This window comes from Chiloscyllium plagiosum, unplaced genomic scaffold, assembly GCF_037043375.1.
Source record: "Chiloscyllium plagiosum isolate Xiang-an unplaced genomic scaffold, Cpla_swu_hap1 HiC_scaffold_3, whole genome shotgun sequence".
Taxonomy (NCBI): Eukaryota; Metazoa; Chordata; class Chondrichthyes; order Orectolobiformes; family Hemiscylliidae; genus Chiloscyllium; species Chiloscyllium plagiosum.
The window spans coordinates 144,197,357-144,269,445 of record NW_028270141.1 but is presented as its reverse complement, the minus strand read 5'-3'; the positions used below and the strand labels follow the sequence as shown (position 1 = coordinate 144,269,445).

The 72,089-nt window shown below is 44.5% G+C and overlaps 2 protein-coding genes across 2 annotated transcripts; both read right to left on the bottom strand.

Annotated features, from left to right (window-relative positions):
• Nucleotides 1–16,865: 16,865 nt before the first annotated feature.
• On the bottom strand, nucleotides 16,866–25,913 carry LOC148151771 (heme-binding protein 2-like). The gene is made up of 4 exons (XM_087976563.1): nucleotides 25,741–25,913; nucleotides 22,969–23,098; nucleotides 20,284–20,458; nucleotides 16,866–18,498 (listed from the first exon to the last, which is right to left on the bottom strand). Exons 1-4 carry the CDS (start codon nucleotides 25,870–25,872, stop codon nucleotides 18,324–18,326), a joined length of 612 nt encoding a protein of 203 aa, XP_087832689.1. The 5' UTR covers nucleotides 25,873–25,913; the 3' UTR covers nucleotides 16,866–18,323.
• A 10,700-nt stretch (nucleotides 25,914–36,613) lies between these two features.
• Nucleotides 36,614–54,761, bottom strand: LOC148151770 (uncharacterized). The gene is made up of 4 exons (XM_087976558.1): nucleotides 54,595–54,761; nucleotides 53,164–53,305; nucleotides 49,131–49,305; nucleotides 36,614–38,315 (listed from the first exon to the last, which is right to left on the bottom strand). The coding sequence occupies exons 1-4, from the start codon at nucleotides 54,727–54,729 to the stop codon at nucleotides 38,153–38,155; spliced, it is 615 nt and encodes a 204-aa protein (XP_087832684.1). The 5' UTR covers nucleotides 54,730–54,761; the 3' UTR covers nucleotides 36,614–38,152.
• Nucleotides 54,762–72,089: the final 17,328 nt, after the last annotated feature.

Below are 72,089 nucleotides of genomic sequence, written 5' to 3'. Positions count from 1 at the left end.
ACTACCACTCACTGTTTAAAATCCCACAAAGAGCCCCTAATCTGTTATGGACTACACCAGACCACTCAAAACATTCTCAAGTAGGCAGCCCAGACCATAACTTTGCAATTTGTTTTGGTTGGTATACAGTGAAAGTTACCCAGAGTGAGGTAGCTAGGTTGACTACCAGGTTTTAAATCAGACAAAAATTTATTCACAAGATTCACAAAGAACAGAATAAAGAAGCCGTACAGAACGCAGTCTATCCAAATTAGACTTAATTATGCAGCTCCCAATATACACAACAGTCCCAATAAGCAAACCCCTTTAAAACACAGTTAAAAAAATGGAACAGATGCTTACAGGTTGAAGTTAGGAGGGCAGAAAAAGAGTCAGCCTGTTCACAAAGTCCCCAGCTGAGGTCCCAACTAGTTCTGGACTGATCTCAACTGCTCAGCTCGAGGAAGCCCATTCCTGATGAAGAGCGTTTGCCCAAAACATCGATTTTCCTGCTCCTCAGATGCTGTCTGAGGACCTGCACTCTTGACTCTGCTCAGTTAGAGAGCTGACCACTCTCCTTCCATAATACAGGTCACTTCTGAAACATGACCACTTTGGCCTGAAGTCTCAACTGTTTGTATATAAACAAAAAGACCTCTCTATACCGTTTAATCTCTGTACCAAACCAGTCTAATCAGCACCGGGAGCGTTTACAGTCCCTCTTTAAAAAACCAAGGACATAGTATCCTTGAGAAAAGGAATAGCTTTTAGAAAAAAGGAACCAGTTTTGTGACAAGGGAAATGGGCCAAATGTTGGCAAATGGGACGAGATTAGTTTAGAATATCTGGTTGGCATGGAAGAGTTGGACAGAAAGGTCTATTTCCATACTGTACAGCTCTGTGGCTGTAATAGTGTCCCCTCCAGCTGTGAAGTCATCCATGGGGCTCACGAGTATTTTTGTCACTGATCTGACTGTCTTTGAGCAATTTAATGCCGTGTTTTCACAAGATGTGTGTCCTGTGTGAAGCAGGATTAACTGTTTACCACGTCCATTGCCTTCAAACCAGTCGACTGCCTTGAATGGCTGATCTCTTTACAGAGTTCTGTTGTTGTGAACTGTTTACAACGGAACCAGTTCAGATTTCTTTCAGTTGTTTTGAGTTTGCTTCACTTGACCATTCTCCTTCCCAGGAGAAAGTGAGGACTGCAAATGCTGGAGACCAGAGTTGAAAAGTGTGGTGCTGGAAAAGCACAGCAGACCATGCAGCATCCGAGGAGCAGGAGAATCAACGTTTCGGGCACAAGCCCTCCTTGAATCCTGAAGAAGGGCTTATGCCCGAAACGTCGATTCTCCTGCTCCTCGGATGCTGCCTGGCCTGCTGCGCTTTTCCAGCACCATACTCTTCAACTCCATTCCCCTTCCCAGCATGCATCAGAAACTGCCCTGACCAGCCATTTTAGGTTACAAACATTTCAAGCAGAATGCTAAAAATCACACAACATCAGGTTATAGTCCAACAGCTTTAATTGGAAGCACACTAGCTTTCAGAGCGACGCTCCTTCATCATCGCAGTGTCGCTTCAAAAGCTAGTGTGCTTCCAATTAAAGCTGTTGGACTATAACCTGGTGTTGTGTGATTTTTAGCTTTATACGACCCAGTCCAACACCGGCATCTCCAAATCATTGAAGAAGAAAGTTCATCTTCTCAACAGCAACAAGGAATGGGCAATAAATACTCTCCCAGCCAGCCACACCCACATCCTGGGAGTGAATTAAAAATAACTCCTGATGTAACCACAGGATTCTCACTGTTTCTGTGAAGCAAACTCTGTCCCTGTCAATCTCACTGTAATGCAGCACTTCTGATGGTTCAATCTGCTCTCCCAGTCTTTCCAGTACAACGGCACCCCCTGGTGTTTGTACTGCTTCAGATAAAAAATCCAATCACAAGAACCAGACATTAACCACAGCTTGTTTCTCAAGACCATGACCTTATTAACATTGAACCTTTTCTTGAGCGTGTTCCCTCCTCTGTCCCCAGGGCCTGGGCAGCATCCTCCTCGTTTGTAAAGACAGATGCTTCCGTGTAAATCCCCTTGTTGGTCCCTAATCAGTCCTGCTCCTCCTTGAATCACTGTTATTATTTATATGTCTACAGAATACTTTGGGATTCCCCTTCATGTTAGTTACTGGTCTTTTCTTATAATTCCTCTTCAGTTAGTTGCTTTTTCCCCTCCCCTCTGAACTTTCAGTCTTCCTACAGATGTCATTCTATTCCAAACCAGGTGCCTTTCCTCCCTCTGTCAACCAGACAGCCCTCCACCACACCACCCCCATTCCCCACTACACTGCTCTAAACCACCTACCCAGTCCCTGCATCCACGCATCATCCTTAAACACTTCTTCCAGCTTCAGCTAGACCCCATCACCAAGAACATCTTCCCCTCCCCAGTCCTGTCTGCCTTCTGCAAGGACGGTTCCCTTTGACAAAAGGGTTCAATGTTAATAAGGTCAAGGTCTTGCGATACAAGCTGTGGTTAATGTCTGGTTCCTGTGATTGGAATTAATTTTTATCTGAAACAGTGCAACACCAGAGTGTGTCATTGTACTGGAAAGACTGGGAGAGCAGATTCTTGTTTTACGCCACTTTCCCCAACATCTCCCTACCCCACCCCCACCCACACCCCTAATACCTTCCCCTCCAACCAGAAAAGATGCAAAACTGTCGGTACACCATCCCCCTCACGTCCATCCAAGGCCCCAAACAGTCCTTCCAGGTGAGACAGAGGTTCACCTGCTTCTCCTCCAGCCTAGTTTACTACATCAGGTGCTCCCGGTGTGGTCTTCTCTATATCGGGGAGACCGAATGTAAACTGAGGGTACATTCACCGAGCATCGCAGCTGGGCTTCCCAGTAACCTCCTATTTCACTTCGCCCTAACCACTCCCTTTCCGACATGACCATCCTTGGCCTCCTCCATTGCCACAATGAACCACACTGCACATTGGAGGAATAGCACCTTATCTTCCGCTTGGTCAGCCTACAGCCCAGAGGACTCAATATTGAGTTCTCCAATTTCAAATAACCCCACTTGCCATTCCCCAACTCCCTTCCCAGGCCTTCCCCATCTCTTCCACTGCCCCCTGCTACCAACCGGATTAATTCCTCACATTGACCAGCCAGATCATACTCTCTTCCTGTTTTCATGTATCCCCATTTTACCAACCTGCCCCCACCACTCCCTTTATCTGCAGCTCCCCCCACATCCACCCCCAGTCCTGAAGGGTTACACCCAACATGTTGACTTCACCTCCTGATGCTACCTGGCTTGCTGTGTTCTTCCAGCCTACTGCCTGTCTATTTTGCATCTTGTCATAAGCACACTTTTTTATCTCTTTACATTATCAATTTCTACCTCCTTTCTGATTGTGGGTGTCACAAAGCTAGCCTCTTTTTTTCCCTAAAAGCCTGGCTCAAGGAGACTCTGTCCTTGATTTTTTTCGGAGGGGTAACAAACCAGGCCGGGCTCCGATCAGTCTGGTTTGGAACAGAAACAAAAAGGATTTTGAGAGGGTCATTTGTTTATAGGGAAACAGATGAGACTTCAGGCCAAAATGGTCATGTCTTAGAAGTGACCTGTCTGAAGAAAGGGGAGTGGTCAGCTCTCCAGCTGAGCTGAATAGTTTACTTCAGTCTTGAACTGTGAGGAGTTCAACAGTGAGCTGTGCGGAAACACTCTCTCTCTCTGTACTTCAACTTCAACCTGTAAACATGTGTTCCATGTATACTGGGTTTAAGGGGAGTTTGCTTATTGGGACTGTTGTGTAGATGTGCAACAGCATAATTAAGTCTAATTTGGATAGACTGAGTTCTGTAGGGGTTCCTTATTCTGTTCTTTGTGTTTCATTGTGTAACTTTGTGAATAAACTTTTGTTTGTTTTAAAATCTAGTAGTCAACTGAGCTAACTTACTCTGGGTAATGTTCACTGCACACGTATCTGTTCACTTCCACAGACCATTGCAAAGTTATGGTCTGGGCTAGTCCATAACAAGGGATTCTGGATTTATTTGTCCTACCCTTTCCCATTTGAGGAAAGATACCTTGGCTGGAGCCAAACCATCTCCTCTTGGAAGGTTCAGTTCCTGGTTTTCCCACCAACCTCTTGTCCCAGTCAATCTGACCAGCTCTGCTCTTGCCCCATTGAAGTCAGCTCTCTGTCAATTCGTTTTTCTCACCCTGGATTGTTGCATGTCATTCTCCACCACCATCCTGGACCTGGTGCCACAATAATCATTGTCTCCTGTCTCTCACTGCCACTTCATCCAATTGGCTCATTTCCAAGGACCAGGTCCAACAATACACCTTTCTCACAACTTAGTGAATGGACTGAGTCAGTCACATTCTGGATTAGTGGTGCTGGAAGAGCACAGCAGTTCAGGCAGCATCCGAGGAGCAGTAAAATCGACGTTACGAGCAAAAGCCCTTCATCAGGAATACAGGCAGAGAGCCTGAAGGGTGGAGAGATAAGTGAGAGGAGGGTGGGGGTGGGGAGAAAGTAGCATAGAGTACAATAGGTGAGTGGGGGAGGGGATGAAGATAATAGGTCGGGGGGGGAGAGAGGGTGGAGTGGATAGTGGAAAAGGAGATAGGCAGGTAGGAGAAGTCATGGGGACAGTGCTGAGCTGGACGTTTGGAACTGGGGTGAAGTTGGGGAAGGCGAAATGAGGAAACTGTTGAAGTCCACATTGATGCCCTGGGGTTGAAGTGTTCCGAGGTGGAAGATGAGGCGTTCTTCCTCCAGGCGTCTGGTGGTGAGGGAGCAGTGGTGAAGGAGGCCCAGGACCTCCATGTCCTCGGCAGAGTGGGAGGGGGAGTTGAAATGATGGGCCACAGGGCAGTGTGGTTGATTGGTGTGGGTGTCCCGGAGATGTTCCCTAAAGCGCTCTGCTAGGAGGCGTCCAGTCTCCCCAATGTCGAGAAGACCGCATCGGGAGCAACGGATACAATAAATGATATTAGTGGATGTGCAAGTAAAACTTTGATGGATGTGGAAGGCTCCTTTAGGGCCTTGGATGGAGGTGAGGGAGGAGGTGTGGGCACAGGTTTTACAGTTCCTGCGGTGAGAGGGGAAAGTGCCAGGATGGGAGGGTGGGTTGTAGGGGGGCCTGACCAGGTAGTCACGGAGTAAATGTGCAACATTGACTGTAGATAACCAGAACACTGTCGTATCTAACTGACTGATGAATACATTTCGCTTATTTGAACATGACTAAACTAAAACAACGTATTAAACATACGATTCCCGACAGAGCGAACTTTGTCTGGTTTCATTGTCAGGGGGATATGAGCTGTCACCTCACCATCACGGAGTTCATTCTGAGTGTTGCATCTCTTCTTGAATTACTCTCCAGCTGGAATCTCCTCTTTCTGTTGTGTATCCCAGTCACTTGCTGAAAAGACAGTCAGACTCAGCCCCTGAGTTTCCGAGTATTATGGGGAGCAGCAGCAGGAAGACCTGCCTGGAGCAGCCTGAACCTGCTGAAGTAAAATATCATCAAACAGGACCCAGCTATAACAACCATAAACCCAGAAATACAAGCACAGCAACGGAAATAAACAGGGTACAGTTTGAGTCCACAGGGTCCGAGGGAGGCCCTGAATTGTTCGACATTCAAGTATTCTGCAGAATCCTACGGAGGGGTGGGCGCGCGAGATAGTGGTGGGGTAGGGGAATCAGAAACAAGGGCAAGGTCCGCTGCTTTATCAGTCAGGAGACTGAACTTCCTCATTCCACACGAAGATGAGATAACGATGGCTCTCGGTTGAGCATTTGAGGGTTTCTGATAGTGGCAGGGTAGGAATTGAGTATGGGACTTCATGGCCCTGGAACACTGTGACCCTTCCCTCCCATGATGTCCCCACCTCTGGGACTGGCAGGTTTTGCTCTCTGTCTCTTTGATCTCATGGGTTGTTACACACTTCATTATTTCAACATAGCTATTTCACTGAAAGGTGAAGTTTTTTATGGCATATTAACCTCATAATGTGATCAGTGTCCTAGACCTCCCTCAGAGTAAGAATTGAATAGGAGACCGAGTGTTATGATGCATAACCCTCTTTATTTCACAGTGAGAATATATTCCCAGCAGTTAGAAAGGCGTCTTTACTCCACATGAGAAGCCTGTGAACAGTTTTGCTTCCCTTATCGAAGGAAGGATAGACGAGCCGTTCAGAAATATTTCACCGAGTTTCCCCCAACTGTGCAGGATTTGTCTTATGAGGAAGAGGTTGAAGGTTTGGGCTGAGGGTGGCAGGTAGGTGAGGGAGGGGGAGTAAGGCTCAATGGGTGAGGTGGTTATCCATCAGGTAAGGACACAAAATCTGAGCTTAGTGTCTGAAGGGGAGGGGGTATCAGGTCAGCCAGGGTCGGCTGGAGATAGATGTCAGCGGTGGGGAATTTCAGGTCCAGCTGAGTCGTGGGTGTCAGGTTGAGGGGGTTTGTCCGGTCTGACAATGTCATGTCAGGAGGTGTTGTCAGGTCAGAGGCAGTGGGGGAAGTTGTGTTGGTGACAACGACTGACTCCCGATCGGAATTTTGGGGCTAACATAGCTGAATAATTTTACATGAAGAATTCAGAGGAACCTTGATTATCCAGCATTCGATTGTCTGGCATTTGATTAACGGAGTGAAGTACTCCCTACCCGTGCCCTTCGGATAATTGAGATTCCACTGTAAATGCTGTTTTGTTGGTTGGAGATAAAATGATTGACTGACAGTGGAGGGCAGTGTTTATAAATAGGATCCCAGGATTTCTGAGATCGGATGTTAGTGGAATTAGTCAAATTCTCAATGTGGGCACATGAACATAAACTGTCTAATGACCAGTCATAACGTTCACTGTAAATGAATTAGTTTTGAATTAGTTTCATTGTCACATATACTCACTTGAGAACAGTGAAAGATTTACAGGTCACCACTTATGGTGCCATCTGAGGTACATAGGTACCTCGGTACAGATGCTTGTGTACAAAGTCTAAGGGATAAAAATATGAGAACAATAAGCAGATATAAAGCTCAGAAAAGCAGTCCTCCCAACATAATAAAACAAAGAAATTTACAGAAAAGCAAATTTAAGTCATAGCCCACTTTCTCCATTTCATGGCTCTGGGCTTGAGGAATCCCGTTCCTCGGAATCTCGGTCCAGACCCTCCACGATATCAAAGAAAATGTCACACAGAGTCACAAACTGAGTGAAGCAGCCACAAGGAGACCCAGGCCAACACCGATAGAAACAGTCGTCAGAAGGAGCCCCAGGCCGGGCCAGGCCAACCATGCTGTCGCTGCACAAGGCTGAATGAAAACCCAGGCCATTGGAATCGCAAACCCGTACCCACCTCAACTTCAGCCACTGCCAAAGCAGCCGAGTCGAAGGACTGCCCCCACCCCACAGGCAGCAGCCACGGGGAATGACTGGATCCACTGGAAACTCCTTCCTCATTCTGAGCCACCAAAAGAGCATAAGTTGAGTTTGGTGTTGAGCCAGCGCGAGGACCACCCCGACAGAAGTTGCCAAAAACCGAAACTCACCCCCAATGACGCTGCCACGAGTCTGTGCCGCTTGGGCCTACTCATCACCGATGATGCCATCACCATGACCGAGCTCTCCACCAAGAGGTCAGCAAAATAAAATAAAAGAGAAAAAAACACGAAGGAAGGAAGAGGAAAAAGAGAAAAAAAACGAAAAGGAACACGGATGGAGAGTACAAGCCCTGCACTCAGAAGCCCTCTCTGCTGCAATCTTTGAACAGGGAGGTCGTGATACAATAAAAACACAAAAAAGGCAATTCTTTATTCTCTTCTCACTCAGATTCTACATTCTAACCCGAAACAACAGACAGTATTGCACAGTTCAGGGCCTCCTGCATGAGGTTTCCTTGCCTGACTGCAGTTTCTGGGAGTCCTGGTTGCCTTTCCTGCCACTCAGTTTCAATGACCCCAGTGTAAGGTAAGGATAAGGGTATGTTATTCTCTCAGTACAGAGACCAGAATTATCCACAGAACTCCAGGTAAGTACAATGTGGGGCAGAGGAAATGGGTTTCGATTAAGCACATCTCACTATTCAGAAATGTGGGAAATGTAACAACATTGCCAGAAAAAGAATTATTCCACAGCTTTCTAAAAAGCATTTGATAAAAGCCAAGATTTTAAATCTCTGTTCAAACTTTTTGTTTTCCTGTTTCAAGTCCTTCATGGTTTCCTCTGGGTGCTCCGGTTTCCTCCCACAGTCCAAAGATGTGCAGGTCAGGTGAATTGGCTGTGCTAAATTGCCGGTAGTGTTAGGAAAGGGGTAAATGTAGGGGTATGGGTGGGTTACGCTTCGGTGGGTCGGTGTGGACTTGTTGGGCCGAAAGGCCTGTTTCCACACTGTAATGTAATGTAATGTAATCTAATCTAATCTAGAATGCAAGCACTTGTTCATTATATTGTTACTCATCAAATATATTGTGAAACGTTCTTTAACAAGACTATGAATGCAAACATTAATTCTCATTCCTCGTGACAAAGCCAATCTGGATCTGAGTAAATTAACAGGACAATATGAACAGGTGACAGTCACTCAGGCCATTGAGAACCCTCTACCATTTAGTGCAATCCCAGCTGCAGGAATGTCATCAATAACCTCACAGAATGGGCAGACGCGTGGCAGATAGAATTTAGGACAGGGAAGTGTGAGGTGAGGCACTCTGGGAAAAGGGATGTTGGGAATCATCGTAGACTGAATGGGACAGTTCTGAAGACCGTGCAGGAACAGGGAGATCTGAGGTAGATTGATCGCTGAAGGAGGCAGCACCTATTAAGAAAGCATGGGGAACTTTGAGCTTCAATACTAGGGGTATTGAGTACAAATGGGGGTCGCCATGCTGAAGCTTTGTAAACCACTGGTGATGTCACAGGTTAAGTATTGTGTGAAGTGATAATCACCCACACTTTGGGAAAGGTGTGTGGGTCCTTGTGAGGGTGCAGATACTGGAATATTTGGAGGGATTTTTTTTGTTCTGGGGAAGGGGCGTTGCTGGTCCAGCATTTACTGCCCATCCTTCATTGCCCAGAGGGAGATTAAAAATCAGCGACATTGCTATGGGTCTGGAGTCGCATGTCAGTAAGGGTGGCAGATTTCCTTCCCTCAAGGACATTTGTGAACTGGATATGTTCTTACAATAATCTACAGTGACCTGTTGGTTGCATTAGAACAGCTTTTTATTCCAGGTTTTACTGAATTCAAATGGCACCATGTGCTGTGGTGTGACTGAAACTGATGTCCCTTCAGCATAAGCCTGGGGTTCTGGATGGCATCCAGTAACATTACCACTGTCTCTTCGACAATTTTAGTATCAGAGTTCGGTTTGACCGTTGGTGAGAAAATATTTCTCCTGAGTGTGGGAGCCTTGGAGGACACAACTGGGGAACTGGGATGGGTCAGTGGAAATTGCATATCATTTACATCACATTGCTCTTCACAGTAGAGGACACTGTAACAGTATAGAACAACAGATACGGAAGGAGCTAATAGGTGGAAAGAACTTGTGACAATCTACCACATGGGGCAAAGTATTTGACAAACTGATGAGTTTGCCTGGATATGATGGCCTGCATCCCAGTGTTATCATCGCGCTCTCATATCTGCTTCTACCACCTCCCTTGGCAGCACATTCCAGGCATCGCCTCACACATCTCCTTTTCCCCTCTCACCTTAAACATGTGCCCTCTAGTATTTGAGATTTTCACTCTGGGAAGAAGGATCTGTTTATCCACTCTATCTATGACTCACATCATTATCTGTATTTCTATCAGTCTCCGATGCTTTGGCGAAAACAGTCCACATTTCCCCAACCACTCCCTATAACTTAGAAACTCCAATCCAGGTAACATCCTGTTGAACCCCTTTCACACCGTCTACAATGTCTCCACAATCCTTCCTATAGTTTGGCGATCAGAACTGCACACAATGCTCCAAATGTGGCCCAATTAACACGTTAGCAACGTGACTTGCTAACTTTTTGCCCAATGCCGGATAAGATGAAGGCACGTAATACGCCTTCTTTACCACCTTATCCATTGGCATTGCCACTTCCAGGGGGCTGTGCATTTCTACTTGAAGGTCCCGCTGTACGTTAATGTTCTGAAGAGTCCTGCCTTTTACTGTATACTTTTCTCTTACATTTGATCTCCCAAAATGCATCACCCCTCACTTAACCAGATGAAACTCCATCTGCCATTTCTCCACCCAACTTTCCAACTTATCTGTATCCACATTGACTATGAAATGTCACTGTCAGAGATTTGTGTAGAAATATCCCAGGTCTTTGTTCTTGAATTCCATCTTAATATTGTTCAGTTCAGTTTATGTTGGCTCCTCTGTTGGAATCCTCCTTATTTATTGCACTTTCCAAATTTTTTTTAATCATCTTCAATTTTTAAATTTACACCTCAAATACCCAAATGCAGATCTAACAACATTTCATAAAAGTGCAATTGGGTAACTGTGATCTCTCAGCAATAGCACTGCATATATTTTCTAATTCAACCTGTTCAGAGAAAGTATTACATACCTCTGGAGCAAGTGAGACTTGAACATGGCTCAGGGGTAGGGACACTGCACTGTGTACTTGCTACCAGAGTGAGAAACACCTTATGACCACTATTATCTGCTGGCTGCCTTTTGGCCTATTCTATATGGGTTAGCTTAGTCAGGTGGTGTTGAGTTTTTATGAGCATTTCTAGAGTAAACTGGGGCCACAATGGGGTTCAGTTCAGTCGAAAAGACCCATGCCAGCAGCACAGTTGCTTAGATTTTTGGTGGGGGAGGGAAGTCTATTTTAACAGGCTCAAAGTATTCAAAGTCAGAGGAATGTCAGTGCACAAACAGGTCTGAGTGTCTCTGAGAGAGTCACGGTGAATCCCTTCTGATGAGTGCACAGAAATAGACTAAAAGGAAAAAAAATGGTGTCCTCATGAGGACCTCATCAGATTCAAAATGATAGAATGAGGGTGAGGATGGTACCTCACTGAGGTTGAGTGTCTGCGCAGGATATTGCTGATAAAAAGAATTGAGTCTTTCTTTTGCTGTTTACAATAAGATCCTTCCAAGTTGTCATGTATATGTAGAGCTTTTTATATTCTTTGTGCAACAGAATTATGTTCTGATTAAAGATATTCTGGTGGAATTATGTAAATTTATTTTTAAATTCCTTCACAGGGTGTGGGTGTTACTGGCTAGGCCAATATTTATTACCCATCTCTCATTGCCCAGAGAGCAGGTAAGTGTCACCCACATTGATGTGAATCTGGAGGTACATATATTCCAGACCAGGTCAGGATGGCAGTTTCCTTCACCATTAGTGAACTAGATGAGGGATTTTCTCTGGGAGTTGACAATGCCAATGGAATGGTAGGTGAGGACAAGGGAGACCCTATCTTAATTTAAATCAATATTTAACTTAATAAGAAAAAGTCTGACATCAGTGTCCTTATTATCCAATTCATAGAATCGTATAGCCATAGAATCCCGAGTGTGGAAGACGGCCATTCGAACAGCATCCCACCCAGACCCGCCTGCTCCCACCACCCTATCCCAGTAATCCTACATATCCCATGGCTAATTCACCTTACCCACACATCTCTGGAGACCATGGGCTATATAACATGGCTGTTATCCACCTAAACTGCACATTTGCAAACTTGCCAGAGGATGTTGCAGTGTGAGTATAGGGCTGGGGTGATTGTGTCTGATGTGCATCGATTGTGATATTTCTAGTTTTAATAATTCCCATTGGTTGCTATTCATTGTGCCAGGCAGACCTTTACCCATTCCTGTGTCTGTCCAACTGTTGTGCTCTCTCTCTCTCTCTGGGCTCCATCTCCACCTCTCATTTACTCCTCCCACCTTCCACGACATCATCAGCACGTATCCCAACCTTCTCCCAGCATCAATCAGTTCTGAAGAAAGGTCACTAGCTCTGAAACATTAATTCTGCTTTCTCTCCACAGATGTTGCCAGACCTGCCGAGTTTTCCCAGCAATTTCTGTTTTTGTTTGAAGAGGAGGCGGCTGGTGCCTGCAAGCTGGAAATTCTGAAACTGCAGTAAAGCGTCACCTTTTGCACCCTCTGAACTCTGTCTCCATCAGCAGTGCCTCAAGCTGGCTCAGAGTTGTACAGCCCCCATTTTCCTCTTCCTCCTCCGGCTCACCGGACATTCTAACAAGAAACCTTTTCTTTTCCTTTCAGGCATTAAGGAACACAAGAGTGGAATTGAACCCAGGTCCCTGGCACTGGAACGCAGCTCACCCCTGAGTCACTGTGCCAGCCCTGTTCATTGAGAACTGTCAATGGGACATTGGTGACCTCAATTTCTCTGTGTCCCTTCCCATTTCAACTTATCTCCCTCTGAAATGACTGCATTCTGTGGTTCCCAGTTCTAACCCTGACTTTCTGATCAAGCCTGCCAACAAGGGTGGTACTGTTGTTGCCTGGCGTACTGATCTCTGCATCTCAGAGACTGAGCGCCAACTCTCAGATGCCTCCTCCTACCTCTTCCAGGACCATAATCTAACCATTGAATGCCAGGCCATTGTGTCCATCACGGTCACTGATCTCATTTCACCTGGTGATCTCCACCCTGTGTCTCCAAGCTCATCATCCCTCGACCCTGCTTCTTCCTCCTTCCCAAAATCCACAAACACAACCATCCAGGCAGACCCATTGTTACTGCCTGCTCCTGCTCCCCTGACACATCTCTTCCAACCTCGATCTGATTTCTTCCCACCTTGTCCAGTCCCTTCCCAATTACATCCCCGATTCTTCTGATGCCTTGCATCAGTTTCAGAATTTCCAGTTTGCGGGCTCCAGCCACCTCGTCTTCAGCGTGGACCTGTGATCCCTTTACACGTCCATCCCCGATCAGGATGGTCTCAAGGCTCTCCACCTCCTGAGAAAATGGCCTGAATCATCCCCATCCACCACTAACCTCCTCTGCCTGGCCAAGCCTGTTCTCACCCTGAACAACTCATCCCTTTAACTCCTCTCACTTTATTCAGGTCAAACAGGAGGTCCATGAGCACCCACATTGGCCTTAGTTAGGTCTGTCTCTTTGTGGTGTACATGGGAAATTCTTTGTTCCAGTCCTGCTCTGACACCCACACACAACTCATTCTCGTGTTCATTGACGACATCATCAGCGCTGCTTCCCTCTCTCAGTTTGAATTGGAAAAGTTTATTTGTTGCAATTTCAACTTTTCCCTGCTCTCACCTTCCCTGGTCCATTCCTGACTGCTCCCTTCCCCTCCTCGATATCCATGTTTCCAATTTTGGCCACCAATATCCACCACAAACCCACCAATTCCCACAGTTACCATGACTAACCATCCTCACACCTTGCTTCCTGTAAAGACTCAATTCCATTCTCCCAGTTCCTCCATCTCTGTCATATCTGTTCTGATGATGTCAATTTTGAAAAATGGGTGCTCAGAACCTCCACCATCTTCCTCAACCGACGATTCTCCACCATCACGGTTGACAGAGCCCTCAGCCGTGTCCGACCAACCTGCCACATTTTGGCCCTCACACTCTCTCTTCCCTCCCACAACAGTGATAGGGTCCCTCTTGTCCTCACCACAATCTAACCAGGATCCATATCCATAGAATCATTAGCCGCCATTTTCTCTCCCTCAGCGGGATGCCACCACCATACACGTGGCCCCCCTCCCCTCCCCTCCCCTCCCTTGTCAGCGTTCCACTGGCACTGTTCACTTTGAGACACTTTGGTCTACTCCTCCTCCACTCCCAACACCTTCCCACATACCCACACTACTCTCCAATGGAATTGCCATCCTTTCTTTAACATGAATACCAACCTTTTCCAGGCTGCCATCAGTTCTGAGGAATGGTCACTGATTCCAAAATGTTAACTCTACTTTCTTCCAACAGATGCTGCCAGAGGTTTTCCAGCAATGTTTGGTTTTGTTCTTGATTTCCAGCATCCTCAGTTTTTAGGTTTTTAGCTGACTTGGTGAGCTTGGTTTGATTTATAATTGGAGAAAGTGAGGACTGCAGATACTGGAGATCAGAGTCGAAGAGTGTGGGCGCTGGAAAAGCTCAGCCGGTCAGGCAGCATCCGAGGAGCAGGAGAGTCGAGGTTTCAGGCATAAGCGCTTCATTAGCAATGAGCTTGATGAAGGTTCTGCTGGCACAATCGGTGAGTGCGGGGAACTTATATGTTAGTATCGAGTCGCAAGCAATGCTGGGGCTGTGAGTTCGAGCCATGCCGGGAGGAGCTTTATTCGACCGTTGCAAGATCCACTGCCTCCGAAACCAATGCACGGCCCACCTGGCACGTCACTTCTGCCTCGTAGTTGCCACCACAGCAGCCACTTCTGCCCCCGCCGATGTCACTCACCAGAACACCAACAATGACATTGCCTATGTCATACATTACATCATTTCTGCCCCCATGGATGACACCAAGGACATCACTTCCCCCTGACCCCAAGGATGAGGGTCACTTCTGTTGGTGATGTCACCCACGATCCCATAACCACACCCACTCCAATTACTGTCCCCGCCCCCACTCCCAGCTCCAGCCCCACACCAGGTCGTAGCTCCCAGCCCTGCCATGTATTTACCATTCCCCTGATTTCCCCCTCACTGAGGATGAACATTCAGGCCTCAGCAAAGGCCTCACCTTCATTCTCCCACACTCCCGGATCAATGGGTTTGACACGCGATGTGGCATCAAAGATTTCTTCCTCCGCCTCCGGGCTCACTTTTTCCCCCAAGACTCCTGCCCACCCTCCGAGGACCCCTTCTCTCCGCCTCCAACACACCCCATCCACCTGGACACCCCATGCTGTCTGTTACCTGCCCTTGAACTCTGCATTTCCAACTGCTGCCAGGACATTGACTGCCGTAAACTGTCCACCCCCCTCACCCATTCTAACCTCTCACAATCGCAACACGCAACCCTTCACTTCCTCCGCTCCAATCCCAACCTCACCATCAAACCAGCAGACAAGGTGGGGTGCAGTGGTAGTTCGGCACATCGCTGAAGCCAAGTGCCAACTCATGAACACGCCCTCCTACTGCCCCCTCAACCATGACCTCACCTCCCTCATTCCTGATGAAGAGCTTATGTCTGAAACGTCGATTCTCCTGCTCCTTGGATGCTGCCTGACCTGCTGTGCTTTTCCAGCACCACACTGCTCACTTTGATGTATTATTGTCACAGATCTTGATCAATTGAGTCAATAGGCTGAAGAGTAGCAGTTGCAGTTTAGTTTGGTTTAATGCGATGTATTACACTTTTAGTAAAACAAACAAGGGCAGGACTGAAACAATTAAAAGTAGGGCCAAGGGTAATTTTGTAGAAGAGAGACCTAAGGGTTCAGGTGCATATTCTTTGAACTTTGCATGATTTACGGATAGGATGGTTAAGAAGGTGTTTGGCACACTTGCCTTCATTGCTCAGACCTTTGAGTCTCGGAATTGGGAAGTCATTTTGAAGTTGTATGAGACTTGGTGAGGCCTTTTCTGGAGTATTGAAATGCCGCTTCAGCTGGAAAGAGTATTTAGGCCCTTGGATGGTGAGCAGGGAGGAGGAGAAGGGGCAGGTGTTGCACCTTCTGTAGTTACCTGGGAAGGTGCCCTGGAAGGGAGAGGGGTGTTGGTGATCGAGGAATGGGCGAGGATATCCTGGAGGGAATGATCCCTGTGAAATGCAGACAGTGGGAGTGAGGGGAAGATGTGTTTGGTGGTGCCTTTCTGCTGGTATTGTCTGAAATGTTGGAGAATGGCCCTTTAAATGCAGTGTGGCTGGTGAGATGAAAAGTGAGGGCAAGGGAGACGATATCACGCTGTTGTGAGCGATGGGAGGGGAAAGGGCAGAACCACAGGTCATGGTCAGATGTGGCTGAGGGCCCTGTCAACCACAGTGGCAGGAAACCATAGTTATGGAAGAAGGAAGCCATGTCAGCAGTGCTGCTTTGGAAGGTGGCATCATCCGAACAGATATGATATCGGTGAAGGAACTGGGAGAGAGATGATGGGAGTTCTTGCAGGATGTGGGGTGTGACGAATTGCAGTGAAGGTAGCTATGGGAGTCAGTGGCTTTGCAGTGGATGGCAGTGGACAGTTTATTCACCACAATGGGGATGGAGAGGTCAAGGTAAGGAATGGAAGTGTTGGAAATGGACAGTGTGAAAGTAATAGAAGGGTGGAAGTTGGAGACAAAATGCACAATATTTTTCAAGGTCCGGATGGGAGCAAAAAGCGGCGCCCAAACAGTTGTCGAAGTAAAGAATTGTGGGAGGGTATCTGTGTAGGACTGGAACAAGGATTGTTCCACATACTCCATAAAGAGACAGGCAGAACTGGGGCTCATGCAGGTGTCCATCGCCACTCCTTTGACTTGGCCGAAGTGAGGTGAATTAAAGGAGAAATTGTTCAGTGAGAACAGATTCAGCCAGGCAGAGGAGTGTGGTGGTGGATAGGGAGTGTGCAGGCCTCTAGTCTTGGACAAAGCCAAGAGCTGTCAGACCATCCTGGTGGGGACTGGAGGTATTGAGGGATTGGGCATCTATGGTGTGGCAAAGTTGGTATTGTTTTGTTTTCCTTATTGCTTCACTGTTTTGTTATACAGCAAAGACAGTAAATGGATCTTCCACCAGATGGTGACGATCCATCCGCTGCATGATTTGATTAACTGATGGATCCGACTCAAGGATCTGATTGGCCTGCACTACTCCTACCTTGTGAGTATGTATGCATGGGCCTTCCCCAAATTAACACTGTGGCCAGCCTTATAGTCAACGTCCACACCCACAAACAAAGTGTTGTCATGCATCACCCTTTATTTCACAGTGAGTATACATTCCCAGCAGTTAGAAAAACATCAGATAAGCAAAGGCGAGAAAATAAAGGCTTATTTACTCCATAAAAGAAACCCGTGAATGTGTCATTTTAAACAGGAATAAAACCTTTTCAGAATCACAGATTCAGTTTGTCTGTGCTCAATATGCGAAGATACTTTTGAGGAAGTCAGAATTGTATTTCATCTCCAGTCTCTGGATAATGATTTGGACCAATTTTAAAGTGCTTCATATTGGAGTCTCAAACAGATTCAATGCCCCATTGGCAGGTGCCTCCAGTGAATATGTTGCCCTCATACTGGGCACCATCTATGGTTGATACAGTTATATTTGTCCAATTGTAATTTCACTGTACAGAAGGCACACATAGATTGCAATTTGCAAGCTGTGCTAAAAAATCCTCTGCATCGTTACAATTTAAGCATTCCCTTGTAAGTAAATATTTCAATCTGAAACTAATAGAGAGGTAGAGACCCCAAATCCAATCTCACATCTGAAAAGTGTCATGATTTCACACGTAATTACTTCAGTACTTTGTGCTCTGCAACAATACACTGTTCTGTTATCAACTTTAAACATTCTGATGAGCATGATTGGAGTAAGCAAATATAATCCATTGCTGTGTGAAGAGAGAACATTTTGGAACTTATCCTTCACCAGAAACTTCTTGACCTCAGTTTGTACCCAATTTATTTAAAGCATCTTTATAGAAAAGGGAAATTAGTAGATAGCTGAATCCCTGTTACCCAGCGCAGAGTCTACTACCTGTGAACAATTGGGATTAATTTGATGTGTGTGTGAGACTTTAAGATCAAATCACCAGAGGAGTCACTAAAGTCTTTCCCCTCTCCCTAAGATCCAGGTATCGGAAACGAATCCAGTCCTCCATTTGAAGCCAAGCCATTGTTTTATAAATATTTACCATCACTTCCTTCCCTTTGTGCTCTCTGCAATTTATTTTAACTGGGAAATGACAGGACTGCAGTTCCTAGTGAGAGCGAAGAACTAAAGAACTACCTACCCAGGATTATGTGTTGACACTTTGAATTGAATACATGCAAGAGGAGCTTCAGAAAGTAATTGACCAAAAACATTTGAAAACTGAATGTCCAACAGAATCAGAAAAGGCAAAAAAAAACCTGACTGTTGAAGTGAACAGAGCTGAAGTAAGCTCATGCCAAAATGAGGCACTGTGAGTTGGAGACAAAACTTTCTCACTGCTGGTGAAGGGCAGTGTTTATGAAGAGGACCATAGGGCTCTGAGGAGAGGAGATTGGGGGAACTGTTCGATACTGCAAATACTGGCCCATGCACAGAGTGAAATCCAATGTGTACCAGATGGGAGATTAAAAAAGCTTAGAAACATAGAATAGTATTAAGCACAGCTCACTGTTTGATGTCTGAAATGTTTAGAAAAGTTTTAACTTTTCTTTTGAAAGGCAACTTCCATTAGCCCACGTTTGTTAAACCAACCGAGGTAAAAGAAACTGCTATCAAAGGATTTGTTGTCAGCTTCCAAGTCCTTCTTCAATTGAAGCACACGATCTCCGTATGCTTGGCTGCTAAGATTACTGCCATCTTTTTCATCAAAAGCCCTGCAACAGAGTGAAGTAAATGTCAGTTTACTTTGGAGCATAAGGCCATTGAAAAGAAGAACAACAGCAGGCTATTCAGCTCCCACTTGAAATAACTGTAGTAGAATAGAACATCAGATATCACAGGGAAATGATGTAGTTTGGGTGGGGCTCTGATCAAAGAGAGTGGGGCTCTGATCAAAGATCAGAGATCTTCCAAACACCACCAAGTGAGATATTTGTGAGAATGACAGAAAGAAGAGAAGCCCACCTTCAGATGAACGGACTCAGTTGAATGGGGAGGTATTGCCATGTTCTCCGAAGTAGGAAGTGAAGGTTTTGTGACGTGTCGACTCAGTAAAAGGTTTGTGTTAATCAGCATCTGCACCTGATGTGAGCAGCCCATTAATCACAGTCTGACCTGATTTTGAGTCACGTGGGTAAAAGAAGTGACGCACTTAATGTAAAAGACTTTGGTACAATACTCATAGAGATCAACACAGTGAGAAAATTAAACTTCTCAAATAATCCAGGCAAAAAAAAACTGATGGCAAAAGTTTAGCTTTTGCAAACAGATGATATAAATCAAGAAAACTACACATAGTCAAAGAGATGGACAGCATGAAAACAGCCTTTGGTCCAACTTGTCCATGCCAACCAGATATCCTAACTTAATCTGATCCAATTTGTCAGGAGTTGGCCCATATCCCTCTGAACCCTTCCTATTTATATACCCATCCAGATGCCTAATGATGGTGAGACAAAAAGTATTCAGCTATGTAAAGTGAGGCTTGAGTGTCTGGAGAAGAGTGGAGAATTTGTGGTAGGAGTACAGGTCAAACTCTCAGCTCCAGGAATACAACTTATCATTGCAAATGATAGAGCTGATACATCGATATCAGCTCTACTCTAGTTGAAAAGCCAGTGGAGGCGCAGGCAACTGAAGCAATGCAGGATGTTTATCCAGGAATCTTCCCAGATTGTGTCTTAATGAGATCACAGAGTCACAAGCTGAAGCAGGAGAGATCAAAAGGCACAGATAAGGAGGCATTCTCCAAGACTGTTTTTGATCAGATAAGTGGGACAGAGCAGGAGCCAATTGTTAAAAATGCAAGTATCTTTCGATCTGCGAAGCTTATTGAGTTACAGCAGAAAGGTGAGAATTTAAAGCAGTTGTATCAAAAAGCATATACATGGAAGGAGAGTGAATGTATCCCTGTGCAATATTACCTGAAAAATGATACCTTAATGAGGAAATGGAGACGATCACACATTCATGCAGATGAGAAATGGGCAGATGTTCATTAGATTATTTTGCCAGTAGAATATAGGAGGTTTTGGAGTGGCACATGAGCTAGCACTTGGAGGTCATATCGGAATGAGGAAAACACAGGCTAAAATACAAAGATTTTTACTGGCCTGGACTACACAAAGATGGAGTTGAATTTTGCCAGGCATGTCATACATGTCAGCTAATAGGAAACCGCAGGCAGTAAGAAAACCTGTACCTTTAATTCCTATTCCAGCATTTGAGGAACCTTTCACAAGAGTCTTGATTGATTATGTAAGTCCCCCACCTCAAACAAAAAGTGGGAATAAGTACTTATTAACAATAATGGATATATCGACTAGATTTCCTGAGGCAGTCCCATTACACAATATCACAACGAGAACGGTTGTGGAAGAATTACTTAAAATGTTCACTGAACATGGACGACCAGTAGAGACACTGTCACAATATCAACCCTTTGCTTCAGGAGACACAAAAAAAGCATTTTAAGTCATTTTGTTACACATCATACTCACCTGATATAGAACCAATCATGAAGTTTTGCTCCGATTTGAACCAATGGATCTTTTGGCTGAGGTGTACTTGTGACTTGAGGAGTTAATATAACAAATACTTTGATGTTATCTTGTATTTTGCCATCTTTTATGTATCCAATGATTCCCCAAGGGGCCTCGAGAGGAACAATTGTTTCTGCAGACAAAAGGGAACACAGTTGCAGTGTTTGACAAGGTGATAATTAGGGGCATTGCCTGTCGTGATTTAAAAGTTACAAATGGGGGAGGCATGATGGACTGGTTAACACCCCACACATCTATCATTCTCTTGAAATACCTGTAGCCCTGCTTGATTGACAGCTCTGGTTAGAGACAAAAAAAACAGCAAATGCAGGAATCCAAGATGAACAAGCAGGAGGCTGAAAGAGCACAGCAAGCCAGACAGCATCAGGACTGAAGAAGGGTTACACCTGAAACATTGACAGCTGTGACTGTGAGTACTATTGTCACCTTCACAATATTTATTTAATCGAGGTTAAGAGTTTAAGTGTTTGTGGTTTCTGCAGTTAAAACTGCAATGAGTTTTGATGATTGCCAACATTTATATCCCGCTGTAAAAAGAAGTTTATTTTAACGGAGTGGAAAGTTATGAAAGAATGAACTTCTAAAAAAATTTTCATAAATCCTGCTGTCAATATGTGGTTCATTGCTTCTGTACAGTGTACCGTGGGTAAATAGGCAGTGGTGCTCCTGAGCATTGGAGACTTGAGGGTCTATGGAGTTTGAGGGGCATACATTGACCTGGGCATACAAGAAACTGTAGGGTTTGTTTGTGGCCTGGATGGAAGATTGGGGTGGGGATGACGGAATGGGTTTGGGACAAAGACTGTAGGGTTTTTCTGTTTTTATTGGAACTGGGATGAATTGGCTGCCTCCAAACTTTTTCCCAGGTTCATGGCCTGGCAGCAGCCCACTGCTGACTTCTGAGTGTCTTCCTTGTCATTTCCTCCAAGCGCAGGGGAGACTACTCTCACTTTCCATTTTCAGATGAAAATCCAGGCCTGCATCTCCAGATTCTCCAGCCAAGACAGACAGTTTCTCAAAATTCACCCTCTCAAGTGTCATCAGCAACTTGGATCTTGTAATGGGATCACCTTCTTCTAACATCTGGGGCCTCAGCACTTATATCCAGAGCATCCATTAATTATGCTTGCCATCATGAAAATGCTACTTTCATTTCTACTTCCTTTTTTCCTTCATTAACCAATACTCTTTCTTGCCGATATTTTACCTCCAATACTTACTGTCAAATTAGTTTTTTATGAACAACCTTATCAAAACATTTTAGAACTTTAAGCATTCTATTGGTACTGATTCCCTTTTACCCTCAAAAACCTCTTGCTTTCATTACCTAGATCATTGAGGAAAGGAATTGGGACGTCATGTTGTGACTGTACAGGATACTGGTGAAGTCAATTTTGGAGTAATGTATACAGTCTTTGTTGCACTGCTAAAGGAGAGATATTATTAAATTGGAGAAGGTTGAGAAAAAGTTTGCCAGGATGTTGCTGGGTCTGGAGGCTTTGAGTTATCAGGAGAGGCAGGATAGGCTGGGACTTTTTTCACTGGTGTGGCGGGGGTTGCGTGATAACTTTATAGAGTCTTACAAGATCATGAGGGGCATAGATAAGACAAATAACGAATAACTCTGGGGTGTGTGAGTTCAAAAATAGAGGGCATTAGTTTTAATGTGAGAGGAGAAATATTTAAAAGGGACCTGAGGGTCAATGATGTTTCTTATGTGGAATAAACTGCCAGAGGCAGTGGTAGATGCAGGTACAGTTACAACATTTAAAAGACATTTGGGCAAGTTGATGAATAGGAAAGGTTTCAAGGAATATGGGCCAAACACGGGCAACTGGAACTAATTTACTTTGGGAAACACGATCAGCATGGATGAGTTGGACTAAAGGGAATGTTTCTGTGCTATATGGCTATAACTCCTTTACTGTATTTTAGCATCTGGAGAGATTTGGAAAATTAGACCTCACAGTTCCATTTTTCAGAACCTTTTCTATTCTATTGGTCTTCTTGAAATATTTCTATCCTGGAATATTTATTTCCAAACATTGATGACTTTGTCAGAATACCTCTGGGTACTGGATCTATTTTCCTTTTATCTATTTATGTAACCAGTTTACCTGAAGTATTACAAATGCTTTGTACATTCAACGAAAGATTCTTCAATTTATTTACTGATAATCTTTACATTGACCTTACTCACCGATACACTATTCCCATGAAACTCTCTGACTCTTCCTATGTCACTTGGCTTACCTTTTTCCAGGTCACCCCTCTGCCCTATTGCCTTGACTTTTGTCCCTGAGATTAGAAAACCTTACTTTACCCCACCTAGCTCTGGGCTGGATAAGGTCGCCATGTCCAAAGACAAATCAGAGATCATGATTGGAATGAGAAAGTGTGCTTGGTATCCCACTGTACCCATATATGGACAGCTTCCACAGATTCCAATAGGTTAGTAATGGAGGGCACAATGGACAGAATCCTGGAACAACCACTAAGATCAGCAAGCTGGAATCCTTTGGTCAGTGTGTATCTACATAGAGAAAGTTTCAAATAAGCCAGGTCAAATATTAAAGGGTTGTTTTCAATTCCAATGTTACAGTGAAGGAACAGGAAAATTACCTGCATCATTGTGGAACTGTGAATATTCAAAAAATCTTTTGAGGCCGGCCTCCACCGCATTATTGATATCCATTCCGTCTATTTCTGTTTCAACCCAGGGGGGAAATTTAAATTCTGCTTCTTCATAACCCTAAAACAAGAAAATAACATTTATTAACATATGATGTGTGGGAAATCGTGTCTCACGAACTTGATTGAGTTTTTTGAAGAAGTAACAAGATTGATGAGGGCAGAGTGGTGGCCATGATCTATATGAACTTCAGTAAGGCATTTGACAAGGTTCTTCATGGAAGACTGGTTAGCAAGGTTAGATCTCACGGAATACAGGGAGAACTAGCCATTTGGATACAGAACTGGCTCAAAGGTAGAAGACAGAGGGTGGTGGTGGAGGGTTGCCTTTCAGACTGGAGGCCTGTGACCAGTGGAGTGTCACAAGGATCGGTGCTGGGTCCTCTACTTTTTGTCATTTACATAAATGATTTGAATGTGAACAAGTAGGTATACTTGGAGGTGTAGTGGGCAGTGAAGTTACCTTGGAGTACAACATGATCTTGACCAAATGAGCCAATGGGCTGAGGCACGGCAGATTGAGTTAATTTAGATAAATGTGAGGCACTACATTTTGATTAAACAAATCACAGCAGGATTTATACTCTTAATAGTACGGTCCTTGCGAGTGTTGCTGAAAAAAACCTTGGAGTGTAGGTTCATAGCTCCTTAAAAGTAGAGTCGCGGGTAGATAGAATAGTGAAAAAGGAGTTTGGTATGCTTTTGTTTATTGGTCAGAACATTGAGTACAGGAGTTGGGAGGTCATGTTGAGGCTATAGAGAACATTGGCTCAGCCACATTTGGAGTATTGCGTGCAATTCTGGTCTCCTTCCTAACAGAAGAATGTTGTGAAATTTGAATGCGTTCCAAAAAGATTTACAAAGATGTTGCCAGGGGTGGAAGATTTGAGCTATAGGGAGAGACTGACTCTGCTGGGGCTGTTGTCCCTGGAGCACCGGAGGCTTAGGGGTGACCTTATAGAAGTTTGTAAAATCATGAGGGGCATGGATAGGATAAATAGACAAATTCTTTTCCCTGGGGTAGGGGAGTCCAGAAATAGAGAGCATAGGTTTAGGGTGAGAGGGGAAAGATGTAAAGGGACTTAATGGGCAACCTTTCCACACAGAAGGTGGTACGTGTATAAAATGAGCTGCTACAGGAATGGAGGAGGCCGGCACAATTACAGCTTTTAAAAGGCATCTGGATGGGAATGGAAATAGGGAAGGTTTAGAATTAGAATCTCTACAGTATGGAAATAGGCCCTTCGGCCCAAGTCCACACCGATCCTCCAAAGACTAACCCACCCAGAACCCATTCCCCTACTCTATCTAATGCACCTAACCCTATGGGCAATTTAGCTTGGCCAATTCACCTGATTTGCACATCTTTGGATTGTGGAAGGAAACCAGAGTACCCGGAGGAAACCCACACAGACACAGGGAGAATGTGCAAACTCCACACAGACAGTCGCCCGAGGCTGGAATTGAACCCAGGTCCCTGGTGCTGTGAGGCAGCAATGCTAGCCACTGAGCCACCTTCAAGTTTAGAGGGATATGGGCCAAGGGCTGGCAAATTGGACTAGATTAGTTTAGGATAACTGGTTGACATGGATGAGTTTGACCAAAGGGTCTGTTTCCCTGCTGTACATCTCTATGACTGTAAAGTGTCTCTGAAAAAGAACTTTGTTCAGAGGACTGTCCCAGGTGCCTGGATGGAGCATTAAGGTGTCATTTAAGCTTTGAGTTTTAATGGGAATTGGGAGATGTTGTTGGGATCTTGGTCTCAACACTTCTTAATTCATTTTGTTTTCCATGCAACTCTTTCATCTTGGTCATTTTTTGCACAATGGGCCATTTTCTCCCTTGGGTCTTTGGTATAAAATGTATGGAATGTTATTGAAAATCTTCCACACTCAGTTACTGCAGATGTACACAAGATCAGGAAAATGTCAATGGCCTTGAATTTGGTCCTTGTTTCTGGTTGAGAAATTTGGACAAAAAATAACCAATTTCAAAAGAATGTCTGATATTAGAAACAGGAACAAGGCAGTAAGATTTTGGCTGATCTTTGACTACACTTGATCTTCCAGTTTCTCACCTTGTTATGATACCTCCTGATGTGTTTTGAGCCCAAAGATTTATCTACCCCAGCCTTGAATATTCTCACCAGTTGATCATCGACAACTAAATAGTCTAAAGATTGATGATCATCTGAGTGAGGCTGGAGATTCCACAACAGGCTCATCGCTGCTTTCCAATGCTATCCCTATCTCCCTTGATATTATTTAGAAATCTATTGCTTGATGTCTTAAACATAATCAATGGCCAAGCTCCCAGGGGTAAAGGTTTCCAAACTTCACTGCCCTCTTAGTGAAGCGATTCTCCTCATCTCAGTCCGAAATGGCTGGTTCTCTTATTCTGAGACTGTGTTCTCCAATTCCCGAGACTCCAAGCCAACAGAAACACCCTTTCTACATCTACCTTAGCTGGCCCTTTAAGTGTTTTTAAAATGTCAATGAGTAGACCTCACAGTCTTGAAAACTCTGGAGATTATGTGCCCAATCTGTTGTCCTGAGGATGAATATCAGTGCAGTCATGTTTCAGAGTTGAGGGGTAGAGTGGTTGTGGGCGATCGGTTACAGGCTATAGATCTGAAAACAGTCATTAAATAATTTATACTGGTACAAAAATGACAGAATGCAATAAACTTTGAATCGTACTTACATTCTCCAAGACGGCAGCCTCTGGTTCAGGACAGTCCAATTCTTCACAGAAATTGTCCACTTCTTGTACGTGGTCCTGCGCAGCAACCAGATACCCGAAGAGGACAGACACAGTTAAGAAGAGTCTCAGCATCTTGGTGTCTGCTCAAATCGGTCTTGAACGCACTGACTGACTCTCAGCACCTTCAGGTCGATCTGATGTTTGAGTCGAGACTATGGATCGCTTTATACTGTTTTGGGGTGATGGTTTTGAATATGGCTTGGCTGCAGGCATGAATGTCACATGATAAGGAAACAGATACAAAAACACTACAGCTGACTAAATATGGAAATATTATTTTATTACAACCTTGTGATGGATCATGGGCCCAGTTCGTCCTTTCTGTGGATAGTCAGAGGCTGGATACACCAAAAGATATGAATCAGTGTCCCTCAGAAATCCTGATCCAATCTTGTGTCCTAAAGTCTTCGGGTGGGTCTCTCACCCTGAATTCGATGTGGAGAATTGGAGAGATCTGATTAGATTCCTACAATATGAAAACAGGCCCTTCAGCCCCACAAGTCCACATTGACCCTCAGAAGATTAACTCACCCAAACCCATTCCCCCACTCTATATTTACCCCTCAGCAAAAGTGAGGACTGTAGATGCTGGAGATCAGAGTCAAGATTAGAGTGGTGCTGGAAAAGCACAACAGGTCAGGCAGCATCCAAGGAGCAGGAAAATCAACGTTTTGGGCAAAAGCCCTTCAGGAATGATTCCAGATGAAGGGCTTTTGTCTGAAACATTGATTTTCCGGTTCCTCAGATGCTGCCTGACCTGTTGTGCTTTTCCAGCACCACTCTAACCTTGACTAATGCACCTAACACTATGGGCAATTAAGCATGGCCAATTTACTGAACCTGCATGCCTTTGGATTGTGAGAGGAAACCAGAGCACCTGGAGGAAACCCACGCAGACACGGTGTGAATGTGCAAACTCCACACAGACAGTCGCCTGAGGCAGGAATCAAACCCGCATCCCTGACTCTGTGAGGCTGCAGTGCTAACCACTGTGCCGACTCGCTGAGTTTGCCCAAGAAATAATTCATGGATAATAAAAACATTTCTAATTCTAATTTCTACACAGTTCACCCACTTGATTCTCACTGTGCCCCCACCTCCAATGTCACCAAATTCCCTGGCTACACAACAGTACTACAACCCACTATTCAACCATTCTGTGTGGATCTGGTTGTCCAGCATCACCCAATTATACCATTGACCAGGTGATTAACCCTGTCATCACCAGACTAGCCCTTCTGATCCAATGAACAACCCACCATGTGACTACACCCTGTCCTGATCTGACTTTCCCCAGACTGAACCAACCACTCACATATGTGTAGAACTGCAGGAGATAGGCGAGGTCCTCAATGAATATTTCTCCTCAGTGTTTACTGTGGAGAAAGACATGGTGACGTGAGAACTTGGGGAAGTTAATAGTGATACCTTGAAGACAATCCATATCAGAGTCGAGGATTGCTGGATGTATTAGAGTGTATGAAGGTGGATAAATCTCTGGTCCTGGCCAGATATACCCAAGAACGCTACCACAGAGGAGAGAAGAAATTGCAGGGACCCCGGCTGATATTTTTACATCATCGTTAGCCACGGGTGAGGTTCGGGAAGGCTGGAAGGTAGCAAATGTTGTGCCCTTATTCAAAAAAGACAGCAAAGCAAAACCTGGAAACTATTGACCAGCAAGCCTAACCTCTGTGGGAGGTAAGTTACTTGAGAAAATTCTCAGAGAGAAGTTATACATGCTTTTGGAAAGACAGAGTTTGATTAAGTGTAGTCAGCATGGCTTTGTGCACGAGAGATCATGTTTCAGTTCTTGTTAGAGTTCTTTGATGAAATGACCAGGAGAGTTGACAAGGATAGAGTGGTAAATGTAGTCTATATGGACTTCAATAAGGCCTTTGATACGGTTCCACATGGTAGGCTGCTCTAGAAGGTTAGATCGCATGGAATCCAGAGAGAGCTGGCAAATTGGATACTCAATTGGCTTGATGGTAGGAAGCAGAGGGTAAGAGTGGAAGGATGCTTGTTATGCTGGAGGCCTGTGGCTGGTGGAGTCCCTCAGGGGTCGGTGTTGGGCCCATTATTGTTTGTTATCGAGAGCGATGATTTGGATGAGAATGGGCAAGGCATGATTAGTAAGTTTGCAGATAAAATTGAAATAGGTGGTATTATGGACAGAGAGGAAGGCTTTCAGAAAATGCAGCAGGACTTTGATCAGCTGGGGAAGTGGGCCGAGAAATAGCAAATGGAGTTTAATATAGCAAGCGTGACGTCTTGCATTTTGGAACGACAAATCAAAGCAGGAGTTTCTTGGTGAATGGTAGGGCCTTAAGGAGTGTAGTGGAACAGAGAGACCTTGGAGTTCTGGTGCACAGTTCCCTGAACGTGGAGACCTACACCTCAAGTAGATGGGGGAATGAAGAAGGCTTTTGGCACACTGGCCTTAATTAGTCAGGGCACTGAGTATAGAAATTGGGAAATGATGTTGCAGTTGTACAGGATGTTGGTGAGGCCACACTTGGAGCACTGTGTTCAGTTTTGGTCACCTTGCAATAGGAAGGATGTGATTAAACGGGAAAGAGTGCAGAAGAAATATACAAGAATGTTACCAGGACACAACAAAAGTTATAGGCAGAGATTGGACAAGCTAGGACCTTTTTATTTCGAACATAGGAGACTGAGGGAGGATCTCACAGAAGGGTATAAGATCATCGGAGGCATGGATAAGGTGAATGCACTCAGTTTTTTGTCCCAAGGGTTGGGAATCGAGCACTCGAGGGCATCAGTTTAAGATGAGAGGGGAAAGAATAAAAAGGAACCTGAGGGGCAACCTTTTTACACAGAGGGTGGTATGCATATGGCATGAGCTGCCAGCAGAAGTGGTTGCTGTGGGTACATTAACAATATTTAAAAGGCATTTGGACAAATACATGGAGAGGAAAAATTTGGAAATATATGGGCCAAGTGTAGGGAAATGGGGTTAGCGTGGTTAGACATTTTGTATGGCATCAACCAATTTGGACCAAAAGGCCTGTCTCTGGATTGTTCGAACTCTATGACTCTATGATTCACCTCCCTCACCGGCTCATGCAACCAAATCTAATCACTGACCCCACCACCAATGGTCTGACCTAACCTCTCTCCCACCTCGGCCCTCTACTCCCTTACCCATCTGCCACACTGACACCTCCACCACCTGCCACTTTACCCATGTTTGTTACATTTTTCCTCTCTCTCTAGCTTTTCACAAAGGCTTTGGGATAACTCTTCACCTTATTGCGATGTTGGTGCTTGTGCTGTAAAAGGTGGGTACTGCTTCTACAAAGATTCTCAGTGCTGCTTTCTGTGGGGAGTCTTATACTGGGTGAGTTCTGCAGGACCCTCCATCTGAAGACTGGTTGAATAATTGGAGTGTTCAGTAACTATAGCCGGATTCTTCGGGGGGTTGGAGCAATGTGGGCAATGGTAAGATGTGTGGCTGAATCGGGAGAGAAGTCTGGTGAGATTTACTTCAATGTTTTGATCATCTCATTTCACCATTTACACATTTCACAAGCAGCGTGGCAAATTCTCACTGGGCAATAGTCCCAATTGATGGCGATTATTGTTTGGTAATGTCCTGGTTGACGGTTTAACTCATTTCATTAATATTCCGGTTGTGCTCTTACCAAACTTGACAAACAAATAGCCATCAGGACATCTTTGCTAATTTTGAACCTGCTGGTACCATACCAAGATCTAGGGGCAATTGGAAAATTACAGCACTTTGCAACACTAGCCATAGGGTTTGTAGCATTGTTTCATTTTGTCTCCTTAAATTCTTCAATGCTTGTCTCTACAGATCTTAATTTCTTTAAGTATTAACACAAGTTATTGGGATTTAGTGGCAGTTAGATTTAAAGTTGAAAACAAGATGTAAATTGCTTTGAAAATTTTCCAGGTGATAACCAATCAGAAAGAATTGCAGGTAAATTTTAAATATCATTTGATAAAATCTACAAGTAGTAAAATACATGGACTTGTTTTATACAAATCGGTCAGATGAACTGACTTTGCATTTTGTGACTGTTTTTCTGCATCTCTCATGAGTTCAACATCAAAAGATGTAAAATACCATGTAAATATTACTGAGAGGCCGAGAGATGGGTTGTGGGTGTCTGACTGCAAAGTACACAACTCAACTCTGTAGCTCCCTCAAATCCAGGATCATGGTCAATGTCCCTGAAATCTGGACCACAAAAAGTTCACTGAAGTAAAGCCAGCATCCAGAGGCAAATCTGAAGCCAAATTCTATTTTTCCGTCTTGACATTTCAGGGCCTGCATTTCAGAGAAATATTTGGTTCCCCTTTTTAAATCTGTAAATTGTTCAAGTGCTCTTCAGTCTCCCAACGAACAATCTTCAGCAGAATCATAACTGACTGGATCATTGCGCATTGTCTTCATGTTGTTTATTTCCTCCTGGGACATGATCATTCGTGACAGACTGACATTTATTACCTATTCCTTCCTTTTGTTTAGACAATGGTGGCAAGTTGTAATGTTGAGCCACTGCGGTCTGTGATATGAGTATTTGTAGCGAGACAGGAGAGTGACCTCTTCTGAATAAGACCATTTGTTAGACCCCAGCAAGATGCTTGTGTACAGTTGTTTATGACACAATTTATTACAAGAAGAATTGAACATGAAAGTAAGGATGCACTGAGCATTCATGTGCCTACATGTCAAATACTGGGTGCAGTTTCTATTTCCTTATTTAAGGAAGATTGTCAATGTACTGGAGGTGGTTTACAGAAAGATTACGAGATTAAAAACTGAAGTGAATGAGTCATGCGGGATACACTGGATGGGATGGGCTTGTCTCCACTAGAGTTTAGAAGAGTGAGGGGTAATTGGATTAAGTGTATAAGACTCCTGAAGGGTCTTGAGAAGGTGAACATGGAAAACATGTTTCTTTTTGTGGTTCAGTCCAGAAGTAGGACGTCATTACTGTAAAAATGGAGTCACCTGATTGGAATATTTTCCTGTCAGAGGGTTGTATGACTTTGGAACTCACTGCCTGAGAAGGTGGTGGTGCGGGTCATTGAATATTTATACATTTAGTCGAAGGAATGAAAGATTATCAGGAATGATGAGAATATGGAATTTGAAATACAGATAGTTCAGCCATGATCTTACTAGAGGAGGATCAAGGGTCCAAATGATCGACTTTTGTTCCTATTTCGTATTTCTGTATGATTTGGCAGGAGGTTTTAGAATTGCTGAAGAAAAATCTCTGGCGGCAGACGTTAAGCATTGACTAGTTTATGACACGAGGTAAAAACAATGACTGCAGATGCTGGAAACCAGATTCTGGATCAGTGGTGCTGGAAGAGCACAGCAGTTCAGGCAGCATCCAAGGAGCAGCGAAATCGACGTTTCGGGCAAAAGCCCTTCATCAGGAATAAAGGCAGTGAGCTTGAATTGTGGAGAGATAAGCTAGGGGAGGGTGGGGGTGGGGAGAGAGTAGCATAGAGTACAATGATTGAGTGGGGGAGGAGATGAAGGTGATAAGTCAGGGAGGAGAGGGTGGAGTGAATAGGTGGAAAAGATGATAGTCAGGTCGGACAAGACCGGACAAGTCATGGGGACAGTGCTGAGCTGGAAGTTAGAAACTAGGATGAGGTGGGGGAAAGGGAAATGAGGAAGCTGTTGAAGTCCACATTGATGCCCTGGGATTGAAGTGTTCCGAGGCGGAAGATGAGGCATTCTTCCTCCAGGCGTCTGGTGGTGAGGGAGCGGCGGTGAAGGAGGCCCAGGTCCTCCATATCCTCGGCAGAGTGGGAGGGGGAGTTGAAATGTTGGGCCACGGGGCGGTGTGGTTGATTGGTGCGGGTGTCTCGGAGATGTTCCCTAAAGTGCTCTGCTAGGAGTTGCCCAGTCTCCCCAATGTAGAGGAGACCGCATCGGGAGCAACGGATACAATAAATGATATTAGTGGATGTGCAGGTAAAACATTGATGGATGTGGAAGGCTCCTTTAGGGCCTTGGATAGAGGTGAGGGAGGACGTGTGGGCACAGGTTTTACAGTTCCTGCGGTGGCAGGGGAAAGTGCCAGGAGGGGAGGGTGGCTCGTAGGGGGTCGTGGACCTGACCAGGTAGTCACAGAGGGAACGGTCTTTGCGGAAGGCGGAAAGATGTGGGGAGGGAAATATTTCCCTGGTGGTGGGGTCTTTTTGGAGGTGGCGGAAATGTCGGCCGATGATTTGGTTTAAGCGGAGGTTTGTAGGGTAGAAGGTGAGCACCAGGGGCGTTCTGTCCTTGTTACGGTTGGAGGGGTGGGGTCTGAGGGCGGAGGTGCAGGATGTGGACGAGATGCGTTGGAGGGCATCTTTAACCACGTGGGAAGGGAAATTGCGGTCTCTAAAGAAGGAGGCCATCTGGTGTGTTCTATGGTGGAACTGGTCCTCCTGGGAGCAGATACGGCGGAGGCGGAGGAATTGGGAATACGGGATGACATTTTTGCAAGAGATGGGGTGGGAAGAGGTGTAATCCAGGTAGATGTGGGAGTCGGTAGGTTTGTAAAGAATGTCAGTGTCAAGTCGGTCGTCACTAATGGAGATGGAGAGGTCCAGGAAGGGGACGAAGGTGTCAGAGATGGTCCAGGTAAATTTAAGGTCAGGGTGGAATGTGTCGGTGAAGTTGATGAATTGCTCAACCTCCTCGCGGGAGCACGAGGTGGCGCCAATGCAGTCATCAATGTAGCGGAGGAAGAGGTGGGGAGTGGTGTCGGTGTAATTACGGAAGATCAACTGTTCTACGTAGGCAACAAAGAGACAGGCATAGTTGGGGCCATACGTGTGCCCATGGCTACGCCTTAGTTTATGACACGGTGCATCATGTGGAGAAGATTGTCCTGACAGTGGCTCGGTAGAACTCCGAAGTATGGCAGAAAGGTACAAGGTTATACAGGGCTGAGACACAGGCTGACCATTAATTACAAGGTGTCAGGATGGTTCGAAGAGATACCGAAGCAGGAGTCAGCTCTCGGGGTCAACCCCAATTGATGCTACTCATTCCGCAAGTGTACAAGATTGAAAGTCATTACCCAACGTGCTGTTTACAGAAATGCATAACAAATGTAGGACAGGTGTCCTTATTCAGAGGAACAACACACGTTGGCAATATATCATAAACCAATTGATGGGGCTCAGCACGCTTGAGCAACTAAGCTACATGCTCGAGCAATACATCACAGTAGGGAAACACTGAGCAGGCAAACTGTGATACTTTGTACAGAGAAGCTACACTTTAGTATTACCTCCTGGTGAGGGAGGAATGAAGCGATGGCGAGAAAGCCTCTCACAGCTACATGCCAAGGACGAATGCTCTACGGGATGAGGGACACTTCAGCAAAATGGTTCCTTAACCGGCAGGGAAGCCACGATCAAGAAAATGGCTTCCACAAGGGGGTCTGGACACAGTAGGGTTGTAGTTCCCACTCATGAAAGGATTCCAAATGAGAGGCACAGATTTGAAAGTGTTCGCAGAGAAAGTAAATGGAATATGAGAAAAAATGTTTCCACATGGCAAGTAGTTAGGATCTGGAATGCAACGTCTGATTCAGTTGAGGCACTCAAGAGGAAAAATGATGATTCCTGGACTTTGTATTGGGTAATGAGCCCAGCAAGGTGATCAAATTTGCAGTGCGGGACCATTTTCCATGTTCTATGTTCTAGTTGGTGGGCGGCACATTATCAGAGAAGTATTGGACAGGGTGCAGAAGTGATTTACAAAAATGGTTCCAGGAATGAGACACTTCACTTATGAGGCTAGATTGAAGAGGTTAGGACTGTTTGCTTTGGAGAGAAGGCGGCTGTGAGGAGATGTGATGGATTTTACAAAATCATGATCGAGCTGGATAGAGTAGGTCGGGTGAAGTTTTTCCTGATGATAAAAGGAACAGAAATAAGAAGGCAGAGATTTAGAGTCAGTGACAATCACCTGCTAATACATATGGTTGTCCACTTCGGACACTCCGTGTCACTGGTCAGGTTTGTGTGAGTCCTTGTGAGGCTGATGAGGCCGATCCTAGAGACGTATCTCCAACCACTTTGGGCAGGTGCTTCTGGGAGGAGGTGGAAATGGTCCTTGGCCTTGAGATCATTGGAATTCCTTTCTCTGTACCTTCTCTCTACTTCCTCTTGCCGAGGAGCTGCTCGGCAATTGTGTCTTTTCATACAGGAGTCTCCTCCAAGTCAGTTTCTTCTGAACAAAGGTCTCCCATGTATTGATGTTTATGTTATATTTCTTGAGGCAAGTGTCAGGGAGTCTCTGAAATGCTGCCTTTGTCCTTCTATTCTTCACCCAGAAGGAAGGTTCTTGGAAAAGATTTGCTTTGAAGTCGGAACATGGACATCCTAAGCACATGGCCGGCCCAGGGGAGGTGGTTATTGATGGTCATGGCCTCGCTGTTGCTGCTATTAGCTACTTCAAGGAGGCTGATATTAATATGCCTGTCCTCCCAGCTAATGTGGACAATCTGTCTCAAACAGTGTTAATCATATTTCTCAAGGGTCTTGAGGTGCCGTCTACATGTAGTCCAAGGTTTGCAGCCCGGTAAAAGGAGTCAGAAGTAAACCTGCCATATACTCAAGGGTCTTGGTATCAACACGAATATCATGGTCATTAACGGCTTTCATCCCAAAGTGTCAAAGATGATTCTCTCAGATTGGATGTGCTGTTGAATCTCTGCATCAATATCAGCCTTAGATGAGAGATAGCTCCCCAGGTAAGGGAAATGGTTCAGGTTTGGGAGGATTTCTCTGTTGATCTTAACAGAGGAATGGGCTGGAGCTTGATCTGGGAAGGGCTGGAAAAGGATTAGAGCTTTCTTGAGAGTGCATGAAGATTCTCTTCCAAGAGAGCAGAAATGCCAATTGTCATCAGCGTACTGTGGGGGTTCATTTCTTTGTTGATTTCAACCAGTTGAAAAGTTTTTTCCTGTCCCCAGAAAAATGTCCACAGCAATGAGAAGCCTGTTCTTGACAAGATGGGGAATGGAGGCAATGAAGGTGGAGAAAAGGGTGGGCTGTTGACACATCCCTGCTTAACCCCAAAGGATTCTGTCATATTGTTGGCGAGGACTGACACTGATATCTTGCCACAGAGGAGATGGAGAATTTTGATGAATTTGATTGAACGACCAGCCTGAATTGAAAGCCTCATTCACATTGGTGAAGGTCATGTAGAGTGCTTGGTCATGTAGAGTGGTTCGTGTTGTTCCTGGCTTTCCTCTTGGAGTTGCTGAGCAGTGAAAGGCACACATGTTTTCAGGAAAGATTTCCTCCCTCACTGGCGATGATCTTCTTGGTGATGGAGAGTGGGGAGATTCCTCGGTCGTTCCCACCATCCTCTTGCTCCTTTCTTGGAGATGGAGGTGATGGTGCCATCCCTAGGATTGACAGGGATTGCTTTGTCCCAGATTTTCAGGAACAGCTGATATTCAGCTCTGCTTCTCCAATTTGGAAACCTCTGCTTGAATCTCCTCTCTTCCTGTGGTTTTCCCACTTGTTATCTGTCAAATGGTGACTTCAATTTCTGCCAAACGATTATCTTTGATGAGGAGTGGGGAGATTTCCTCAAATAAGTCTCTGTCGATAAATTTTCTCATGGTTTAAGGAGTTCTTTGAAGTATTGGCTTCTTTGAAGTTTGTGCAAAGAGGTCCAGGCATCCTTATGCACGAATTTCAGGAAATTCATGTGCAGCGACAGTTTATGGAATTTTAGCATTTATTATGAAAGAAATGCAGAATAAAACTTGGGAAGACTGCTGAAAATAGAAACACAGAAACATAGAAAATAGGTGCAAGAGTAGGCCATTCAGCCTTTCAAGCCTGGCCCACCGTTCAATCCGATCATGGCTGATCATGCGATCTCAGTGACCCATTCCCATCCTCGCCACATACTCCTTGATCTCCTCAGCCACAAGGACCACATCCAGTTGCCTCTTGAATTTCTCTAATAAACTGGCCTCAGCAGCTTCCAATGGGCGAGAATTCCACCGATTCATAATGTTCTGAGTGAAGAAAGTCTTCCTTATCTCTGTCCTGAATGGCTTACCCATTATCCTTAGACCCCTAGTTTTGGATTTCTCCAACATCTGGATCATTCTTCCTTCATTTGGCCTATGTACAAGGTGTAAGTTAGACTGCTCCTGGAGTGTTGCTAAACTGATAGCTATTCCACACGCATCTATCTTGAGCCACACATGTTAGTCCTTGACTTTATTATCCCCAATGTCACTTTGCCTGTAACTCATGTACACAGTGGGTCAAAAGCCCTCTGTTAGTGTGGGATCATTCTCTGAAATTGGAGAATTATTACTTTTAATCGTCAATACTTCAACATATTTGGGCAGCACGGTGGCACAGTGGTTAGCGCTGCTGCCTCACAGCGCCAGAGACCCGGGTTCAATTCCTGCCTCAGGCGACTAATTGTGTGGAGTTTGCACATTCTCCCCGTGTCTGCGTGGGTTTCCTCCGGGTGCTCCGGTTTCCTCCCACAGTCCAAAGATGTGCAGGCCAGGTGAATTGACCATGCTAAATTGTCCGTAGTATTAGGTAAGGGGTAAATGTAGGGGTATGGGTGGGTTGCGCTTCGGCGGGTCAGAGTGGACTTGTTGGGCTGAAGGGCCTGTTTCCACACTGTAAAGTAATCTAATCTAATCTAATATTCATTTCACTGAAATATGGAAAGCTGTATACAATGTTAAATTGTGATGTGAGCAGTGGCCCAGATTTCCCTCAGAGTGAGAATAGAACAGGAGACTGAGAGTTATGATGCATCACCCTCTTTATTTCACAGTGAGAATACATTCCCAGCAGACAGAAAAACACAGACAAACACAAACTCGAAGACTATGGCTTCTTCCCTCCACATGAGAAGCCTGTGAATGAACGGTCTGTTAACAGGAATCATATTGGGATAGATCATTTCTCCAATCACACATTCAGTCAGTCTATATTGTGAGTGGGAGCTACCAGTGTGGGTGGGAGCAGATCTGAAGCTGAATTTTATTCTAACGGCAGACTCTGGATTCTGATTTCACTTTGGGATTCTTTCTCCATTTCAGGGACCAGTTTGAAGCTGCTTCATTCCTGGTTCCCAAAATCTTCCACTTGTCCTTCCTCACCAGGATCCAGCTGTTTTCTGAACCTGCACTGACCTGAGTAAAGCTGAACTGGATGAAGAAACAACCTTTCTCCTCATTTTCAGCACAATGTCTGACCAGTGTCAGTCCAGTGTCTGACCATCAGGAATGGCAGGAAAAGGGAATATTCTACTGCCCACACAGGGTGGAATTTTCACCCTGGCCTGGTGTTCCTGATGGCAGTAACCACAGTGTCCCCCACTTCCACTCTCTTCATTCTTGTTGGTTCCAGTTCAAATGTAAAGTACTCACAATGTGACTGGGGTTGCATTCCTCATGTATTTAGAATACTCTGTGTGTCCGATGTTACTGTTTGCAAGGCCCTCACCCTCCTCCAGACTCCGGTCCACATCCCTCTTCCTCCTCTCACTGACCCTTGCTGGTCCTGAGCCTCAATGCAAGCTCCCACTATCCTGCCCCCTCTCCTTGTTCTGCAGAGTTCAACAAGTGAAACCTCTGACCTCAGACACAACAGCACAAAGCTGACTGATTCTTACGTGTCACTAACTTTCAGATGAAGGTGGGACATCATTACAAAAGGAGCACAACAATGAGTATTGATGGTTTACAAACCCATTCCATATAGGAATACTCCAAAGGGCAGTTCCAGCACTGACCAATCTCAAACAACCAGGCTCTGTAATCCCTCCCACTGTCAATGAACTCTGACCACATCAACATGAAACCTTCTGACCCAGCATGATTGAGATTAAACAGAAGCATAATCTAGCACCAGGACCATCCATGTCTCAGGCCGTGCACAATGCATTCATTTCAAATAAGATTGGAGAAAAGGAAATCAAATCCCTGCTTCCCAGTGAAGGATCCAGCTCCCCATGTACAATTGAATTTAACCCTTTGTACATGCCATAAAACGACCTTAAACTGATGTCACCAATGCCCCACAGAGGTGGTTAGTTAGAAATGAATCTGAAACACTGACCAAAAATTTAGATTTGACAAGAAATCCCGATTATAGAGAATTATGATGACCAGTCACTGCATTCACTGGAAGGTGTATCTTTCTCTAGGTAAGGAGACCCAAGTTATGCACAGTATTCTAGGTTAATTCAATGTGTAGTTTGGGGAAGATAAAACAGATTTTAGAATTCAGCATCTCACTGTTCAGTATTATAATGGTAACAGAATCGACCAGAAAAATTTCATTCTGATTCCTGTCTAAACCATATTTGCGTTAGTCCACGTTTATTATACCCAATGACAACAAATCTCCATTCAAATGTTCCTTTTTCTTCTTCCAGTTCCTTCAAGAAGTCCAGCACCAGTTCTTTATATTTTTCCCATTCATATTTCTCATGAAATGTCCTGCAACAGAATTAAGCGTTTTGGCATTTAATTCTCATTCCTCATGACAAAACCTGTCTAGATCAGAGTAGATTAACAGGACAATAGGAATAGGAGTCAGTCTTTCAGCCCATTGAGAACCCTCCATTGTGATTACAGGAACAGAATCAATCGATGATCAGAACAGACTGTCCCATAGCAGGTAAAGTGTTTTCAACATTACATGGGGCGCAGTCAGAGAAATCTTAGTGAGAGACTGACTAATAAAGAAAATAGTATCATATAACTAGATGATTGATCACTGAACCAGGGAAGCCTTTCATTTTTATAGAATCCCTATATTGTGGAAACAGGCCGTTTGGCCTTACAAGTCCACACCGACCCCTCTGAAAAGTAACTTACCCAGACCCATTCCCCTAACCTATTATCCTACAATTACCCCTGACTAATGCACCTAACCTAGACATCCCTGAACACTATTGGAAATTTAGCATGACCATTTCACCTAATCTTCATATTTCTGGACTGTGGGAGGAAACCGGAGCACCTAGAGGAAACCCACGCAGACACTGGGAGAATGTGCAGACTCCACGCAGACAGTCACCTGAGGCTGGACTCAAACCCGGGTGCCTGGCGTTGTGAGGCAGTAGTGCTAACCACTGAGCCACCGTGCGACCCTGAGCCTCCATGAAAACCTGGAACGGCCCCAATTTGAGCATTGTGGCCATTTTAGCAAATACATGAATGCCCTTGAAAAGTTGCAGAGAGAGCTCTTTCTAGAAATTTCCATAAAGGACAAATAAGAAAGTCATCAGGAAGAGGAGAATTGAATACGTCTGTAATCCATCAAAAACACATAAATGAATTGCAAAAACTTGAAAGATAAGTCAAAATGACATTTTGGCTGTATCAACAGTGATTCAATTGCAGGCAGATTTAGGAGAATTGATAATGATGAACTGAGAAATGGCAGAAGAGTTGAATGTTTATGTTGTATCTGCAGTCACTGATATGGTGCATTCACTGATTATGCCATTGAATATCAGAGGGTGATGGTCAGACTCTGTGTTACAATTGCCTGACACTTATGTGGTGTGAAAGTCATTTGTCACAGTTTGAGCAACTCCTGTTAAAGAGAGAGGTCATTCATGAGCACGTGTCAGGTATGTCTCCAACTAGCCAATAGAATATAGAATATAGAATATAGAACAATACAGCGCAGTACAGGCCCTTTGGCCCTCGATGCTGCGCCGATCCAAGCCCACCTAACCTATACTAACCCACTATCCTCCATATACCTATCCAATGCCCGCTTAAATGCCCATAAAGAGGGAGAGTCCACCACTGCTACTGGCAGGGCATTCCATGAACTTACGACTCGCTGAGTGAAGAACCTACCCCTAACTTCAGTCCTATATCTACCCCCCCTTAATTTAAAGCTATGCCCCCTTGTAATACCCGACTCCATACGCGGGAAAAGGTTCACACTGTCAACCCTATCTAACCCCCTAATCATCTTGTACACCAGTTCCCATTGATTCCAGTTTTGCTCGAACTCCTTAAAGCCACATTTGTTCCAACACAGCCTTATTGGCAAGTGCAGTCACTCTTAGCTCAGGCCTAGAATTCAGCTGCTTTGGCTGTGTCTCCCTCTAACACTGACACACTATGGTAGCAATGTGTACCATCTACAAGGTACAATGTAATATCTCACTGAAGCCTGTCCACACCAACAAGGCATAGGTCAGGAATGTGATAGACTACACACCACCTGCTTGGATAGGTAAAGCTGCAAAATCACTCAAGAATCTCACCACCATCCAGGACATTGCAGCCCACTTGACTGGCACCTTTTCCACCACCTTCAATATTCGCTCCCTTCACCAATGCACAGTGGCACAGTGTGTACCATCTACCATGTCACGAATCACCTTGCTCCTTTGGCATTAACTTCCAGGAGGAACCCGTGGAGTAACTGAACTCAAACTGAAAAAGGGATATCACAGGAGGGCTGTGACCTGATTGGCGGGTAGGGAATCTGTCCCAAATTTGAAAAAATAACACGGCATAACTAACTAATAAATTAATTAAGTCGAGCTGGCTGGGCAGGTGATGTGCTGTAGCTGTATGATGTGGGAGCTGGCTGATCCCTTTGCGAGCTGTATTGACCACATCTGCAGCAAATGTTGGTTGCTCAAGGAACTTTGGCTCAGAATTAATGAGCTGAAATGTGAGCTTCAAACACTGCGGCACATCAGGGAGGGGGAGAGTTACCTGGACGTTGTGTTTCAGGAGGCAGTCACACCTGGTAGATTAAGTATCACAAATTTGGTAAGGGACAGGGACAGCAGTGTGTGACTGCAAGTGAGGCAGATAGGAGGGTCCTGTATTCAGACAGATGAGCCTCAGCTCTTGACTTTGTACAAGGTGCATGAGGTACTTGCTGTCTGTGTAGATGAGGAACAGGGCTGTGGGGAGGGTGAGCCAGCTGACCATGGCACTGTGATAGAGGAGGCCATTCAATTGGGGGGAGCAAAAAGACTAGTGGTAATTGTAGGGGATTCGAGAATTAGGGGAATAGATAGCATCCTTTGTAAGCAGGATAGAGAGAACTGCATGGTATGTTGCCTGCCTGGTGCCACTGTAAGGGCCACCTCTGACCGGCTTGAAAGGAAATTGGAGAGGGAGGAGAAGGATCCAATATTTGTGGTCCACGTTGGGACAATCAACATTGTCTCGATGAAGAAAGAGGATCAGTTTAGGGATTATTGGAAAGTAGGATCTAAATTAAAGAACAGGTCCTCAAGGGTTATAATCTCTGGATTACTACCTGAGCCACGTGCAGATTGGCATCGGGAAACAGGAACAAAGGAAGTAATCACGTGGCTAAAAGAGTGATGTGGGAAAGAGGGGTTCCTTTTCATGGGCGCAGACATCGGTATTGGAACAGGAGGGATCTGTACCATTGGGATGGTCTCTACCTGAACCGAGCTGGGACTAATATTCTCTAGAGAAAGGTAAATAGGGTGGTCAACAAATTAGAAAGTTGGGGGAAGGCGAAGGGTAAAACTCAAAGAAGTATCAAGGCCAGTGGGTAACAAAGCAGCAGGTTAACATCACTGGAGGTGGATTCAACTGCATGGAAAAGTATGAAAAAAATGACAAGTAAGGAGAACTCAGAAGCAATTATTAAAGTCTCCAGAACACAAAATAGGACAGGGTGTTTGGAAAGGGTTAGGAATCAAACTTCAAACACACTGAATAAACGAATAACAATGAGAAGAGGGATGGTAAATACAGGACTGAAGGTATATCTAAATGCACACAGTATACGGAATAAGGTAAATAAGCTTGTGTTGCGGATCACAATTGGCAGGTATGCTGTGGTGGGCATCACGGAGACGTGGCTGCAAAGGGATCAGGACTGGGAGCTAAATATCCAAGGATATGCATCCTATAGAAAAGACAGGCAAATGGACAGAGGGGGTGGTGTTGCCCTATGAATAAGAAATGAAATTAAATCAAGAGCAAGAAACGATGTAGGGTCAGATGATGTATAATATGTCTAGAATTGAGGAACCACAAAGGTAAAAAAACCAGAATGGGAGTTATGTACAGACCTCCAAACAGTAGTCAGGATGTGGAGCGCACGATACACTAGGAGATAGAAAAGGCATATAAGAAAGGCAAGGTTACAATGATCACGGGGACTTCAATATGCAGGTGGACTGGAAAATCAGGTTGGTAGTGGATTGCAAGAGAGGGAATTTGAACAATGTTTATGAGATGGCTTTTTGGAGCAGCTTGTGGTGGAGCCCACTATAGAACGGTATTTCTGAATTTATTGATGCGCAATGAGGCAGACTTGATAAGGGAGCTTAAGGTGAAGGAACCCTTAGGAGGCAGTGACCATAATATGATAGAAATTACTCTGCAATTAGAGAGGGAGAAGGTGGGATCAGATGAAACTGTATTATAGCTCAATAAAGGCAACTACAGAGGTGTGGAGAGGAACTGACCAGAATGGACTAGAAGAGGAGCCCAGCAAGAAAGGCAGTGGCACAGCAACAGCAAGAGTTTCTGGGATACAGTAAAAATTCATCCCGAGGAGAAAGAAGTACCAAGGCCAGTGGGAAACAAAGCAGCAGGTTAACACCACTGGAGGTGGATTCAACTGCATGGAAAAGTATGAAAAAAATGACAAGTAAGGAGAACTCAGAGGATGAGGCAACCATGGCTGACAAGAGAAGTCAGGGACAGCATAAAAGCAAAAGAGAAAGCATACAATGCGGTGAACAGCAGTGGGAACCCAGAGAATTGGGAAGCTTACAAAAACCAATAGAGGACAACGATAAAAGAAATAAGGAAGGAGAATATCGACTATGACCATAAGCTAGCCAGTAATATAAAAGAAGATTGCAAGAATTTCTTCAGATACCTAAAGGGCAAAAGAGAGGCAAAATAGACATTGGGTTGCTGGAAAACAAGGCTGGAGAAGTGGTAATGGGGAACAAAGAAATAGTGGAGGAACTGAATAAGTATTTTGCATCAGTCTTCATGGTGGAAGACACGAGTAACATCCCAAAAATTCCAGAGAGTCAGAGGTGAGTATGGTGGCCGTCACCAAGGAGAAGGTGCTGGGAAATTTGAAAGGTTTGATTGGGGAGAAATAATCTGGACCAGAGGGACCACACCCCAGAAAGAGACAGCTGAAGAGATAGTGGAGACATTAATGGTGATCTTCCAGGAATCACTGGAGCCAGGAAGGGTCCCAGAGGACTGGAAAATTGCTAATGTAATTCCCTTATTTTAAAAGGGAGTACGACAAAAGAGGGGAAATTACAGGCTGATTAGTCTGATCTTGATCGTTGTTAAGATTATGGAATCCATTGTGAAGGATGAAATTTCTCAATACTTGGAAGTGTATGATGAAATAGGGCAAAATCAGCAAGGTTGCATCAAGAGAAGGTCACACCTGACAAATCTGTTTGAATTCTTTGAGGAGGTAATGCACGAGTTAGACCAAGGGGAGCCAATGGATGTTATCTACTTGGACTTCCAGAAGGCCTTTGACAAGGTGCCACACAGGAGGCTACTGAGTAAGACAAGGGCCCGTGGTGTCAGAGGCAAGGTGCTAGCATGGATAGAAGATTGGCTGTCTGGCAGAAAGCAGAGAGTGGGGATAAAAAGAGTTCTTCTCAGGATGTCAGCCAGTGACTAGTAGTGTTCCTCAAGGCACTGTGTTGGGACTACAACTTTTCACTTTATACATTAATGATCTGATGAAGGAACTGAGGTATTCTGGCTAAATGTGCAGATGATATAATGATAGGTAGAGGGACAGGCATCATTGAGAAGGCAGGGAGGCTGCAGACTGATCTGGATCGGTTAAGAGAGTGGGCAAAAAAAGTGGCAGATGGTGTACAGCTTGGAAAAGTGTGAGATCATGCACATTGGCCAGAAGAACAGAGACATAAACTATTTTCTAAAAGGGGAGAAGATTCAAAAATCTGAAGTGCACAGGAACTTGGGAGTTCTCATCCAGGATTCTCTTAAGGTAAATTTGCAGGTTGTTAGGAAGGCAAATACAATCTTGGCATTTATTTGGAAAGGACTAGAATATAAAAGTAGGGATATACTTCTGAGGCTCTAAATGTCAGACCACATTTAGAGTAATGTGAGCAGCTTTGGTCCCCGTACCTCAGGAAGAATGTATTGGCCTTGGAGGGGTCCAGAGGAGGTTAATGAGAATGGTCCCAGGAATGAAAAGCTTAACATATGAAGAATGTTTTATTACCCTGGGTCGATACTCGATGGAATTTAGAAGGATGAAGGGGGATCTAATTGAAACTTACAGAATACTGAACGGCCTGGACAAGGTGGACGTAGGGAAGTTGCTTCCATGAGCAGGAGAGACTAGGATCCAAAGGCACAGCTTCAGAGTAAAGGGAAGATCCTTTAGAACAGAGATGAGGAGAAACGTCTTCAGCTAGAGCATGGTGAATCTATGGAATTCATTGTCACCAAAGGCTGTAGAGGCCAGGTCATTGAGTATATTTGAGACTGAGATCGATAGGTTCTTGATTGCCAAGGGGATCAAAGGTTATCATGAGAAAGCAGAATAATGGAGTTGAGAAACTTATCAACCATGGTTGAATGGCTGAGCTATGGGCCAAATGGCCTAATTTCTGCTCCTATGTCTTATGGTCTTATGGCCTAAAACTCTGCCCTCTACCATCGAGAAGGTCAGGGGCAGTAAGTACATGAGAATATCACCGCCCGCAAGATCCCCTCCAAACCACACACAATCCTGATTTGGTAATATATCATTGTGCCGTCAATGTCATTGGTCAAGTATCTGGAACTGCATTCCTGACAGCAGGACTGCAACAGTTCAAGAGGACAACTCACCACCGCCATCTCCAGGGCAACTAGAGATAGGACAAGTCACATCCCAGGAATGAATAAAAAATAAAACAACCATCAGTATCTGGCCATAAGAAAGACTCCAACACCTGCCCTTTCTGCTGACCCACCTCACCCACTCCACACCCCCAACACAGTTCTGTGATCCTCTACCTGGTATCACAGACCTATCAGCCTGGGAGTCATTGCTAATGCTCGGCCTCTCAGGTACAGTGCCATCAGCAGCCAGGAGCCAGCAGTGCTTGAGGGTCACTGAATGCAGCAAGCTTTCCCTGAGAGAGCTGATGTGGGGCTCTTATCAGCTCTCCAATCTGTGGGCGATACACTGATCACCTCCATTCAATTGTGAGCTAATGATTTACAACTGCATCTATGGAGTGCCGTCACTAGCGGTGTTCCGCAAGGATCTGTTTTGGGACCATTGTTGTTTGTCATTTTTATAAATGACCTGGAAGAGGGGTTAGAAGGTTGGGTGAGCAAGTTTGCGGATGATACGAAAGTCGGAGGAGTTGTTGACAGTGAGGAAGGATGTGGCAGGTTACAGCAGGATATCGAGAAGCTGCAGAGCTGGGCAGAAAGGTGGCAAATGGAATTCAATGTAGCTAAGTGTGAGGTGATTCACTTTGGGAAGAATAACAAAAAGATGGGGTACTGGGCTAATGGTCGGATACCTGGTAGTGTGGATGAGCAGAGGGATCTTGGTGTCCATATACACAGATCTCTGAAAGTTGCCACCCAGGTAAATATTGCGGTGAGGAAGGCATATGGCATACTGGCTTTTATTGGTAGAGGAATTGAGTTCCGGAGTCCTGAGGTCATGATGCAGTTGTATAAGACTCTGGTGCGGCCGCATCTGGAATACTGTGTGCAGTTTTGGTCGCCATACTATAGGAAGGATGTGGAGGCACTGGAACGGGTGCAGAGGAGGTTTACCAGGATGTTGCCTGGTATGGAAGGAAGATCGTATGAGGAAAGACTGAGGCACTTGGGACTGTTTTCATTAGAGAAAAGAAGGTTTAGGGGTGACTTGATTGAGGTGTACAAGATGATTAGGGGGTTAGATAGGGTTGACAGCGTGAACCTTTTCCCGCGTATGGAGTCGGGTATTACAAGGGGGCATAGCTTTAAATTAAGGGGGGGGTAGATATCGGACTGAAGTTAGGGGTAGGTTCTTCACTCAGCGAGTCGTGAGTTCATGGAATGCCCTGCCAGTAGCAGTGGTGAACTCTCCCTCTTTATGGGCATTTAAGCGGGCATTGGATAGGCATATGGAGGATAGTGGGCTAGTATAGGTTAGGTGGGCTTGGATCGGCGCAACATCGAGGGCCAAAGGGCCTGTACTGCGCTGTATTCTTCTATGTTCTATGTTCTATGTTCTAACTGCACCCTTTGAAAAACAAATCCATCAAAAATATCCTTTCTGCTCCAAGGTCTGATTCACAAAAGGATCTTGTCAGACAGTGATTTTCAAATCACTGAAAATTCCTGAAGGAGTGACTGTCTTCCTCTCAGGCTATAGGGAGAGTTTAATACTTTTTCGGTACTGAGCGAATGTTACTCATGGGACTGCTCGTGGAATCTTGCTGTGCTGAAATTGCTGCGGACAGTTTCCTGCCCTAAAAATGTTACCACCTTCTGCCAACCCACGTCAAGAATGGCACATGCCCACCCTGACATCTCAGAACCTTCAACATCACACTCTTTTGTTTTGATAGGTACATTTCCCAAGAAAGACAACATGAGATAGCTGCGGCAAATAGAATTAAGGAGAATCCAAAGAGTTTTTACAAATACATTAAGGACAACAGGATAGCTGGGAGAGAATAGCGCCCCTTAAAGATCAGCAAGGCAGCCTTTGTGTGGAGCCACAGAAAATGGGGGGGATACTAAATGAATATTTTGCATCAGTATTTACTGTGGAAAAGGATATGGAAGATATAGACTGTAGGGAAATAGATGGTGACATCTTGCAAAATGTCCAGAAAGTGCTGGATGTCTTGAAACCGTTAAAGGTGGATAAATCCCCAGGACCTGATCAGGTGTACCGAGAACTTTGTGGGAAGCCAGAGAAGTGATTGCTGGGCCTCTTGCTGAGGTATTGGTATCATTGATAGTCACCGGTGAGGTGCCGGAAGACTGGAGGTTGCCAAACGTGGTGCCACTGTTTAAGAAGGGCGGTAAGGACAAGCCAGGGAACTATAGACCAGTGAGCCTGACCTCGGTGGTGGGCAAGTTGTTGGAGGGAATCCTGAGGAACAGGATGTACATGTATTTGGAAAGGCAAGGACTGATTAGAATAGTCAACATGGCCTTGTGCGGGGGAAATCATGTCTCACAAACTTGATTGAGTTTTTTGAAGAAGTAACAAAGAGGATTGATGAGGGCAGAGAAGTAGACATGATCTATATGGACTTCATCAGTAAGGCGTTTGACAAGGTTCCCCATGGGAAACTGATGAGCAAGGTTAGATCTCATGGAGTACGGGGTGAACTAGCCATTTGGATACAGAACTGGCTCAAAGGTAGAAGACAGAGGGTGGTGGTGGAGGGTTGTTTTTCAGACTGGAGACCTGTGACCAGTGGAGTGCCACAAGGATCGGTGCTGGGGCCTCTACTTTTTGTCATTTACATAATTGATTTGGATGCGAGCATAAGAGGTACAGTTCGTAAGTTTGCAGATGACACCAAAATTGGAGGTGTAGTGGACAACGAAGAGGGTTAGCTCAAATTACAACAGGATCTTGACCAGATGGGCCAATGAGTTGAGAAGTGGCAGATGGAGTTTAATTCAGATAAATGCGAGGTGCTGCATTTTTGGAAAGTAAATCTTAGCAGGATTTATACACTTAATGGTAAGGTCCTAGGGAGTGTTGCTGAACAAAGAGACCTTGGAGTGCAGGTTCATAGCTCCTTGAAAGTGGAGTCGCAAGTAGATAAGATAGTAAAGAAGGTGTTTGGTATGCTTTCCTTTATTGGTCAGAGTATTGAGTACAGGGGTTGGGAGGTCATGTTGCAGCTGTACAGGACATTGGTTAGGCCACTATTGGAATATTGGCGCAATTCTGGTCTCCCTCCTATTGGAAAGATGTTGTGAAACTTGAAAGGGTTCAGAAAAGATTTACAAGGATGTTGCCAGGGTTAGAGGATTTGCGCTATGGGAGAGGCTGAGCAGACTGGGACTGTTTTCCTTGGAGCGTCGGAGGCTGAGGGGTGACCTTATAGAGGTTTACAAAATTATGAGGGGCATAGATAGAGTAAATATGCAAACTCTTTTCTCCGGGGTTGGGGAGTCCAGAACGAGAGGGCATAGGTTCAGGGTGAGAGGGGAAAGATATAAAAGAGACCTAAGGGACAACTTTTTCACGCAGAGGGTGGTACGTGTATGGAATGAGCTGCCAGAGGAAGTGGTGGAGGCTGGTACAATTGCAACATTTAAGAGGCATTGGGATGGGTATATGAATAGGAAAGGTTTCGAGGGATATGGGCCAGTGCTGGCAGGTGGGACTAGATTGGGTTGGAATATCTGGTCGGCATGGATGGGTTGGACCGAAGGTTTTGTTTCCATGCTGTACATCTCTATGACTGTATGACTCTAAGAGCTTTGTGGCATGGTGTTAAGGCAACAATCTCTTGCTCAATCTCAAAGAAGTAATCCACCGAAGCTAAATTATTATCTTGTGTTTGGCACGAAGCAAGACCAAAAAAATGTCTAGAAAATGACTGAGATACAGAGGCCAGTGAGAATGAGAAGTTGAAAGGAAAATGTCACAGTAAAGAAATGATGTTGGAGAAATTGATGGATGACATTTGAAATTCCCTGGGACTCTGATTATTCACATCCCAGTGAGGTGAAGGTGGGTAGAGAGATGTGGGGATATTGGCTTTTATTCTCAAATCTTCAAAGTACTATTGATTCTGGAATGGTGCCTTCTGAACTGTGGAAGCTCAGTCACTGAGTATGATCTAGACAGATATTGATGCACTTCAAGATAGTAATGACGTCAAGACATATGGGAATATTGTGGTAAAATTCCACTGAAGTGGATGATCTGCCATTACCGAGAAGGGTGAAGCAGTCTAAAGGATCTGAATGACTTACTCCTACTCCAAAGTCCCTTTGTTCAAATGAGGTGGAAGTGTTCTGTGAAAAATGTTAAGCATGTTGCAGATGAGACTTTTAGAATCGAGGAGCCAGCTTCTTGTGAGCTGGAGTAATGTGAATGTGGAGGACTGGCTGTGTTGTCAGGAGGTGGAGTTGCAGATTGTGAGAAATGAACCAATCCACAACTCTATTCACATTGACCAATGTCCCAGTGTGACTGAATGGACCTGTTAATCTCAGTCTGACCCAGACTGGAATGATGGTGACATAAAGAAACATTAATCACAATATTTCAGCATCAAAACTCACTTGACAAAGTAGTGACCTGGAGTTAATTCTTTTAATTTAATCGTTTGATCTGTAGGTTCAGGCATACTTCTGACTTCAGGAACAATGCCAACACCGATATAGACTGTCTCTGGAAATGTTTGATTTACCAAGTAACCAGCAAGTCCCCAAGGTGCAGTTAAAGGAACAATTGTTTCTGCAGATAAAGAAAACACTGTTATTTACATGTTTATCTTTCAATATTGTTGCTGAAGTTGCTTGCACCACTATTTCAGGCAGTGAATTCTATATCATGTATGAACATATGTGCACATAAACATACAAACTGGGAACAGGAGACAGTCGTTCAACCCCTCACAGCTAAACCACTGATACCACAGCATTGCATTGTTTTTTGAAAATTTAACAAATATCTATTTAGGTTTCTTTCTTGCAATCCTAAATTTTAATTAATAAGCTTCAGGCACAAGCTTCTAAATATTGAGCATTGCATCATTGACTGTGCTATACTCTGCAGTTCTACTCCACTTGTTCTTCTGACAATCTGGCATACACAGTCAGAGCTGTACCTTCCAAATTACTTTGTCCCGTTAAGGTCTGGACCTCTCAGAGTCACATCTTCTGTTTAACAACCTTTTCAAATGGGGTAAAAGAGCTTTTGATTCTACCTTCAGTAAATTTCGGCACTATGTGTAGATTCTTGGTTAAATCAAATCCCTCTTTGGGTCAAGAATCATCCTCCAAGCTCCTCCCTCCTTCCTTCTTCATTTTTCGTTGAAGCTTTTCTTTGACTAAATCCAGTTGTCCAAGTTCCCTGTATCATTAGGGATCCAAGGTTTCCTCGTTCTCACTTGCACGTTTTACCACCTTCTCCATTCTAATTTTCTTTTTAGAATTCCTCCCATTCCATTTCAATTTTTCTGATTCTCTTTCCCTTATTTCTGTTTGTCTTCAAACTGAAGGCCTATCATTTCTAACTTGAGCTTTGTTAATTTCACCTATGACATTATATTTTCATTTTTCTTTCTTCTAATTGGGGATGTGATGGTCTAATGGTATTATTGCTTGTGTATTAATCCAGACAGCTAGATAATATCCTGTGGTAGAGTGTGAGTTCATGATGGAAAAAATGAATGGAATTCAAATTCTAATGATGACCATGCCATTGGTCGGAAATACCCATCTCATTCAGAATTCCCCTTTTGAAAAGAAAACTGCTGTCCTTACCTAATCTGGTCTATATGCAATTCTAGATTGACAGAATAGTGGTTGACTCTTAACTGCCCTCTGGTCAATACGACATGAGCAATAAAAACTGGCATAGCCAGCAATAAAAATTGGCATAGCCAGCAATGCCCACATTCTCATAAATGAATGGAAAAACAATGCTAACTGTTGAATAATAACTTGAACCCATCTCATCTTGAGAACATCTTACTTTTCTAATTATAACTCTAATTTTAGTCTTAATCAAATAATCCACTGTTAGAGCTTTCATTTCAAGAAAGCTCTTAGCAACATTCAAATCCATCTTCAAGTTATATTGAATGAATGTCACCATAATGGAGCTGTTTTATGTCCTGAACCACACCTGAGTTGTTATTTTAAAAGAAAGAGATAGATCTCGCTTAAATCCAGCAATTTCAAAAATATTGCAAAAGAGCCAAATATTATGATGCCAGCTGATGTTATGACTGGACAAGTCAAATCTCAGGTGGCATTATGTGTTGATAGATCATGTTGTGAATTGTTTCTGGTTTTCGTGAGCTGGTCTTTCACAGAAATGCGAACATTGAATTTTGCAGATTTGCCTTTAAAAGAAAACAGAAGATTATTATACAGAAGAGTTGAAACTAAGGCAGGTTAAAGTAAATTATTTTCATAGAATATACATTTGATGATTTCAAAACATATGGCAAAAATATTTTCCTATTCCAAAAGCACCCTGCACGATACTTGCACCAGAGAGAATCCCTTTCTCTATTCCACACCACCCCCCCCCACACACACACACAGGGCTTCATTAAATTTTATCTTCTCCTTCTTTCGAGAGACATCCATTTACACATCTGGCCTCAGCCAAGAACACTTCAGAAAATCCGCTCAGCTAAACCAATTCCTTTTTCATTAAACTACGGATGTTATCATTATTTATCAAAAGCAATCCCTGATTCTCTAAACTATAGCATAATACATAACTGCTTACTGTATTCACTCATACAGGTTTCCCAATGTGAATAAAAAGATATTTATGCAGAAATTGGATTATAATTGGAAACAGGAGAATGTGCCGATCTATGAGTAGAAAGTGCAGAAGTAGCATTTAGTGAATTGTTCCTTCAGAGAGCTGGCCCCGGCATGATGGGCTGAATGGGCTCTTATAATACTGTTCAATTTTAATATTCAATGGATTTCTCAGAGTTGAATTTCTCCAATGTGGAGTTGATCACATTGTCAGAAGGGAATATGACAATGCAAGAAATGCTTCCCCTTTACCTGACAGCAGTGTAGGAGTTTTGGAAACTAAGGTGGGAGGAGGTAATGGGTAAAAGTTGTATCTTCTGGGCTAACCTGTGAAGGTGTGTGAGAATAGCTATCTGGATAATGGGGTTGATTGAGTAACAGTGGAATTTCAATTGAATGTGAAATGACAAAGTCAAAGACTTGAGCACAAATATCCTCGGCCTTAGTTCTTGCACCCCTGGTTAGTATTGTATCACGTAACCTGAATTGACTTTACTGTTAGAATCCTCCTTACTGTTAAGGGCATGTGGTGTTATCACTGGGCTAATAATCCACCCAGGCTATGGTTATGGTAACATTGGCTCAAATCCCATTACGAGAGACCGAGGAATTTTGAATTCAGTAAAGTTTGGATTTTAAAAATTGTCCTAACGATCACCATTTGAACTCCATTGATCAGTATAAAAAAAAACTTAACTGGTTCAATAATGTCCTTCATCCATATCTGGCCTGGCTTACATCTAAATTTGGACTTACAGCAATGACCTTACAGGCAAATTAATACTGAGTCTGGCCAGTGATGTCAACATCCCATTGATAACTGACAAAAATATTCACTTCCCAACTATTTTGTATCACTTGTAAATGTTGAAATTACACCTTATACACTCAAGTCCAGATTATTAACATTCTGTGAAAGTTCAATATTGATCTCTGGGGAATGGTGCTTTAGGTATTTTCAAATCAACCTGTTCAGAGATGTCATCATATACCTCTGGCCCAAGAGGATCTTGAAGATGGATCTCCAAGCTGAGAGGTGCAGACACTACCACTGCATCACAGAGCTCGAGGATGATACTTGCCTCCAGTATGAGAAATAGCTGTTTAACACTACTTTCTGCTTTCTCTCCATCAAACAATTGAGTCTCAATGCTGCCAATCTCTTTAATACCAACATCTGTAATTTTGCTCAGTGTTTTCCATAATAATTTGTCATATACCTTTTAAATTTTGATACATAAAACATCAAATGTGTTTCATTCCTCTGACCAAGATTTATTATTATAAATCTTGCTCTTTATAATAATATTTTTTCAAATATTTTTAAAATTCCTTTACGAAATAAATGTATTTTTAAATTTGATGAATAGTGACAGCCTTGTGGAATTAGATTAGATTAGATTACATTACAGTGTGAAAATAGGCCCTTCGGCCCAACAAGTCCACACTGACCCGTATCCCACCCATACCCCTACATTTACCCCTTACCTAACACAACAGGCAATTTAGCATGGCCAATTCACCTGACCTGCACATCTTTGGACGGTGGGAGGAAACCGGAGCCCCCGGAGGAAACACACGCAGACACGGGGAGAACGTGCAAACTTCACACAGTCAGTCGCCTGAGGCGGAAATTGAACCCGGGTCTCTGGCGCTGTGAGGCAGCAGTGTTAACCACTGTGCCACCGTGCCGCCCACAGGCATGGCACAGGTAATTCTTTGTCAATGCAGAACGTATCAAGCAAGAAATGTGAAAGAGTAAAAAGTCATTTCATATTCTGTTGTTACTTTGATGGAATATCTGACATACCATCAGCATTGCCAAAAAATGCATAATTGAACAGTTTATCCAGGCGGATTTCCATTTCTCTCTTCAAATCTTTCTTCAACTCCGAAACAAGAACTGCTGTTTCAGCCCATTGAATGTGTAGAAATTCTATTTCATCATAATCCTAAGATGAGAGTAAAATATGTATTACTGTTTAATATAACTGAACTTCTACCAAAGTTTGTCAATGCTGAAAGAACTGGACCAGGTGTTCAGGTGTGCAAGAGTCTTCATGTTCTGGAGCAACTGAACGTGAAACAGGGTTTGAAGTTTTTAATGTGATTCCTGACAGCAACATTTCCTGATTCATTCCCTTTCTCTCTCACTCTTTCATCTTTCATGTTGTCGTGTTAGACTCACCTTGCTCCTTCCCTTTGGGTTTGCAATAGCAACATTTAGAGAATGTTATTGAAACCCTTCTACATTGAGCCAACGTTAATGACCACATGTCCCGGTGTTGTGTATCTCTCTGTGTGTTTTAACACATTATTTAAACAGAAAAATGCCTTGAGGAATGAGGGATGGGCAACAAATATCAGCCATGCCAGTGACACCTTCACTGAATGAAAGGATAAAAACACCATTACTTACAGCCTGCTGAATTGGGGCAGGTGATGGCCTCATGGGATTTATCACAAGGCTATTAATCCAGAGAGGCAAAAGTGAGGACTGCAGATGCTGGAAACCAGTGTCTAGATTAGAGCGGTGCTGGAAAGGCACAGCACGTCAGGCAGGATCCGAGAAGCAGGAAAATCCACCTTTCGGGCAAAAGCCCTTGATCAGGAAGGGCTTTTATCCAAAACCTCAATTTTCCTGCTCCTTGATGTTGCCTGACCTGCCGTGCTTTCCAGCACCCCTCTAATTGAGACACTATTAATCCAGAGTGCCAGGTCATGTTCTGGGGACCTGGAGTGAACCCCACGAGAGTAGATGATAGAATTTGAATTCAGTTAAAAAAACCTCGAATTAGGGGTCTTTCCAGGCTTGGAAATCAGAGGATTTCCGTCAAAACCAGACTTGGCCTCTTCCATATAGGACAGAACTGCCTTTCAGAAACAGGGCTGGATTGAGTGAAGACAGGAGCAGTAGGAGAGCTCCCTGCCTCTACAGTCCTTGTGTTGTCCCCCACCATCCCCCTCTCTGTGAGCACACTGACCCCTCCTTTCACCTGCTGCTGGAGATGGAAGCCCTGATATTCTTCTTACTGCACAAGCTGGCAGTGGGAGCCAGGCAGGTGATGGCAGCTCATGTAGAAAGTGTTAATGAGGCCCGAGGAGTAATTTCAGTCCAGCCTCATGGTTCAGGGTTGGGATGTGCACTGTCAGTGCACTGCAGGTTCGGGACTAAAAACAACATGGAATAATTTCCACTGGTACAAGCACAACAGAACAGAGGAAACTCAGCTATACTGACCGTGTCCTGGGTGACTTGATCTGGCTTGAGACAGTCAACACCCTTACAGAAGTCGATCACCTCCTGCTCTGGGTCCCGTGCAGCAATTTGATGCCCAAAAAGGACAGAAACAGTGAAGAAGATTCTCAGCATCATGGTGTTCTCTCAGATCACTGGTGAACGCACTGACTGACTCTCAGCACCTTCAGGTGGATCTGCAGTTTGAGCACAGAGTTACACTCGTTATATACTCTTTGATTAGGATGATTTTGAATATAGTTTATCCTGAGGTAGGAACGTCATGGAGGAACATTCCAGCTGATTAATTATGGAAATTTCTCTTAGCTCTGACTTTACAATGGATTCAGAAATCCTTAACTCTCTGTGTGCTGGCTCCTGGGAACACTGAACACTTGGGAAAGCTATTTTTGTAATTGCTACCCACTCACATACTCAGGGTTGTCACTCTTCCCAGTTTGGGAATCCACTGGATTGGAAGATTAATTTCCCGGTCACTGGTGATGAGGAGAAAATGATTTCACCTTTGGGGTTCAGTTTTGTACATCTTCATTTTCTGCAGCTTTTCCTTCATTCAGTTTTGACACGGGGGCTATTCTGCTCCCTGACCATGGACAGACCACTGTTTACTCACAGTAGCAGGGTAAGGCCGGTGGGGTGTTCACTGCCCAATGATTGGAGCATCTCATAAAGATCCTGTTTGTGTCTTTCCCTCCTTCCCTGAGATATGCTGAGACTGGCTAAATGATTGCCCCTCCAACTTCAAAACTACTCCCACTGATATCCAGCTCCTGACACAGCCTGTCACTGGGGTACACTTCCCCTGGCACTGTTTATCACTGCATTAGTGTTCACATGGCATTGACTCTGGCGGGGTCACTCTTTCACTGTCATAGAGATGGACAGCACGGAAACAGACCCTTCGGTCCAACTAGTCCATGCCGACCAGATATCCCAATCTAGTCAGGTCCCATTTACCAACACTTGGCCCGTATCCCTCTAAACCCTTCCTATTCACATACCCATCCAAATGCCTTTTACCAGCCTCCACAACTTTCTCTGGCAGCTTATTCCATAGACACACCACCCTCGGCGTGAAAGAATTGCCCCTTCGATCCCTTTTATATCTGTCCCCCTCTCATCCTAAACCTATACCCTCGAGGTCTCGACTCCCCCACCCTGGTGAAAAGACTCATCTGCACAACTGTAAACATAACGTGGTGAGGATCACTCCCCCTTTCTGATCTTTATCTTTCTTCGGAATCGTCCATGAATATTTTTCTCTGGGGTGGGGATGGCCCGATGGGTTGAACCCATCTCTCAGTATTGCCTTCATCACTTTTGACTGTTGATCTGCTGTAAACCTGGTGCTGGAGCCCTCTGACATTCAATCCAATTTTACAGCCTTTTTCTCATTCCCCTCCCTGACTGCATTTTCCAAACTCCGACAACGAAATGTTTTTCCGTCCAACAGATGTGATTCTAACCACTGACAGAGGCAGTGAGACTGTGACTCCTCTTGTGAGATCTGTCAGCTCAAACCTGGTGTATTTTCACATTTTGGTTGGTTAGGCCCAGCGAAATGTAAGGATTTAATGTGTTGTACTTTTTTTACTGAGTAAAAATGGCAGAATAGGGTATTCAACCCCTCGAGACTGTCCCTCTATTCCCACCCTCTGGTCTGTCCAAGTGTCACTCCAGCTCCCACTCCCATCTCTTCCCCACTCCCTGCTCCAGGCTTCCCTTCCCCTTCCCCAGTTGTAATCTCTCCCAGACCTTTTCCTGGACCACTTCCCCGATGCCAGGGATCATTCCCTCCAGTCTCCGGGGGTGTCCCCATGCCGTGTGGTATCACTCTCCCACCCACCACCCACCTCCTCATTCCTGCTTGGTTCAGGTTTTACCACAAGATGTGTCACTGTTCCAGGGAGTAAAGAGCCTGCGAGAATTACAGGTACATTTTGTGGTTCATGTTGTAAAATTTGCAGTTAGTCAAATTCAGGGATTTGGATGGTCCTGGTGTGGATGAAGTCACTTTATGCCTCGTAACAATGTTTCTTTGCATGTCTCACGGTTCAACATTAAAATGTTGTATTGCCATGGAGACATTATTGTGAAATGGGCCAAATGGTGACTTGCGTGTCTCTTTATGCAAAGTAGTCACATTAACTCAGTATCTCACTCATGAACAGCAATGGTGTAAATGTTGGTCAAATCTGGACCACACAATATTCACTGAAAGAAAGACAGACCCAAACGGCAGACCTGAGGCTAAGTTTCAATTGTCCATCTGGACATTTACAGGGTCTGTATTTCAGAGCAATGGGTGGAGCTGGCATTTATCTTTATATGAGTGGTTCAATTGCTCTTCATTCACATTGAAGAAATGAAAAATGTAAAAAAAACCCTGAACCCGCAACAGTACTTCAGTTCAGTCATTTCACTTTGCAGACACACAGTATTTCCTGTTGCCTCTCGGTGTGCAGGAGATTCTGACAAGGTGGGTTTTATTGTTCATTCCTTATTGCCCGAAGATGGTGGTGAGCCCTGTTCTTGAGTTGCTGCAGTCCATGTCTTTTATCTAGTAATGTGTGTTTCTAAGAGACTGCAGACTCCTCGACCAGTGTACACAATATTTATTTACCCAGGATCCTTAGCGTGTATCAGGTAAGGACAACACAGCATGAGACTGCAGTCAGTCAGCCAAGTCCCAATTTTATTTGAGACAACAAAGGAAAAACTACACTCGACAATTTTACCAACTATTTCTAACGATCCAATTCTTTTGAATATTAAAACACTTACCAGATCTTTTGCTGCTCTGTTGAATTGTTCCGTCTATACCTCTCTTCATGAGTTGATTCTCTCTCTGGTCGGAGGGTGAGCTGCTCTGCTCACTGCTGTATCCTGACTTGCCTGTAGGTCGGCTGGAGAGTGGGGTCCGGTCAAGTCCTGCCAGGCCAGGTTCTTATACCCTCCTGGCTCCCTTCTGGAACCTTCCAAGGACTTGCTAATCAGGGCAATCAAACTAATTGGTTTTATCACCTTGAAATGCTGCTAATGGTACTCCATGGCTTGCTAACAGTGACACATTCGATGTGTCTGCCTTGGGCCTGGAAGTCTGGTTTCATCCCAGAATATACACCTGGTCTTCTGCCTTACTGAGGCATGTCCCATGCATCTTGTGATGTTGTTTGACACACTGTGTAATGTGCTCTGATGCCTCTCAAGTTTTCAATTATCTGGGCGTAAATCTAGCAAGGACTTGTCCCTGGGCAGAATTGTCTCTTGTGTGTCTGTCTTGGCTCAGGATTCCCAGCATGCTTTGCTTTTTGGCCAATTTTTGTGCCCTGTTTATTCCAGTTGCTGTTCCTGTATTTCTGCCCTCCCTTCTGAATGGTTTTTATTTCACCTGAGCAGTCGCAGGCATTTTCAATGCTCCACCGCCAAACCCTGATCACCCAACACCTGGAGAAAGAACGCCTCATCTTTCACCTTGGAACCCTTCAACCACACGGGATCAATGTGAATTTCATCAGCTCCCAAGTTTACCCTCCCCCTACCTTATCCCAGATTCAACCTCCAACTTGGCACCATCCTCTTGAAATGTCCTCCCTGTCCATCTTCCTTCCTCCATGTCTGCTCCACCCTCCTCTCTGCCCTATTACCTTCACACCCAACTTCATCTACCTATCACAATCCCAGCCATCTTCCCCCCCACCCCATCCCCCTCTCATTTATCTCTCAGCCCCCTTGGGCCACAAGCCTCAATCCTGCTGAAGGGCATATGCCAAAAATGTTGATTCTCCCACTCCTGGGATGCTGCCTGACCGGCTGAGCTTTTTCAGCACCACACTCTTTGACTCTGATCTCCAGTATCTGCAGTCCTCACTTTCTCCTCCCTGCTACAATGTGGTGTCAGTACCCCAGCATTGTTCATTGGGCAGTTCCAGGATTTGACAGTGATGGTCACACAATGGAGAGGGGACTCTGAGGTGATGGCGTTCCCATCCACGTGCTGCCCTCATCCTTCCAGTGGCCCTTATCCTTCCAGTAAGTTGATGCTTGGATATAACAATGTTAATAAGATAGGAACAACACGGAACAGTACATCACAGGAAGTAGGCCTTTGGCCCACCAAGCCTGTGCCAACACATGATACATTTCTAAACTAAAACCCTTTTGTCTCTGTGCAGTCCATGCCCCTTTTTCCCGTCTATTCATGTTTCTGACACTTTGCTTCTTAAATGTTGCTGTTGTATTCTCTGACAGCACATTCCGGGCATTTACCACCCTCTGGGAAAAAATCTTCCCTCTCACATCTGCTTGAAAAGTTCACCTTTTCACCTGAAATCTATCTCCTCTAGTGAGTGACATTTTTATCCTGAGGTAAAGATTCCATCTGTACATTCTCTTCATGCCTCTCATAATTTTGAAAATTTCTATCAGGTAGACCCTCAGCCTCTGACGTTAGTTGAAAATAGAGCCTAGAAGAATACAGCACAGGAATGGACTCTTCAGCCTACGATGTTGTGGTGAAAATGACGCTAATTAAAACTAATCCCTTCTGCATGCCCTTTGTTCATACCCCTCCATCCCTTGTATATCCATGTGCTTATCTAAAAATCTCTTACACTCCCTGATTGTATCTCCCTCATCCATCATCGTTGGCAGTGCATTCCAGACCCTTACCACTCTCTGTGTGAAGAAAATGCATACTCCCTAACTTTAGATATTTCATCTCTGGGTAAAACCCTATCTATGCATCTCAAAATTTTATAAACTTCTATCAAATCTCCCTTCAGCCTCCTCCACCCCAGAGAAAACAACCCTAATTTTTCTAGCCTCTTCTTATTGCTCATACCCTCTAATCCAGGCCACATCCTGGGAAACCACTTTTACAATCTCTGCAAAGCCTCCACATCTTTTCTGTGAAGTGGTGACCAGAACTGAACGCAATACCCTCAGTGTGGCCAGACCAGAGTCTTATAAAGCTGCATCATGAATTCCTGACTCTTGTACTTAATTCCTCAACCAATAAAGGCAAGCATACCATACACCTTCCTTACCATCCTATCTACTGGTGTGGCCACTTTAGGGAAGCTATCGAATTGAACCCCAAAATCCCTTTGTACAGCAATACTGTTCAGGATCCTGCTATTAACTGTATACATTTCCTTAACATTTGAATTCCCAAATGCAGCACCTCACACTTACCCAGATTAAACTCCATCTATCATTTCTCCACCCATATCTGCACTGATCTATATCCTGCCGAATCCTTTGACAACCTTCTACACTATCCACAACTCCACAGATCCTTGTATCATCTGCAGACTTACTAAACCACACATCTACATTTTCATCCAAGTCATTTTTATAAATATCACAACCAGCAGAGATCCCAGTACAGATCCCTGTGGAACACCATTAAGTCACGGACCTCCAGCTTGAAAAACACGCTTTTACCACTACCCTGTGCCTTCTATGGGCAAGGCAATACTGAATCCATGTGGCCAAGTCACCAGGGATCCCATCCTACTGAGAATTAACCTTCTGGATGAGCCTACCATGAGGAACATTACTGAAAGTCTTATTAAAATCCATGCAGCCAACATCCACTGCTCTACCCTCATCAGTCACCATTGTCACCGTTTTAGAAAATGCAATCACTTTAGTCAGGCATGATCCGTGCTTCACAAAGCCATGCTGACCGTCCCTAATTAGGCCTGACTTTTCCAAATGTGTGTAAATCCTATCCTATTCCCTATCCCAACCATTAATGTGAGACACACACATCTATAGTTTCCTGGATCATCCCTATTTCCCTTCTTGAACAGAGGAACAACATTAGCTACTCGCCAGCCCTCCAGGACCTCTCTGGTGGCTAATGAGGACAGAAAACATCTTGGTCAAGACCCAAACAATCTCTTCCCCTGCCTCTCTCAATAACCTGGGGTGGAGAGCATCATGCCCTGGGGACTTATCCATCTTAATGCTCTTTAAGAGACCCAACACCACTTCTTTCCTGATCTCAAAATACCGCAGCATATTAGCATGCTCCACCCAAATCTCACTATCCTGCATATCCTTCTCCTGGGGGAATACTGATACAAAGTACTCATTTAGGATCTCACCCACATCCTCAGTCTCCAAGCACAATTTCCCTCCTTCCTTGAGTGGTCCTACTTTCTCCCTAGTTAGCCTCTTGTTTGTAATGTATGTATAGAATGCCTTCGGATTCTCTTTAACCTGACTTGCCAAGGTCATTTCATGTCCTCTTCTTGCTGTCCTCATTCCCTGCTTGAGTTCTTCCTGATTTTTTGACATTCCTCACAGGCCCTGTCCGATTTTAGCTTCCTAAACTTTACATATGCTTCTTTTTTGCTTTTGACTAAATTCATAACCTCCATTGTTATTCAAGGGTCCCTGACCTTGCCATCCTTGTCCTTCTTCCTTATGAGAACATGCAGGTCCTGAACTCTCGTCAGCAGGTCTTTAAACAATTCCCACATGTCAAATGTGGACCTGCCTGATAACAGCTCCTTCCAATTAATACTTTCTCACTCCTGCCTTATACTGACATAATTTTCCCATCTCCAATTTATCAGCTTGCCACAAGGTCCTGACTAATCCTTACTCATTGCTATCTTAAAACTTGAAAGGTCAGTCACTTTGCCAGGGTCATTTACCAGTACAAGGTCCAGTATTGCCCCTCTATCCTCTCATTGGACTATCCACAAGCTATTTCAAGAAGCCTTCTCTGATACACTTAACAAATTCTGCTCGATCTAAACCTTTTGCTGCAAGGGAGTCCCTGTTGATATTGGGGAAGTTAAAGTCACCCAGTGTGAAAACACTTTTTATTGCATATTTCCATAATCTGCCTACATATTTGTTTCTCGATGTCTCGGTGGCTGTTAGGGGGCCTACGGTATAATCCTATCAGCGTGATTACACCCATCTTATGTTTGAGCTTTACCCATATTTCCCTCGTAGATAAGCCCTCCAGTATGTTCTCTCTGAGTACGGATGTAATGCAACTCCTCCACCTCTTTTACCTTCCTGTCCATCTCGTCTAAAACAATGAAACCCTGGAATGTTAAGCAGCCAGTCCTGTCCCTCTCTCAATCAACTCTGTAATAGCTGCAACATCACAGTTCCATGTAGGTCCAGGCTCTAAGCTCATCTGCCTTACCTTTAATACCTCTTGCATTGAAATAAACACACTTCAGCCCATTAGTACCATCGTGTATATTTACCTGTCTCTGCCTTTCTTTTCTTTATGATTTACTGGTCCTAACATGTATCTTCCCATTAATCCTTCCACTTGGTGACCTGCTGCTCTGGTTTCCATCCTCCTGCCACCCTAGTTTAACCTAACCGAGTAGCACCAGCAAACCTTCCTACGAGGATATCAGTTCCCCTCCAGTTTAGGTGCAAACTGTCCCTCTTGTACAGGTCACCCCTTCTCCAGAAGAGATCCCATTGATCCAAGAACCTGAAACCCTGCCACCTGCACCAGCTCCTTAGCCACACATTCATCTCTCCGACCTTTCTATTCCTTGCCTCACTAGCACGTGGAATTGGTAATAACCCAGAGGTTACTATCCTTGAGGGTGGTAAATAAACCAAGTTTGTCCAATCTTACTCATAGCTAATACCCTCCAAACCAAGTGACATTCTGGTAAATCCTTTCTGTTCATTGTCCAAAGTCTTCAAATCCTTCTAGTTTTGTGGTGACCAGAACTAAATTCAATATTCCAAAAGTAGCCTAACTAAAATTCAATACAACTGCAACATAAATTGTCATGTTTTATACTCTATGCCCAGATCGATGGAGGCTAGGATGGCCTACACCTTCGTGACCACCTTAACTATTTGTGCTGCTACTTTCAGGGAACTGTGGGCCTGTGTACCTTGACCCTCTGTATGTCAATGCTTCCAAATGTTCTGCCATTTACTGGATACTTCCTTCCGACATGACAATGTCAATAATGCATCACTTCACATTTCTCTGCATTAAATTCAATCTGCTATTTCTGCACCCAGGTCACCACCATATCTATATCCTGCTGCATCCTCTGGCAATCCCACTTACTATCCACAGCTCCCCCAATCCTTGTGTCATCCACAAACTTATAAATCAGACCACATTTTATAAGATACCATTAGGTAATAATCAGGAAATTATATGGAAATCAAATTTGAACAAATGTGTGAGGGAGGGCTTCAGATATGTGGATCATTGGGATACCTTGTGGGGAAGGTGGGACCTGTACAAGGAGGACGGGTTTCACCTGAACACAGAGAGTGTGTGAGGAAGGATAGACAGCTGATAGGGCAAAGTTGCAGTAAGTGTGATTGGTTGAAGAGTGTCTGTTTTAACTCAAGAAGTGTCAGGAATAATGTTAATGAACTTAGAGCATGGATCAGTGCTTGGAGCTACGATGTTGTGGCCAAAACGGAGACTTGGATATCACAGGGATAGGAATGGTTATTGGATGTTCCAGGGTTGAGATGTTTCAAACGGAATAGGGAGGGAGGTAAAAGAGATGGGGGAGTGGTATTACTAATCAGGGATAGTATCACAGCTGCAGAAAGGGAGGTTATTGAGGAAAGTTTGTCTACTGAGTTAGTATGGTTGGAAATCAGAAACAGGCAGGGAGCAGTCACTTTATTGGGAGTTTCTTCTAGACCCCCCCAAGAGCAACAGAGACATGGAGCAGCAGATTGGGTAGCAAAAAAGCAAATTACTGCAGATGCTGGAATCTGAAACCAAAAGAGAAAATGCTGGAAAATCTCAGCAGGTCTGGCAGCATCTGTAAGGAGAGAAAAGAGCTGATGTTTCAAGTCTAACTGACCCTTTGTCAAAGCTAAAAAAAGGGGAGAAATAGGGAGGTATTTATACGAGGCTGAGAGAAGGTGAGTCATGGCTCCAGAAGCAAAGGTCGCAGTAAAGAGGTGATACTGACAGTGCATAGAGAGATTATAGGGAGATTAGGGGCTGGGAATGACCAAGGCTGAAGCCAGTGCTATGTGACAAAATATGTGGGGGATGGGGGGGGAGGGGTGAAGCAGAGGCAAAATGGAATACAGGGGAGAAGGGTAGCAAAGGGGGAAGAGGAGAGGAAGAAGGCGATGAGAGAGTGGGGAGTGAGAGAAAGAGAGACAATAAAGAAATAAGAGCTACAGAACAGTGAAAACAATTTTTAAAAAATAAATGAAATAAAATATCTGAAGTTGTTGAATTCAGTGTTGAGAGTGGCAGGCTGTAACATACCGAGTCAGAAGATGAGATGCTGTTCCTCCAGTTTGCGTTGAGCTTCACTGGAACATTGCAGCAGGCCAAGGACAGACATGTGGGCATGGGAGCAGGATTGGGTGTTGAAGTGGCAAGCCACGGGAAGGTCCGGGACCTGATTGCGTACAGACTAAAGGTGCTCAAGCAAAGCGATCACCCAGTCGGCGTTTTGTCTCTCTGATATAGAGGAGACCACATTGGGAACAACGAATGCAAGAGACCAAATTGAAAGAGGTACAAGTGAAACGCTGCTTAATCTGAAATGAGTGTCTGGGGCCTTGGATGGTGAGCATGGAAGAGGTAAAGGGGCAGGTGTTGCACATTCTGCGATTACATGGGAAGGTGCTGTGTGTGATGGGAGAGGTGTTGGGTGTGATGGAGGAGTGGACTAGGTTGTCCAGGAGGGAACGATTTCTGCGGATTGCAGACAGGGGGAGGGAAGGGAAGATGTGTTTAGTGGTGGCATCGTGTTGGAGTTGGCGAAAATGGCGGAGGATTATTCTTTGCATGTGCAGGCTGGTGGGGTGAAAGGTGAGAACAAGAGGGACCCTATCCTTGTTCTGGGAGGGGAGGGAGGGGGTGAGGGTCGTGGCGTGGGAGATGGACCGCACTTTGTCGAGAGCCCTGTCAACAACTGTAGGTGGGAAGCCACGGTTGGAGAAGAAGGAGCACGTATTAAGAGCACCACTTTGGAAAGTGGCCTCATTGGAACAAATGCGGCGGAGGTGAGGGAGCTGAGAGAAAGGGATAGAGTCCTTCCAGGACGGAGGGTGAGAAGAGCTGGAGTCCAGATAGCTGTGGGAGTCAGAGGGCTTGTAATGGATACTAGTGGATAGACTATTGCCGGAAATGGAAACAGAAAGGTCAAGGAAAGGAAGGCAAGTGTCAGAGATGGACCAGGTGAAGGTGATGGAGGGATGGAAACTGAAAGTAAAGTTTATGAATTTTTCCAGGTCAGGGCGAGAGCATGAAGCCGCACTGAAATAGTCATCGACGTACCGATAAAGCAGTTGTGGGAGGGGACCCAGGTAGGCCTGGAACAAGAAATGTTCCACATGCCCCATGAAAAGGCAGGCATAGCTAGGACCCATGTGGGTACCCATTGCTTCACCTTTGATTTGGAGAAAATGGGATGAATTGGAGGAGAAGTTGTTGAGAGAGAGAACAAGTTCAGCCAGGCAGAGGAGAGTGGTGGTGGATGGAGATTGTTCGGGCCTCTTTTCGAGAAAGAAGCGAAGAACTTTCAAGCTGAATTGGTGTGGGATGGAGGTGTAAAGAGATTGCACACACATGGTGAATAGAAGTTGATTAGGGCCTGTGAATTGAAAGCTGTCAATGTGTTGCAAGGCATCAAAGGAATCCCGGTTGTCGGTGGGGAGGGAATGAACCAGAGGAGTGTGGATGGAGTCAAGGGAGGAGGAAATAAGTTCAGTGGGGCAGGAGCATGCTGACACAATGGACCTGCTGGGACAGTCCCTCTTGTGGATTTTGGGCAGTAGGTAGAAACAGGCTGTCCGGGTTTAGGAGACTATGAGGTTGGAAGCTGTGGGGAGGAGGCATCCGGAGGAAATGAATCAGTCACGGTGTTGGAGACAATGGCTTGATGCTCAGTGGTGTGATCATGCTCCAGGGGGAGGTAGGAGGAGGAATCTCTCAGGGAACAACTTTTGCCACCCTCCAATTATCTGGTAGTACTTCAGTGGACAGTGAGGACACATAGACATTCGCCAAAGTCGCAGATATCTCTCACCTCATTTCCCTTAGCAACCTTGCATATATCCTTCTCTGGGGTCCAGGGGACTTATCCATCCTCGCTCTCAGAGATTGGGTGGAAGATTTTGGAAAGGTGCAGAAGTAACAGGGTTGTTGTCATGGCTGACTTCAACTTCCCTAATATTTATTGAAACCTCCTGAATGCAAATAGTTTGGGTAGAGCAGACTTTGTCAGCTGTGTCCAGGAAGGATTTCTAACTCAATATGTAGATAGGCTGAATGCAAGGAGGCCATATTGGATTTGGTGCTTGGCAATGAACCAGGTCAGGGGTCAGATCTCTCGGAGGGAGATGGTGATCACAATTCCCTGACCTTTACTATAGTCATAGAGTGGGATAGGAGCAGACAGTATGGGAAAGTATTTAATTGGGGAGGAGGTATTACAATGCTCTTAAGCAGGAACTATGGAGAATACATTGGGAACAGGTGTTCTCAGGGAAATGCAGGACAGAATGTGGAGGTTGTCTGGGGAGCACTTGTTGCAAGTACTGGATAAGTTTGCCCCACTGAAGCAAGGAAGGGGTGGTAGGTTGAGGGAACCTTAGATGACAAGAGATGTGGAACATCTAGTCAAGAGGAAGAAGGAAACTTACTTAAAGTTGAAGAAGCAAGTATCGGACAGGGCTCTAGAGGGTTACAAGGTAACCAGGAAGAAACTGAAGAATGGACTTTGGAGAGCGAGAAGAAGGCATGAATAAGCCTTGGGGATTAAAGAAAACCCCAAGGTGTTTTACACTTACGTGAGGAACAAGAAGATGGCCAGAGTGAGGGTAGGGCTGATCAGGGATAGCAGAGGGAACATGTGCCTGGAGTTGGAGGAGGTAGGGGAGGCCCTAAAGGAATACTTTGCTTCAGTGTTCACCTGTGAGAGGGACTTTGTCGTTTGTGAAGACAGCATGAAACAGGCTGATAAGCTCAAACAGATTGATGTTAAGAAGGAGGATGTGTTGGAAATTTTGAAAAAACGTGAGGATGGATAAGTCCCCTGGGCCCCAGAGAAGGATATATGCAAGGTTGCTAAGGGAAATGAGATGAGAGATATCTGCGACTTTGGCGAATGTCTTTGTGTCCTCACTGTCCACTGGAGTATTACCAGATAATTGGAGGGTGGCAAAAGTTGTTCCCTTGTGCAAGAAAGGGAATAGGGATAAACCTGGGAATTACAGGGCAGTCAGTCTTGTGTCAGTGGTGGGCAAATTATTGGAGAGGATTCTGAGAGGCAGGATTTATGATTATGGAAATGCTTAATTTGATGAGAGATAGTCAACATGGCTTTGTGAGGGGCAGATTATGTCACATAAGCCTCATTGAATTATTTGAGGATGTAGGGAATGTTGGATGATGAGAAAAATTGAGGGTTTGGTTAAGAAAAAAAACGAAACATGTCAGGTATACACAGGATGGATGGAGTGGATCCTTAGAAGAGTATAAAAGGCAATAGGAGTATAGTTAAGAGGGGAATCAGGAGGGCAAAAGGGGAACATGAGAGAGCTCTGGGAAATAGGGTTAAAGAGAATCCAAGGGTCTTTACAAATACTTTAAGGACAAAAGGGTGACTAGGGAGAGAATAGAGCCCCTCAAAGGTCAGCAAGGTGACGTTTGTGTGGAGCTGCAGGAGATGGGGGGAGATAGTAAAGGAGTATTTTGCATCAGTGTTTACTGTGGAGTAGGACATGGAAGATATAGAATGTGGGGATAGAGATGGTGACATCTTGAAAAGTATTAATATTAAAGAGAAGGAAGTGCTGGATGTCTTGAAACGTATAAAGGTGGATAAATCCTCAGGACCTGATCAGGTGTTCCCTAAAACTCTGTGGGAAGCTAGGGAAGTGATTGCTGGGCCCCTTGCTGAGATATTTGCATCATTGATAGTCACAGGTGAGGTGCCGGAAAACTGGAGGTTGGCAAACGTGGTGCCACTATTTAAGAAAAGTGGTAAGGACAAGCCAGGGAACTAAAGACTGGTGAGCCTGATGTCGGTGGGATGCAGGTTGTTGGAGGAAATCCAGAGGGACAGAATGTACATGTATTTCGAAGGAAGGACTGATTAGGGATAGTCAATATGGTTCTGTGAAATCGTGTGGGTAATCATGTCTCAAACTTGATTGAGATTTTTGAAGAAGTAACAAAGAAGCTTGATTAAGGCAGAGTAGTAGATGTGATCTGTATGGACTTCAGTAAGATATTCGACAAGGTTCCCCAAGGAAGACTGAGTAGCAAGGTTAGGTCCCATGGAATACAAGGGGAACTTGTCACTTGGATTCCGAACTGGCTTGAAGTTAGAAGACAGAGGGTGGTGGGGGAGGTTGTTTTTCAGGCTGAAGGCCTGTGACCAGGGAGTGCCACAAGGATCAGTGCTGCGTCCACTACTTTTTGTCATTTATATAAATGATTTGGATGTGAGCATAAGAGGTATAGTTAGTAAATTTGCAGATGACACCAAAATTGGAGGTGTAGTGGACAGCGAAGAAGGTTATCTCAGATTATAGTGGGATCTTGATCAGATGGGCCAATGGGCTGAGGAGTGGCAGATGGAGTTTAATTTAGATAAATGCGAGGTGCTGCATTTTGAAAAGACAAATCAGAGCAGGACTTATACACTTAATGGTAAGGTCCTGGGGAGTGTTGCTGAACAAAGAGACCTTAGAGTGCAGGTTCATAGCACCTTGAAAATGGAGTCGCAGGTCGATAGGATAGTGAAGAAGGCGTTTGGTGTGCTTTCCTTTATTGGTAAGGGTATTGAGTACAGGAGTTGGGAGGTCATGTTGCGACTGTACAGGATATTGGTTAGACCAATATTGTGTGCTCCTTCCGATTGGAATATTGTGTGCTCCTTCCGATTGGAAGGATGTTGTGAAACTTGAAAGGGTTCAGAAAAGATTTACAAGGATGTTGCCAGGGTTGGAGGTTTTGAGCTGTAGGCAGAGGTTGAATAGGGTGGAGCTATTTTCCCTGGAGTGTCAGAGGCTGAGAGGTAACCTTATAGAGGTTTATAAAATCATGAGGGGCATGGATAGGGTAAATAGGCAAAGTCTTTTCCCTGGGGAAGAGGAGTCCAGAATAGGTTTAGGGTGAGAGGGGAAAGATATAAAAGAAACCTGAGGGGCAACTTTTTCACGCAATGGGTCGTGTGTGTATGGAATGAGCTGCCAGAGGAAGTGGTGGAGGCTGGTACATATGCAACAGTTAAAAGGCATTTGGATGGGTATATGAATGGGAAGGGTTTAGTGGGATATTGACTGGATGCTGGCAAATGGGACTACATTAGGTTGGTGTATCTGGTCGGCATGGACGAGTTGGACTGAAGGGTCTGTTTCCGTGCTGTACATCTCTATAACTCTGTGTGACAAAACACGCTGATGAAGATAGAGCAGTGAATCATAGAATCACGATAGTGCGGAAACAGGCCCTTCAGCCCAACAAGTCCACACCGACCCTCCGAAGACTACCCCACCTAAACCTATTCCTGTACCTATTATGCTATATTTTCCCCTGACTGATGCATCTAACCTACACATCCCTGAATAGATTATGGGTAATTCCCAATGGCCAATTCACCTCACCTGCACATCGTTGTGTTGTGCGAGGAAACCAGAGAACCTGGAGGAAACCCACGCAAACAAGGAGAGATTGTTCAAACTCCACACAGACAGTTGCCTGAGGCTGGAATCAAACCCAGGTCCCTGGCACTGTGAAGCAGCAGTGCTGACCACTTGAGCTGCCCCATGGATGTGTTATATATGGAATTTAGCAAGGCTTTTGATAATGTTCCACATGGTAGGTTTGTTCAGAAAGTAAGGATTCATGGGATCCAGAGAAGTTTGGCTGTCTGGAAGTGGAAGGGAGAGTTAGTGCATTTGCTGATGTCACAAAAGTTGGTAGATCTATGGATAGTGTGGAGGGCTGTTGTAGTTTGCAACAGAACATTGACAGGATGCAGAGTTGGGCTGAGAAGTGGCAAATGGAGTTTAACCTGGAAAAGTGGGAAGTAATTCATTTTCAAAGGTTGAATTTGAATTCCGATTACAGAGATAATGACAGGATTCTTGGCAGTGTGGAGGAACAGAGGGACTTTGGGGTTCACGTCCATAGATCCCTCAAAGTTACCAAGCAAGTTGATAGGATTGTTAAGAATGCGTATGGTATGTTGACCTTCATTAGCAGGGAGATTGAGTTTAAGAGCTGCAGGGTTATATTGTAGCTCTGTAATGCCCTGGGTTAGACCACACTTGGAATATTGTGTTCAGTTCTGGTTGCCTCATTACAGGAAGGATATGGAAGCTTCAGAGAGGGTGCAGAGGAGATTTACTAGGATGCTGCCTGGAGTCAAGGGCATTTCTTATGAAGAAAGATTAAGGGAACCTGGCCATTTCTTATTGGAACGAAGAAGGATGAGAGGTGACTTGATACAAGATGATGCGAGTCAGAGGTAGAGTGGATAGCCAGAGACTTTTTCTCAGGGTGGAAATGGCTATCACGAGGGGGCATAATATTAAGGTGATTGGAGGAAGGTTTAGGGGAGATGTCAGAGGTAGGTTCTTTACACAGAGAGTGCTGTGTGTGTGGAATACACTGCCAGCAGGGGTAGTAGAGTCAGATACATTACGGACATTTAACACTCTTGGATCAGCACTTGGATGATAGCAAAATGAGGGGTATGTAAATTAGTGTGATCTCAGAGTAGGATAAAAGGTTGTCACAATATCAAGGGCTGAAGGATCTGTAGTGTGCTATACTGTTCTATGTTCTATTGGGCTTGGTGTATTAAGTCAGGAAACCCAATGAATATTGTGTCCTGATGAATTAAATATGAACTTTTATCCATATTGCTAATTATGTCTCGTGAACATAATGCTGTATCTGTCCCAAATCTCTCCTTTGATGGAGAGTAGTCATGATTTGGAGATGCCGGTGTTGAACCAGGATGCACAAGGTTAAAAATCACACAACACCAGGTTAAAGTCCAACCGGTTTAGTTGGAAGCACTAGCTTTTGGAGCGCCGCTCCTTCATCAGGTGGTTGTGGAGGACACAATTGGGAGGCACAGAATTTATAGCAAAAGTTTACAGCGTGATGTAACGAAAATTATACATTGAAAAATAGCTTGATTTTTTGTTGAGTGTCTCATCTGTTAGAATGACCACGATAGTTTCACTTCTTTCATATGTAAATCACTAAACGTTTTGAAAATGTTACATTCTCAGGTTAACTGTAACAATTGGTGTCAGCACAGATAAGATGTTAAGGTAGAGTCAGAGAGATGTACAGCATGGAAACAGACCCTTCGGTCCAAACCATCCATGCCGACCAGATATCCCAATCCAATCTAGCCCCACCTGCCAGCACCCGGCCCATATCCCTCCAAACCCTTCCTATTCGTATACCCATCCAAATGCCTCTTAAATGTTGCAATTGTACCAGCCTCCACCACATCCTCTGGCAGCTCATTCCATACATGTACCACCCTCTGTGTGAAAAAGTTGCCCCTTAGGTCTCTTTTATATCTTTCCCCACTCACCCTAATCCTATGCCCTCTAGTTCTGGACTCCCCGACCCCAGGGAAAATACTTTGTCTATTTATCCTATCCATGCCCCTCATAATTTTGTAAACCTCTATAAGGTCACTCCCCCAGCCTCCGACGCTCCAGGGAAAACAGCCCCAGCCTGTTCAGTCTCTCCCTGTAGCTCAGATCCTCTAACCCTGGCAACATCCTTGTAAATCTTTTCTGAACCTTTCACCACATCCTTCTGATAGTAAGGAGACCAGATTTACATGCAATATTCCAACTGTGGCCTAATCAATGTCCTGTACAGACGCAACATGACCTCCCAACTCTTGTACTCAATACTCTGACCAATAAAGGAAAGCATACCAAATGCCTTTTTCACTATCCTATCTACCAGCAACTCCACTTTCAAGGAGCTATGAACCTGCACCTCAAGGTCTCTTTGTTCAGCAACACTCCCCAGGACCTTACCATTAAGTGTATAAGTCCTGCTAAGATTTGCTTTCCCAAAATGCAGCACCTCGCATTTATCTGAATTAAACTCCATCTGTCACTTCTCAGCCCATTGGCCCATCTGGTCCAGATCCTGTTGTAATCTGAGGTAACCTTCTTCGCTGTACACTACACCTCCAATTTTGGTGTCATCTGCAATCTTATGCTCGCATCCAAATTATTTATGTAAATGACAAAAAGTAGAGGGCCCAGCACCGATCCTTGTGGCACTCCACTGGTCACATGTCTCCAGTCTGAAAAACAATCCTCTACTACCACCCTCTGTCTTCTACCTTTGAGCCAGTTCTGTATTCAAATGGCTAGTTCTCCCTGTATTCCATGAGATCTAAGCTTGCTAATCAGTCTCCCACGGGGAAGCTTGTCGAACGCCTCACTGAAGTCCATATAGTTCACATCCACTG

Bases quoted from the DNA above. Each gene is read 5' to 3' on its own strand.
- LOC148151771 (XM_087976563.1), bottom strand. From the start codon at position 25,872: ATGCTGAGACTCTTCTTAACTGTGTCTGTCCTCTTCGGGTATCTGGTT. The intron at 20,459-22,968 runs GTAATTTTCCTG...TTTTGTCTGCAG, and splicing joins ACAGTTCCACAATGATGCAG to AAACAATTGTTCCTCTCGAG. The intron at 18,499-20,283 runs GTGAGTATGATG...ACTCTGTTGCAG, and splicing joins CATGATTGGTTCTATATCAG to GGCTTTTGATGAAAAAGATG.
- LOC148151770 (XM_087976558.1), bottom strand. From the start codon at position 54,729: ATGATGCTGAGAATCTTCTTCACTGTTTCTGTCCTTTTTGGGCATCAA. The intron at 53,306-54,594 runs GTCAGTATAGCT...CTCTCATCTTAG, and splicing joins ATCAAGTCACCCAGGACACG to GATTATGATGAAATAGAATT. The intron at 38,316-49,130 runs GTGAGTTTTGAT...ATTCTGTTGCAG, and splicing joins CCAGGTCACTACTTTGTCAA to GACATTTCATGAGAAATATG.